At 45.6% G+C, this 72,089-nt stretch overlaps 3 protein-coding genes across 3 annotated transcripts; 2 read left to right on the top strand and 1 right to left on the bottom strand.

Moving 5' to 3' along the window:
- Nucleotides 1–30,227: 30,227 nt before the first annotated feature.
- On the top strand, nucleotides 30,228–32,148 carry LOC109771548 (B3 domain-containing protein Os03g0619600-like). The gene is made up of 5 exons (XM_073506479.1): nucleotides 30,228–30,253; nucleotides 30,309–30,363; nucleotides 30,547–30,913; nucleotides 31,001–31,164; nucleotides 31,405–32,148. The coding sequence occupies exons 1-5, from the start codon at nucleotides 30,228–30,230 to the stop codon at nucleotides 31,663–31,665; spliced, it is 873 nt and encodes a 290-aa protein (XP_073362580.1). The 3' UTR covers nucleotides 31,666–32,148.
- A 2,220-nt stretch (nucleotides 32,149–34,368) lies between these two features.
- LOC109771549 (CASP-like protein 5A2) lies at nucleotides 34,369–37,106 on the top strand. Its single transcript, XM_073506478.1, has 3 exons — nucleotides 34,369–34,442; nucleotides 36,312–36,525; nucleotides 36,611–37,106. The coding sequence occupies exons 1-3, from the start codon at nucleotides 34,369–34,371 to the stop codon at nucleotides 36,836–36,838; spliced, it is 516 nt and encodes a 171-aa protein (XP_073362579.1). The 3' UTR covers nucleotides 36,839–37,106.
- A 1,761-nt stretch (nucleotides 37,107–38,867) lies between these two features.
- On the bottom strand, nucleotides 38,868–41,761 carry LOC109771539 (large ribosomal subunit protein eL20z). The gene is made up of 4 exons (XM_020330233.4): nucleotides 41,316–41,761; nucleotides 39,755–39,848; nucleotides 39,546–39,663; nucleotides 38,868–39,163 (listed from the first exon to the last, which is right to left on the bottom strand). The coding sequence occupies exons 1-4, from the start codon at nucleotides 41,626–41,628 to the stop codon at nucleotides 39,104–39,106; spliced, it is 585 nt and encodes a 194-aa protein (XP_020185822.1). The 5' UTR covers nucleotides 41,629–41,761; the 3' UTR covers nucleotides 38,868–39,103.
- Nucleotides 41,762–72,089: the final 30,328 nt, after the last annotated feature.

Raw genomic sequence — 72,089 nt, 5'->3', positions numbered from 1 at the left:
AACAGAACCAGTATCAAATACCCAGGCACTACTGCGAGCATTAGTAAGGTACACATCAATAACATGTATATCACATATACCTTTGTTCACCTTGCCATCCTTCTTATCCGCCAAATACTTGGGGCAGTTCCGCTTCCAGTGACCAGTCCCTTTGCAGTAGAAGCACTCAGTCTCAGGCTTAGGTCCAGACTTGGGCTTCTTCACTTGAGCAGCAACTTGCTTGCCATTCTTCTTGAAGTTCCCCTTCTTCCCTTTACCTTTTTTTTGAAACTGGTGGTCTTGTTGACCATCAACACTTGATGCTCCTTCCTGATTTCTACCTCCGCAGCTTTAAGCATTGCGAAGAGCTCGGGAATTGTCTTATCCATCCCTTGCATATTATAGTTCATCACGAAGCTCTTGTAGCTTGGTGGCAGTGATTGAAGAACTCTGTCAATGACACTATCATCAGGAAGATTAACTCCCAGCTGAGTCAAGTGGTTGTGGTACCCAGACATTCTGAGTATATGTTCACTGACAGAACTATTCTCCTCCATTTTGCAGCTGTAGAACTTATTGGAGACTTCATATCTCTCAATACGGGCATTTGCTTGAAATATTAACTTCAACTCCTGGAACATCTCATATGCTTCATGACGTTCAAAACGACGATGAAGTCCCGGTTCTAAGCCGTAAAGCATGGCACACTGAACTATCGAGTAGTCATCAGCTTTTCTTTGCCAGACATTCTTAACGTCATCAGCAGCATCTGCAGCAGGCCTGGCACCTGAAGGAAATATGCCCTAGAGGCAATAATAAAGTATTATTTATTTCCTTATATCATGATAAATGTTTATTATTCATGCTAGAATTGTATTAACCGGAAACATAATACATGTGTGAATACATAGACAAACAGAGTGTCACTAGTATGCCTCTACTTCACTAGCTCGTTAATCAAAGATGGTTATGTTTTCTAGCCATAGACATGAGTTGTCATTTGATTAATGGGATCACCTCATTAGGAGAATGACGTGATTGACTTGACCCATTCTGTTAGCTTAGCACTCGATCGTTTAGTATGTTGCTATTGCTTTCTTCATGACTTATACATGTTCCTATGACTATGAGATTATGCAACTCCCGTTTACCGGAGGAACACTTTGTGTGCTACCAAACGTCACAACGTAACTGGGTGATTATAAAGGTGCTCTACAGGTGTCTCCAAAGGTACTTGTCGGGTTGGCGTATTTCGAGATTAGGATTTGTCACTCCGATTGTCGGAGAGGTATCTCTGGGCCCACTCAGTAATACACATCACTATAAGCCTTGCAAGCATTGTAACTAATGAGTTAGTTGCGGAATGATGTATTACGGAACGAGTAGGTATCGAGATACCGACGATTGAATCTCGGGCAAGTAACATACCGATGACAAAGGGAACAACGTATGTTGTTATGCGGTCTGACCGATAAAGATCTTCATAGAATATGTGGGAACCAATATGAGCATCCAGGTTCCGCTATTGGTTATTGACCGGAGAGGTTTCTCGGTCATGTCTACATAGTTCTCGAACCCGTAGGGTCCGCACGCTTAACGTTACGATGACAGTTATATTATGAGTTTATATGTTTTGATGTACCGAAGGAGTTCGGAGTCCCGCATGAGATCGGTGACATGACGAGGAGTCTCGAAATGGCCGAGACGTAAAGATCGATATATTGGACGACTATATTCGGACTTTGGAAAGGTTCCGAGTGATTCGGGTATTTTTCGGAGTACCGGAGAGTTACGGGAATTCGTATTGGGCCTTAATGGGCCATACGGGAAAGGAGAGAAAGACCCCAAAGGGTGGCCGCACCCCTCCCCATGGACCAGTCCGAATTGGACTAGGGAAGGGGGGCACCCCCTTCCTTCTTTCTCCTTCTCCCTTCCCTTCTCCTATTCCAACAAGGAAAGGAGGAGTCCTACTCCCGGTGGGAGTAGGACTCCCCCCTTGGCGCGCCCTCCTCCTTGGCCGGCGGCCTCCCCCTTGCTCCTTTATATACGGGGGCAGGGGGCACCCCAGAAACACACAATTGATCAACGATCTTTTAGCCGTGTGCGGTGCCCCCCTTCACCATATTACACCTCGATAATATCGTAGCGGTGCTTAGGCGAAGCCCTGCGTCGGTAGAACATCATCATCGTCACCACGCCGTCGTGCTGACGAAACTCTCCCTCAACACTCGGCTGGATCGGAGTTCGAGGGACGTCATCGAGCTGAACGTGTGCTGAACTCGGAGGTGCCGTGCGTTCGGTACTTGATCGGTCGGATCGTGAAGACGTACGACTACATCAACCGCGTTGTGTTAACGCTTCCGCTTTCGGTCTACAAGGGTACGTGGACAACACTCTCCCCTCTCGTTGCTATGCATCACCATGATCTTGCGTGTGCGTAGGAATTTTTTTGAAATTACTACGTTCCCCAACAGTGGCATCCGAGCCTGGTTTTATGCTTTGATGTTATGCACGAGTAGAACACAAGTGAGTTGTGGGCGATATAAGTCATACTGCTTACCAGCATGTCATACTTTGGTTCAGCGGTATTGTGAGATGAAGCGGCCCGGACCAACATTACGCGTACGCTTACGCGAGACCGGTTTCACCGTTGCGAGCACTCGTTGCTTAAAGGTGACTGGCGGGTGTCTGTCTCTCTCACTTTAGTTGAATCGAGTGTGGCTACGCCCGGTCCTTGCGAAGGTTAAAACAGCACCAACTTGACAAACTATCGTTGTGGTTTTGATGCGTAGGTAAGAACGGTTCTTGCTAAGCCCGTAGCAGCCACGTAAAACTTGCAACAACAAAGTAGAGGACGTCAAACTTGTTTTTGCAGGGCATGTTGTGATGTGATATGGTCAAGGCATGATGCTATATTTTATTGTATGAGATGATCATGTTTTGTAACCGAGTTATCGGCAACTGGCAGGAGCCATATGGTTGTCGCTTTATTGTATGCAATGCAATCGCCCTGTAATGCTTTACTTTATCATTAAGCGGTAGCGATAGTCGTAGAAGCATAAGATTGGCGAGACGACAACGATGCTACGATGGAGATCAAGGTGTCACGCCGGTGACGATGGTGATCATGACGGTGCTTCGGAGATGGTGATCACAAGCACAAGATGATGATGGCCATATCATATCACTTATATTGATTGCATGTGATGTTTATCTTTTATGCATCTTATCTTGCTTTGATTGACGATAGCATTATAAGATGATCCCTCACTAAATTATCAAAGTATAAGTGTTCTCCCTGAGTATGCACCGTTGCGAAAGTTCTTCGTGCTGAGACACCACGTGATGATCGGGTGTGATAGACTCTACGTTCAAATACAACGGGTGCAAAACAGTTGCACACGCGGAATACTCAGGTTAAACTTGACAAGCCTAGCATATAACAGATATGGCCTCGGAACACGGAGACCGGAAGGTCGAGCGTGAATCATATAGTAGATATGATCAACATAGTGATGTTCACCGTTGAAACTACTCCATCTCACGTGATGATCGGACATGGTTTAGTTGATATGGATCACGTGATCACTTAGAGGATTAGAGGGATGTCTATCTAAGTGGGAGTTCTTAAGTAATATGATTAATTGAACTTAAATTTATCATGAACTTAGTCCTGGTAGTATAAGCATATCTATGTTGTAGATCAATAGCTCGCGTTTAGCTCCCCTGTTTTATTTTGATATGTTCCTAGAGAAAACTGAGTTGAAAATATGTTAGTAGCAATGATGCGGATTGGATCCGTGATCTGAGGATTATCCTCATTGCTGCACAGAAGAATTATGTCCTTGATGCACCGCTAGGTGACAGACCTATTGCAGGAGCAGATGCAGACGTTATGAATGTTTGGCTAGCTCAATATGATGACTACTTGATAGTTTAGTGCACCATGCTTAACGGCTTAGAATCGGGACTTCAAAGATGTTTTGAACGTCATGGACCATATGAGATGTTCCAGGAGTTGAAGTTAATATTTCAAGCAAATACCCGAGTTGAGAGATATGAAGTCTCCAACAAGTTCTATAGCTAAAAGATGGAGGAGAATAGCTCAAGCAGTGAGCATGTGCTCAGATTGTCTGGGTACTACAATCGCTTGAATCAAGTGGGAGTTAATCTTCCAAATAAAATAGTGATTGACAGAATTCTCTAGTCACCATCACCAAGTTAGTAGAACTTTGTGATGAACTATAGTATGCAAGGGATGACGAAAGTAATTCCCGAGCTCTTCGCGATGCTGAAATCGACGAAGGTAGAAATCAAGAAAGAGCATCAAGTGTTGATGGTTAACAAGACCACTAGTTTCAAGAAAAGGGCAAATGGATAGAAGGGGAACTTCAAGAAGAACGGCAAGCAAGTTGCTGCTCAAGTGAAGAAGCCTAAGTCTGGTCCTAAGCCTGAGACTAAGTGCTTCTACTGCAAAGGGACTGGTCACTGGAAGCGGAACTACCCCAAGTATTTGGTGGATAAGAAGGATGGCAAAAGTGAACAAAGTTATATTGGATATACATGTTATTGATGTGTACTTTACTAGTGTTTATAGCAACCCCTTAGCATTTGATACTGGTTCAGTTGCTAAGAGTAGTAACTCGAAACGGGAGCTGCAGAATAAACAGAGACTAGTAAAAGGCGAGGTGACGATGTGTTGGAAGTGTTGGGAATCGTAGCATAATTTTAAAATTTTCCTACGCTCACCAAGATGCATCTATGGAGTCTACTAGCAACGAGGGAAGGGAGTGCATCTACATACCGTTGTAGATCGCGAGCGGAAGCGTTCCAATGAACGTGGATGACGGAGTCGTACTCGCCGTGATCCAAATCACCGATGACCGAGTGCCGAACGTACGGCACCTCCGCGTTCAACACACGTACGGTGCAGCGACGTCTCCTCCTTTCTTGATCCAGCAAGGGGGGAGGAGAGGTTGATGGAGATCCAACAGCACGACGGCGTGGTGGTGGATGTAGCGGGTCTCCGGCAGGGCTTCGCCGAGCTTCTGCGAGAGAGAGAGAGGTGTTGCAGGGGAGGAGGGAGGCGCCCAAGGCTTAGATGTTGCTGCCCTCCCTTCCCCCCACTATATATAGGGCCAAGGGAGAGGGGGGGCGCAGCCTTGCCCCTTCCTTCAAGGAAGGGTGCGGCCAGGGGGGAGTCCTTCCCCCCCAAGGCACCTCGGAGGTGCCTTCCCCCTTTAGGACTCTCCCTTCTTTCTTATCTCTTGCGCATGGGCCTCTTGGGGCTGGTGCCCTTGGCCCATATAGGCCAAGGCGCACCCCTTACAGCCCATGTGGCCCCCCGGGGCTGGTGGACCCCCGGACCCCTTTCGGCACTCCCGGTACAATACCGATAAAGCGCGAAACTGTTCCGGCGACCAAAATAAGACTTCCCATATATAAATCTTTACCTCCGAACCATTCCGGAACCTCTCGTGACGTCCGGGATCTCATCCGGGACTCCGAACAACTTCCGGGTTTCCGCATACATATATCTCTACAACCCTAGCGTCACCGGACCTTAAGTGTGTAGACCCTACGGGTTCGGGAGACATGCAGACATGACCGAGACGCCTCTCCGGTCAATAACCAACAGCAGGATCTGGATACCCATGTTGGCTCCCACATGTTCCACGATGATATCATCGGGTGAACCACGGTGTCGAGGATTCAATCAATCCGTATGCAATTCCCTTTGTCAATCGGTATGTTACTTGCCCGAGATTCGATCGTCGGTATCCCAATACCTAGTTCAATCTCGTTACCGGCAAGTCTCTTTACTCGTACCGCAATGCATGATCCCGTGACTAACGCCTTAGTCATATTGAGCTCATTATGATGATGCATTACCGAGTGGGCCCAGAGATACCTCTCCGTCACACGGAGTGACAAATCCCAGTCTCGATCCGTGCCAACCCAACAGACACTTTCGGAGATACCCGTAATGCACCTTTATAGTCACCCAGTTACGTTGTGACGTTTGGCACACCCAAAGCACTCCTACGGTATCCGGGAGTTGCACAATCTCATGGTCCAAGGAAAAGATACTTGACATTGGAAAAGCTCTAGCAAACGAAACTACACGATCTTTTATGCTATGCTTAGGATTGGGTCTTGTCCATCACATCATTCTCCTAATGATGTGATCCCGTTATCAATGACATCCAATGTCCATAGTCAGGAAACCATGACTATCTGTTGATCAACGAGCTAGTCAACTAGAGGCTTACTAGGGACAGGTTGAGGTCTATGTATCCACACATGTATCACGATTTCCGGACAATACAATTATAGCATGAATAATAGACAATTACCATGAACAAAGAAATATAATAATAACCATTTATTATTGCCTCTAGGGCATATTTCCAACAGTCTCCCACTTGCACTAGAGTCAATAATCTAGTTACATTGTGATGAATCGAACACCCATTGCGTCCTGGTGTTGATCATGTTTTGCCCTAGGGAGAGGTTTAGTCAACGGATCTGCTACATTCAGGTCCGTGTGCACTTTACAAATATCTATGTCTCCATTTTGAACACTTTCACGAATGGAGTTGAAGCGACGCTTGATATGTCTGGTCTTCCTGTGAAACCTGGGCTCCTTCGCAAGGGCAATAGCTCCAGTGTTGTCACAAAAGAGAGTCATTGGGCCCGACGCATTGGGAATCACCCCTAGGTCGGTAATGAACTCCTTCATCCAGACTGCTTCCTGTGCTGCCTCCGAGGCTGCCATGTACTCCGCTTCACATGTAGATCCCGCCACGACGCTTTGCTTGCAACTGCACCAGCTTACTGCTCCTCTATTCAATATATACACGTATCCGGTCTGTGACTTCGAGTCATCCAGATCTGTGTCGAAGCTAGCGTCGACATAACCCTTTACGACGAGCTCTTCGTCACCTCCATAAACGAGAAACATATCCTTAGTCCTCTTCAGGTACTTCAGGATATTCTTGACCGCTGTCCAGTGTTCCTTGCCGGGATTACTTTGGTACCTTCCTACCAAACTTACGGCAAGGTTTACATCAGGTCTGGTACACAGCATGGCATACATAATAGACCCTATGGCCGAGGCATAGGGGATGACACTCATCTGTTCTATATCTTCTGCCGTGGTCGGGCATTGAGCCGTGCTCAATTGCACACCTTGCAATACAGGCAAGAACCCCTTCTTGGACTGATCCATACTGAACTTCTTCAATATCTTGTCAAGGTATGTACTCTGTGAAAGACCAATGAGGCGTCTTGATCTATCTCTATAGATTTTGATGCCTAATATATAAGCAGCTTCTCCAAGGTCCTTCATTGAAAAACACTTATTCAAATAGGCCTTTATACTTTCCAATAATTCTACATCATTTCCCATCAATAATATGTCATCCACATATAATATGAGAAATGCTACAGAGCTCCCACTCACTTTCTTGTAAACACAGGCTTCTCCATAAGTCTGTGTAAACCCAAACGCTTTGATCATCTCATCAAAGCGAATGTTCCAACTCCGAGATGCTTGCACCAGCCCATAGATTGAGCGTTGGAGCTTGCATACTTTGTTAGCATTCTTAGGATCGACAAAACCTTCCGGCTGCATCATATACAACTCTTCCTTAAGGAAGCCGTTAAGGAATGCCGTTTTGACGTCCATCTGCCATATCTCATAATCATAGTATGCGGCAATTGCTAACATGATTCGGACGGACTTCAGCTTCGCTACGGGTGAGAAAGTCTCATCGTAGTCAACCCCTTGAACTTGTCGATAACCCTTAGCGACAAGTCGAGCTTTGTAGATGGTCACATTACCATCTGCGTCCGTCTTCTTCTTAAAGATCCATTTGTTTTCTATGGCTCGCCGCTCATTGGGCAAGTCAGTCAAAGTCCATACTTTGTTTTCATACATGGATTCTATCTCGGATTTCATGGCTTCTAGCCATTTGTCGGAATCCGGGCCCGCCATCGCTTCTTCATAGTTCGAAGGTTCACCGTTGTCTAACAACATGATTTCAAGGACAGGGTTGCCGTACCACTCTGGTGCGGAACGTGTCCTTGTGGACCTACGAAGTTCAGTGGCAACTTGATCCGAAGCTTCATGATCATCATCATTAACTTCCTCCCCCGTCGGTGTAGGCACCACAGGAACATTTTCCCGCGCTGCGCTATTTTCCGACTCGGAAGGGGTGACTATCACCTCATCAAGTTCCACTTTCCTCCCACTCAATTCTTTCGAGAGAAACTCCTTCTCTAGAAAGGACCCGTTCTTGGCAACGAAGATCTTGCCTTCGGATCTGAGGTAGAAGGTGTACCCAATAGTTTCCTTAGGGTATCCTATGAAGACGCATTTTTCCGATTTGGGTTCGAGCTTTTCAGGTTGAAGTTTCTTGACATAAGCATCGCATCCCCAAACTTTTAGAAACGACAGCTTAGGTTTCTTCCCAAACCATAATTCATACGGTGTCGTCTCAACGGATTTAGACGGTGCCCTATTTAAAGTGAATGCGGCAGTCTCTAAAGCATAACCCCAAAATGAGAGCGGTAAATCGGTAAGAGACATCATAGATCGCACCATATCCAATAGAGTGCGATTACGACGTTCGGACACACCATTTCTCTGAGGTGTTCCAGACGGCGTGAGTTGTGAAACTATTCCACATTTCCTTAAGTGTGTACCAAATTCGTGACTTAAATATTCTCCACCACGATCTGATCGTAAGAATTTTATTTTCCTGTCACGTTGATTCTCCACCTCACTCTGAAATTCCTTGAACTTTTCAAAGGTTTCAGACTTGTGTTTCATTAGGTAGACATACCCATATCTACTTAAATCATCAGTGAGAGTGAGAACATAACGATATCCTCCGCGAGCCTCAACACTCATTGGACCACACACATCGGTATGTATGATTTCCAATAAGTTGGTTGCTCGCTCCATTGTTCCGGAGAACGGAGTCTTGGTCATCTTACCCATGAGGCATGGTTCGCACGTGTCAAATGATTCGTAATCAAGAGACTCCAAAAGTCCATCTGCATGGAGCTTCTTCATGCGCTTGACACCAATGTGACCAAGGCGGCAGTGCCACAAGTATGTGGGACTATCGTTATCAACTTTACATCTTTTGGTATTCACACTATGAACATGTGTAACATCACGTTCGAGATTTATCAAAAATAAACCATTGACCAGCGGGGCATGACCATAAAACATATCTCTCAAATAAATAGAACAACCATTATTCTCAGATTTAAATGAGTAGCCATCTCGAATTAAACGAGATCCAGATACAATGTTCATGCTCAAAGCTGGCACTAAATAACAATTATTGAGGTTTATAACTAATCCCGTGGGTAGATGCAGAGGTAGCGTGCCGACGGTGATCACATCGACCTTGGAACCATTCCCGACGCGCATCGTCACCTCGTCTTTTGCCAGTCTCCGTTTATTCCGTAGTTCCTGATTTGAGTTACAAATATGAGCAACCGCACCGGTATCAAATACCCAGGAGCTACTACGAGTACTGGTAAGGTACACATCAATTACTTGTATATCACATATACCTTGGGTGTTGCCGGCCTTCTTCTTGTCCGCTAAATATTTGGGGCAGTTCCGCTTCCAGTGACCACTTCCCTTGCAATAAAAGCACTCAGTCTCGGGCTTGGGTCCATTCTTTGACTTCTTCCCGGTAACTGGCTTACCGGGCGTGGCAACCGCCTTGCCGTCCTTCTTGAAGTTCTTCTTACCCTTGCCCTTCTTGAACTTAGTGGTTTTATTCACCATCAACACTTGATGTTCTTTTCTGATCTCTACCTCAGCTGATTTCAGCATTGAATACACCTCGGGAATGGTCTTTTCCATCCCCTGCATATTGTAGTTCATCACAAAGCTCTTGTAGCTTGGTGGAAGCGACTGGAGGATTCTGTCAATGACCGCGTCATCCGGGAGATTAACTCCCAGCTGAGACAAGCGGTTGTGCAACCCAGACATTCTGAGTATGTGCTCACTAACAGAACTGTTCTCCTCCATTTTACAGCTGAAGAACTTGTCGGAGACATCATATCTCTCGACCCGGGCATGAGCTTGAAAAACCAGTTTCAGCTCCTCGAACATCTCATATGCTCCATGTTTCTCAAAACGCTTTTGGAGACCCGGTTCTAAGCTGTAAAGCATGCCGCACTGAACGAGGGAGTAATCATCAGCACGCTGCTGCCAAGCGTTCATAACGTCTTGGTTCTCAGGGATTGGTGCTTCACCTAGCGGTGCTTCTAAGACATAATCTTTCTTGGCAACTATGAGGATGAGCCTCAGGTTCCGGACCCAGTCCGTATAGTTGCTGCCATCATCTTTCAGCTTGGTTTTCTCTAGGAACGCGTTGAAATTGAGGACAACGTGGGCCATTTGATCTACAATACATAGTGTAAAGATTTTTAGACTAAGTTCATGATAATTGAGTTCATATAATCAAATTATTTAATGAACTCCCACTCAGATAGACATCCCTCTAGTTATCTAAGTGAAACATGATCCGAACTCAACTAGGCCGTGTCCGATCATCACGTGAGACGGACTAGTCAAGATCGGTGAACATCTCCATGTTGATCGTATCTTCTATACGACTCATGCTCGACCTTTCGGTCCTCCGTGTTCCGAGGCCATGTCTGTACATGCTAGGCTCGTCAAGTCAACCTAAGTGTATTGCGTGTGTTCCGAGGCCATGTCTGTACATGCTAGGCTCGTCAACACCCGTTGTATGCGAACGTAAGAATCTATCACACCCGATCATCACGTGGTGCTTCGAAACGACGAACCTTCGCAACGGTGCACAGTTAGGGTGAACACTTTCTTGAAATTATTATAAGGGATCATCTTACTTACTACCGTCGTTCTAAGCAAATAAGATGCAAAAACATGATAAACATCACATGCAATCATATAGTGACATGATATGGCCAATATCATCATGCTCCTTTGATCTCCATCTTCGGGGCACCATGATCATCTTCTTCACCGGCATGACACCATGATCTCCATCATCATGATCTCCATCATTGTGTCTTCATGAAGTCGTCACGCCAATGATTACTTCTACTTGTATGGCTAACGCGTTTAGCAACAAAGTAAAGTAAATTACATGGCGTTATTCAATGACACGCAGGTCATGCAAAATAATAAAGACAACTCCTATGGCTCCTGCCGGTTGTCATACTCATCGACATGCAAGTCGTGATTCCTATTACAAGAATATGATCAATCTCATACATCACATATATCATTCATCACATCTTCTGGCCATATCACATCACATCGCACTTGCTGCAAAAACAAGTTAGACGTCCTCTAATTGTTGTTGCATGTTTTACGTGGTTTGTAGGTTTCTAACAAGAACGTTTTCTTACCTACGTATGACCACAACGTGATTTGCCAATTTCTATTTACCCTTCATAAGGACCCTTTTCATCGAATCCGTTCCGACTAAAGTAGGAGAGACAGACACCCGCTAGCCACCTTATGCAACTAGTGCATGTCAATCGGTGGAACCTGTCTCACGTAAGCGTACGTGTAAGGTCGGTCCGGGCCGCTTCATCCTACAATGCCGCCGAAACAAGAAACGACTAGTAGCGGCAAGAAGAATTGGCAACATCAACGCCCACAACTTCTTTGTGTTCTACTCGTGCATAGTAACTACGCATAGGCCTGGCTCATGATGCCACTGTTGGGAATCGTAGCATAATTTTAAAATTTTCCTACGCTCACCAAGATGCATCTATGGAGTCTACTAGCAACGAGGGAAGGGAGTGCATCTACATACCGTTGTAGATCGCGAGCGGAAGCGTTCCAATGAACGTGGATGACGGAGTCGTACTCGCCGTGATCCAAATCACCGATGACCGAGTGCCGAACGTACGGCACCTCCGCGTTCAACACACGTACGGTGCAGCGACGTCTCCTCCTTTCTTGATCCAGCAAGGGGGGAGGAGAGGTTGATGGAGATCCAACAGCACGACGGCGTGGTGGTGGATGTAGCGGGTCTCCGGCAGGGCTTCGCCGAGCTTCTGCGAGAGAGAGAGAGGTGTTGCAGGGGAGGAGGGAGGCGCCCAAGGCTTAGATGTTGCTGCCCTCCCTTCCCCCCACTATATATAGGGCCAAGGGAGAGGGGGGGGCGCAGCCTTGCCCCTTCCTTCAAGGAAGGGTGCGGCCAGGGGGGAGTCCTTCCCCCCCAAGGCACCTCGGAGGTGCCTTCCCCCTTTAGGACTCTCCCTTCTTTCTTATCTCTTGCGCATGGGCCTCTTGGGGCTGGTGCCCTTGGCCCATATAGGCCAAGGCGCACCCCTTACAGCCCATGTGGCCCCCCGGGGCTGGTGGACCCCCTTGGTGGACCCCCGGACCCCTTTCGGCACTCCCGGTACAATACCGATAAAGCGCGAAACTGTTCCGGCGACCAAAATAAGACTTCCCATATATAAATCTTTACCTCCGAACCATTCCGGAACCTCTCGTGACGTCCGGGATCTCATCCGGGACTCCGAACAACTTTCGGGTTTCCGCATACATATATCTCTACAACCCTAGCGTCACCGGACCTTAAGTGTGTAGACCCTACGGGTTCGGGAGACATGCAGACATGACCGAGACGCCTCTCCGGTCAATAACCAACAGCGGGATCTGGATACCCATGTTGGCTCCCACATGTTCCACGATGATATCATCGGGTGAACCACGGTGTCGAGGATTCAATCAATCCGTATGCAATTCCCTTTGTCAATCGGTATGTTACTTGCCCGAGATTCGATCGTCGGTATCCCAATACCTAGTTCAATCTCGTTACCGGCAAGTATCTTTACTCGTACCGCAATGCATGATCCCGTGACTAACGCCTTAGTCATATTGAGCTCATTATGATGATGCATTACCGAGTGGGCCCAGAGATACCTCTCCGTCACACGGAGTGACAAATCCCAGTCTCGATCCGTGCCAACCCAACAGACACTTTCGGAGATACCCGTAATGCACCTTTATAGTCACCCAGTTACGTTGTGACGTTTGGCACACCCAAAGCACTCCTATGGTATCCGGGAGTTGCACAATCTCATGGTCCAAGGAAAAGATACTTGACATTGGAAAAGCTCTAGCAAACGAAACTACACGATCTTTTATGCTATGCTTAGGATTGGGTCTTGTCCATCACATCATTCTCCTAATGATGTGATCCCGTTATCAATGACATCCAATGTCCATAGTCAGGAAACCATGACTATCTGTTGATCAACGAGCTAGTCAACTAGAGGATTACTAGGGACAGGTTGAGGTCTATGTATTCACACATGTATCACGATTTCCGGACAATACAATTATAGCATGAATAATAGACAATTACCATGAACAAAGAAATATAATAATAACCATTTATTATTGCCTCTAGGGCATATTTCCAACAGGAAGTAGTTCCAAGATTGATATGATCATCATCGCACACTCCCTATACTTTCGGGATTAGTGTTGAAACTAAATAAGTGTTATTTGGTGTTTGCGTTGAGCATGAATATGATTTGATCATGTTTGTTCCAATACATTTATTCATTTAAATTAGAGAATAATTGTTGTTCTGTTTACATGAATAAAACCTTCTATGCTCATACACCCAATAAAATGGTTTGTTGGATCTCGATCGTAGTGATACACATATTCATAATAATGAAGCCAAAAGATGCAAAGTTAATAATGATAGTGCAACTTATTTGTGGCACTGCCGTTTAGGTCATATTGGTGTAAAGCGCATGAAGAAACTCCATACTGATGGGATTTTGGAATCACTTGATTATGAATCACTTGATGCTTGCGAACCGTGCCTCATGGGCAAGATGACTAAAACGCCGTTCTCCGGAACTATGGAGAGAGCAACAGATTTGTTGGAAATCATACATACAGATGTATGTGGTCCGATGAATTTTGAGGCTCGTGGCGGATATCGTTATTTTCTCACCTTCACAGATGATTTGAGCAGATATGGGTATATCTACTTAATGAAACAGAAGTTTGAAACATTTGAAAAGTTCATATAATTTCAGAGTGAAGCGGAAAATCATCGTAACAAGAAAATAAAGTTTCTATGATCTGATCGTGGAGAAGAGTATTTGAGTTATGAGTTTGGCCTTCAGTTAAAACAATGTGAAATAGTTTCACTACTCACGCCACCTGGAACACCACGGTGTAATGGTGTGTCCGAACATCGTAACCGTACTTTATTAGATATGGTGCGATATATGATGTCTCTTACCGATCTACCACTATCATTTTGGGGTTATGCATTAGAGACAGCTGCATTCACGTTAAATAGGGTACCATCTAAATCCGTTGAAACGACACCTTATGAACTATGGTTTGGCAAGAAACCAAAGTTGTCGTATCTTAAAGTTTGGGGTTGCGATGCTTATGTGAAGAAACTTCAACCTGATAAGCTCGAACCTAAATTGGAGAAATGTGTCTTCATAGGATACCCAAAGGAGACTGTTGGGTACACCTTCTATCACAGATCCGAAGGCAAGACATTCGTTGCTAAGAATGGATCCTTTCTAGAGAAGGAGTTTCCCTCGAAAGAAGTGAGTGGGAGGAAAGTAGAACTTGATGAGGTAACTGTACCTGCTCCCTTATTGGAAAGTAGATCATCACAGAAACCAGTTTCTGCGACACCTACACCAATTAGTGGGGAAGTTAATGATAATGATCATGAAACTTCAGATCAAGTTATTACTGAACCTCGTAGGTCAACCAGATTAAGATCCGCACCAGAGTGGTACGGTAATCCTGTTCTGGAGGTTATGTTACTAGACCATGACAAACCTACGAACTATGAAGAAGCGATGGTGAGCCCAGATTCCGCAAAATGGCTTGAGGCCATGAAATCCGAGATGGGATCCATGTATGAGAACAAAGTATGGACTTTGGTTGACTTGCCCGGTGATCGGCAAGTCATGGAAAATAAATGGATCTTCAAGAGGAAGACGGACCCTGATAGTAGTGTTACTACCTACAAAGCTAGAATTGTCGCAAAAAGGTTTTCGACAAGTTCAAGGTGTTGACTACGATGAGAGTTTCTCACTCGTATCTATGCTTAAGTCTGTCTGAATCATGTTAGCAATTGCCGCGTTTTATGAAATCTGGCAAATGGATAAACAAAACTGCATTCCTTAATGGATTTGTTAAAGAAGAGTTGTATATGATGCAACCAGAAGGTTTTGTCAATCCTAAAGGTGCTAACAAAATATGCAAGCTCCAGCGATCCATCTATGGACTGGTGCAAGCATCTCGGAGTTGGAATATACGCTTTGATAAGTTGATCAAAGGATATAGTTTTATACAGACTTGCGGTGAAGCCTGTATTTACAAGAAAGTGAGTGGGAGCACTACAACATTTCTGATAAGTATGTGTGAATGACATATTGTTGATCGGAAATAATGTAGAATTATTCTGCAAAGCATAAAGGAGTATTTGAAAGGAGTTTTTCAAAGAAGGACCTCGGTGAAGCTGCTTACATATTGAGCATCAAGATCTATAGAGATAGATCAAGACGCTTGATAAGTTTTTTCAATGAGTATATACCTTGACAAGATTTTGAAGTAGTTCAAAATGGAACAGTCAAAGAAAGAGTTTCTTGCCTGTGTTACAAGGTGTGAAATTGAGTAAGACTCAAAGCCCGACCACGGCAGAAGATAGAAAAAGAATGAAAGTCATTCCCTATGCCTCGGCCATAGGTTCTATAAAGTATGCCATGCTGTGTACCAGATCTATTGTATACCCTACACTGATTTTGGCAAGGGAGTACAATAGTGATCTAGGAGTAGATCACTGGACAGCGGTCAAAATTATCCTTACTGGAATAAGGATATGTTTCTCGATTATGGAAGTGACAAAAGGTTCGTCGTAAAGGGTTACGTCGATGCAAGTTTTGACACTAATCTAGATGACTCTAAGTCTCGGTCTAGATACATATTGAAAGAGGGAGCAATTAGCTAGAGTAGCTCCGTGCAGAGCATTGTAGACATAGAAATTTGCAAAATACTTACAGATCTGAATGTGACAGACCCGTTGACTAAAATTATCTCACAATCAAAACATGATCACACCTTAGTACTCTTTGGGTGTTAATCACATAGCGATGTGAACTAGATTATTGACTCTAGTAAACCCTTTGGGTGTTGGTCACATGACAATGTGAACTATGGGTGTAAATCACATGGTGATGTGAACTATTGATGTTAAATCACATGGCGATGTGAACTAGATTATTGACTCTAGTGCAAGTGGGAGACTGAAGGAAATATGCCCTAGAGGCAATAATAAAGTATTATTTATTTCCTTATATCATGATAAATGTTTATTATTCATGCTAGAATTGTATTAACCGGAAACATAATACATGTGTGAATACATAGACAAACAAAGTGTCACTAGTATGCCTCTACTTGACTAGCTCGTTAGCTAGAGTAGCTCCGTGCAGAGCATTGTAGACATAGAAATTTGCAAAATACTTACGGATCTGAATGTGACAGACCCGTTGACTAAAATTATCTCACAATCAAAACATGATCACACCTTAGTACTCTTTGGGTGTTAATCACATAACCAATAGTTCACATCACCATGTGATTAACACCCATAGTTCACATTGTCATGTGACCAACACCCAAAGGGTTTACTAGAGTCAATAATCTAGTTCACATCGCTATGTGATTAACACCCAAAGAGTACTAAGGTGTGATCATGTTTTGATTGTGAGCTAATTTTAGTCAACGGGTCTGTCACATTTAGATCCGTAAGTATTTTCCAAATTTCCATGTCTACAATGCTCTGCACGGAGCTACTCTAGCTAATACATGTGTGAAAAATTGTTTGTCTATGGGGTGCCCCCTGCCTCCGTATATAAAGGAGCAAGGGGGGAGGCGGCCGGCCAAGGAGGAGGGCGCGCCAAGGGGGGAGTCCTACTCCCACCGGGAGTAGGACTCCTCCTTTCCTTGTTGGAGTAGGAGAAGGGAAGGGAGAAGGAGAAGGAAGGAAGGGGGCGCCCCCCTCCCTAGTCCAATTCGGACTAGTCCATGGGGAGGGGTGCGGCCACCATTTGGGGCCTTTCTCTCCTTTCCCGTATGGCCCATTAAGGCCCAATACGAATTCCCGTAACTCTCCGGTACTCCGAAAAATACCCGAATCACTCGGAACCTTTCCGATGTCCGAATATAGTCGTCCAATATATCGATCTTTACGTCTCGACCATTTCGAGACTCCTCGTCATGTCCCTGATCTCATCCGGGACTCCGAACTCCTTTGGTACATCAAAACACATAAACTCATAATATAACCGTCATCTAACTTTAAGCGTGCGGACCCTACGGGTTCGAGAACTATGTAGACATGACCGAGACACGTCTCCGGTCAATAACCAATAGCAGAACCTGGATGCTCATATTGGCTCCCACATATTCTACGAAGATCTTTATCGGTCAGACCGCATAACAACATACGTTGTTCCCTTTGTCATCGGTATGTTACTTACCCGAGATTCGATCGTCGGTATCTCAATACCTAGTTCAATCTCGTTACCGGAAAGTCTCTTTACTCGTTCCGTAATACATCATCCCGCAACTAACTCATTAGTTACAATGCTTGCAAGGCTTATAGTGATATGCATTACCAAGAGGGCCCAGAGATACCTCTCCGACAATCGGAGTGACAAATCATAATCTCGAAATACGCCAACCCAACAAGTACCTTCGGAGACACCTGTAGAGCACCTTTATAATCACCCAGTTACGTTGTGATGTTTGGTAGCACACAAAGTATTCCTCCGGTAAACGGGAGTTGCATAATCTCATAGTCATAAGAACATGTATAAGTCATGAAGAAAGCAATAGCAACATACAAAACGATCGAGTGCTAAGCTAACGGAATGGGTCAAGTCAATCACATCATTCTCCTAATGATGTGATCCCGTTAATCAAATGACAACTCATGTCTATGGCTAGGAAACATAACCATCTTTGATCAACGAGCTACTCAAGTAGAGGCATACTAGTGACACTCTGTTTGTCTATGTATTCACACAAGTATTATGTTTCCGGTTAATACAATTCTAGCATGAATAATAAACATTTATCATGAAATAAGGAAATAAATAATAACTTTTATTATTGCCTCTAGGGCATATTTCCTTCAGTCTCCCACTTGCACTAGAGTCAATAATCTAGTTCACATCACCATGTGATTTAATACCAATAGTTCACATCACCATGTGATTAACACCCACAGTTCACATCGTCATGTGACCAACACCCAAAGGGTTTACTAGAGTCAATAATCTAGTTCACATCGCTATGTGATTAACACCCAAAGAGTACTAAGGTGTGATCATGTTTTGATTGTGAGATAACTTTAGTCAACGGGTCTGTCACATTCAGATCCGTAAGTATTTTGCAAATTTCTATGTCTACAATGCTCTGCACGGAGCTACTCTAGCTAATTGCTCCCACTTTCGATATGTATCTAGACCGAGACTTAGAGTCATCTAGATTAGTGTCAAAACTTGCATCGACGTAACCTTTTATGACGAGCCTTTTGTCACTTCCATAATCGAGAAACATATCCTTATTCCAATAAGGATAATTTTGACCGCTGTCCAGTGATCTACTCCTAGATCACTCTTGTACTCCCTTGCCAAAATCAGTGTAGGGTATACAATAGATCTGGTACACAGCATGGCATACTTTATAGAACCTATGGCTGAGGCATAGGGAATGACTTTCATTCTCTTTCTATCTTCTGCCGTGGTCGGGCTTTGAGTCTTACTCAATTTCACACCTTGTGACACAGGCAAGAACTCTTTCTTTGACTGTTCCATTTTGAACTACTTCAAAATCTTGTCAAGGTATGTACTCATTGAAAAAACTTATCATGCGTTTTGATCTATCTCTATAGATCTTGATGCTCAATATGTAAGCAGCTTTACCGAGGTCTTTCTTTAAAAAACTCCTTTCAAACACTCCTTTATGCTTTGCAGAATAATTCTACATTATTTCTGATCAACAATATGTCTTTCACATATACTTATCAGAAATGTTGTAGTGCTCCCACTCACTTTCTTGTAAATACAGGCTTCACCGCAAGTCTGTATAAAACTATATCCTTTGATCAACTTATCAAAGCGTATATTACAACTTCGAGATGCTTGCACCAGTCCATAGATGGATCGCTGGAGCTTGCATATTTTGTTAGCACCTTTAGGATTGACAAAACCTTCTGGTTGCATCATATACAACTCTTCTTTAACAAATCCATTAAGGAATGCAGTTTTGTTTATCCATTTGCCAGATTTCATAAAACGCGGCAATTGCTAACATGATTCAGACAGACTTAAGCATAGATACGAGTGAGAAACTCTCATCGTAGTCAACACCTTGAACTTGTCGAAAACCTTTTTGCGACAATTCTAGCTTTGTAGATAGTAACACTACTATCAGGGTCCGTCTTCCTCTTGAAGATCCATTTATTTTCCATGACTTGCCGATCACCGGGCAAGTCAACCAAAGTCCACACTTTGTTCTCATACATGGATCCCATCTCAGATTTCATGGCCTCAAGCCATTTTGCGGAATCTGGGCTCATCATCGCTTCCTCATAGTTCGTAGGTTCGTCATGGTCAAGTAACATGACCTCCAGAACTGGATTACCGTACCACTCTGGTGCGGATTTCATTCTGGTTGACCTACGAGGTTCGGTAGTAACTTGATCTGAAGTTACATGATCATCATCATTAGCTTCCTCACTAATTGGTGTAGGAGTCACAGGAATAGATTTCTGTGATGAACTACTTTCCAATAAGGGAGCAGGTACAGTTACCTCATCAAGTTCTACTTTCCTCCCACTCACTTCTTTCGAGAGAAACTCCTTCTCTAGAAAGGATCCATTCTTAGCAACGAATGTCTTGCCTTCGGATCTGTGATAGAAGGTGTACCCAACAGTCTCCTTTGTGTATCCTATGAAGACATATTTCTCCGATTTGGGTTTGAGCTTATCAGGATGAAACTTTTCGTATAAGCATCACAACCCCAAACTTTAAGAAACGACAGCTTAGGTTTCTCGCCAAACCACAGTTCATACGGTGTCATCTCCACGGATTTAGATGGTGCCCTATTTAATGTGAACATAGCTGTCTCTAATGCATAACCCCAAAACGATAGTGGTAGATCGGTAAGAAACATCATAGATCGCACCATATCTAATAAAGTACGGTTACGATGTTCTGACACACCAATACACTGTGGTGTTCCAGGTGGCGTGAGTAGCGAAACTATTTCACATTGTTTTAACTGAAGGCCAAACTCGTTAACTCAAATATTTTACCTCTGCGATCATATCGTGGAAACTTTTATTTTCTTGTTACGATGATTCTCCACTTCACTCTGAAATTCTTTGAACTTTTCAAATGTTTCAGACTTGTGTTTCATCAAGTAGATATACCTATATCTGCTAAAATCACCTGTGAAGGTCAGAAAATAATGATACTTGCCGCGAGCCTTAACACTCATCGGACTGCATACATCAGTATGTATTATTTTCAATAAGTCAATTGCTCGCTCCATTGTTCCGGAGAACGGCGTTTTAGTCATCTTGCCCATGAGGCATGGTTCGTAAGCATCAAGTGATTCATAATCAAGTGATTCCAAAAATCCATCAGCATGGAGTTTCTTCACGCGCTTTACACCAATATGACCTAAACGGCAGTGCCACAAACAAGTTGCACTATCATTATTAACTTTGCATCTTTTGGCTTCAATATTATGAATATGTGTATCACTACGATCGAGATCCAACGAACCATTTTCATTGGGTGTGTAATCATAGAAGGTTTTATTCATGTAAGCAGAACAACAATTATTCTCTAACTTACATGAATAACCGTATTGCAATAAACATGATCAAATCATATTCATGCTCAACGCAAACACCAAATAACATTTATTTAGGTTCAACACTAATCCCGAAAGTATAGGGAGTGTGCGATGATGATCATATCAATCTTGGAACTGCTTTCAACACACATCGTCACTTCACCCTTAACTAGTTTCTGTTCATTCTGCAACTCCCGTTTCGAGTTACTACTCTTAGCAACTGAACCAGTATCAAATACCGAGGGGTTTCTACGAACACTAGTAAAAGACACATCAATAATCTGTATATCAAATATACCTTTATTCACTTTGCCATCCTTCTTATCCGCCAAATACTTGGGGCAGTTCCGCTTCCAGTGACCAGTCCCTTTGCAGTAGAAGCACTTAGTCTCAGGCTTAGGTACAGACTTGGGCTTCTTCACTTGAGCAACAACTTGCTTGCCGTTCTTCTTGAAGTTCCCCTTCCATCCCTTTGCCATTTTCTTGAAACTAGTGGTCTTGTTAACCATCAACACTTGATGCTCTTTCTTGATTTCTACCTTCGTCGATTTCAGCATCGCGAAGAGCTCGGGAATTACTTTCGTCATCCCTTACATACTATAGTTCATCACGAAGTTCTACTAACTTGGTGATGGTGACTAGAGAATTCTGTCAATCACTATTTTATTTGGAAGATTAACTCCCACTTGATTCAAGCGATTGTAGTACCCAGACAATCTGAGCACATGCTCACTGCTTGAGCTATTCTTCTCCATCTTTTAGCTATAGAACTTGTTGGAGACTTCATATCTCTCAACTCGGGTATTTGCTTGAAATATTAACTTCAACTCCTGGAACATCTCATATGGTCCATGACGTTCAAAACGTCTTTGAAGTCCCGATTCTAAGCCGTTAAGCATGGTGCACTAAACTATCAAGTAGTCATCATATTGATCTAGCCAAACGTTCATAATGTCTGCATCTGCTCCTGCAATAGGTCTGTCACCTAGCGGTGCATCAAGGACATAATTCTTCTGTGCAGCAATGAGGATAATCCTCAGATCACGGATCCAATCCGCATCTTTGCTACTAACATCTTTCAACATAATTTTTCTCTAGGAACATATCAAAAATAAACACAGGGAAGCAACAACGCGAGCTATTGATCTACAACATAATTTGCAAAAATACTATCAGGACTAAGTTCATGATAAATTTAAGTTCAATTAATCATATACTTAAGAACTCCCACTTAGATAGACATCCCTCTAATCCTCTAAGTGATCACGTGATCCGTATCAACTAAACCATGTCCGATCATCACGTGAGATGGAGTAGTTTCAACGGTGAACATCACTATGTTGATCATATCTACTATATGATTCACGCTCGACCTTTCGGTCTCCGTGTTCCGAGGCCATATCTGTTATATGCTAGGCTCGTCAAGCTTAAACTGAGTATTCCGCATGTGCAACTGTTTTGCACCCGTTGTATTTGAACGTAGAGCCTATCACACCCGATCATCACGTGGTGTCTCAGCACGAAGAACTTTCGCAACGGTGCATACTCAGGGAGAACACTTATACTTTGATAATTTAGTGAGGGATCATCTTATAATGCTACCGTCAATCAAAGCAAGATAAGATGCATAAAAGATAAACATCACATGCAATCAATATAAGTGATATGATATGGCCATCATCATCTTGTGCTTGTGATCTCCATCTCCGAAGCACCGTCATGATCACCATCGTCACCGGCGCGACACCTTGATCTCCATCGTAGCATCGTTGTCGTCTCGCCAATCTTATGCTTCTACGACTATCGCTACCGCTTAGTGATAAAGTAAAGCATTACAGGGCGATTGCATTGCATACAATAAAGCGACAACCATATGGCTCCTGCCAGTTGCCGATAACTCGGTTACAAAACATGATCATCTCATACAATAAAATTTAGCATCATGTCTCGACCATATCACATCACAACATGCCCTGCAAAAACAAGTTAGACGTCCTCTACTTTGTTGTTGCAAGTTTTACGTGGCTGCTACGGGCTTAGCAAGAACCGTTCTCACCTACGCATGAAAACCACAACGATAGTTTGTCAAGTTGGTGCTGTTTTAACCTTCGCAAGGACCGGGCGTAGCCACACTCGGTTCAACTAAAGTTGGAGAAACTGACACCCGCCAGCCACCTCTGTGCAAAGCACGTCGGAAGAACCAGTCTCGCGTAAGCGTACGCGTAATGTCGGTCCGGGCCGCTTCATCCAACAATACCGCCGAACCAAAGTATGACATGCTGGTAAGCAGTATGACTTATATCGCCCGCAACTTACTTGTGTTCTACTTGTGCATATAACATCAACGCATAAAACCAGGCTCTGATACCATTGTTGGGGAACATAGTAATTTCAAAAAAACTCTACGCACACGCAAGATCATGGTGATGCATAGCAACGAGAGGGGAGAGTGTTGTCCACGTACCCTCGTAGACCGAAAGCGGAAGCGTTAGCACAACGCGGTTGATGTAGTCGTACGTCTTCACGATCCGACCGATGTACCGAACGCACGGCACCTCCGAATTCTGCACACGTTCAACTCGATGACGTCCCTCGAACTCCGATCCAGCCGAGCTTTGAGGGAGAGTTCCGTCAGCACGATGGCGTGGTGACGATGATGATGTTCTACCGACGCAGGGCTTCGCCTAAGCACCGCTACGATATAATCGAGGTGGATTATGGTGGAGGGGGGCATCGCACACGGCTAAGAGATCAAGAGATCAATTGTTTGTCTATGGGGTGCCCCCTGCCCCCGTATATAAAGGAGCAAGGGGGGAGGCGGCCGGCCAAGGAGGAGGGCGCGCCAAGGGGGGAGTCCTACTCCCACAGGGAGTAGGACTCCTCCTTTCCTTGTTGGAGTAGGAGAAGGGAAGGGAGAAGGAGAAGGAAGGAAGGGGGCGCCCCCCTCCCTAGTCCAATTCGGACTAGTCCATGGGGAGGGGTGCGGCCACCCTTTGGGGCCTTTCTCTCCTTTCCCGTATGGCCCATTAAGGCCCAATACGAATTCCCGTAACTCTCCGGTACTCCGAAAAATACCCGAATCACTCGGAACCTTTCCGATGTCCGAATATAGTCGTCCAATATATCGATCTTTATGTCTCGACCATTTCGAGACTCCTCGTCATGTCCCTGATCTCATCCGGGACTCCGAACTCCTTCGGTACATCAAAACACATAAACTCATAATATAACCGTCATCTAACTTTAAGCGTGCGGACCCTACGGGTTCGAGAACTATGTAGACATGACCGAGACACGTCTCCGGTCAATAACCAATAGCGGAACCTGGATGCTCATATTGGCTCCCACATATTCTACGAAGATCTTTATCGGTCAGACCGCATAACAACATATGTTGTTCCCTTTGTCATCGGTATGTTACTTGCCCGAGATTCGATCGTCGGTATCTCAATACCTAGTGCAATCTCGTTACCGGCAAGTCTCTTTACTCGTTCCGTAATACATCATCCCGCAACTAACTCATTAGTTACAATGCTTGCAACGCTTATAGTGATGTGCATTACCGAGAGGGCCCAGAGATACCTCTCCGACAATCGGAGTGACAAATCCTAATCTCGAAATACGCCAACCCAACAAGTACCTTCGGAGACACCTGTAGAGCACCTTTATAATCACCCAGTTACGTTGTGACGTTTGGTAGCACACAAAGTATTCCTCCGGTAAACGGGAGTTGCATAATCTCATAGTCATAGGAACATGTATAAGTCATGAAGAAAGCAATAGCAACATACTAAACGATCGAGTGCTAAGCTAACGGAATGGGTCAAGTCAATCACATCATTCTCCTAATGATGTGATCCCGTTAATCAAATGGCAACTCATGTCTATGGCTAGGAAACATAACCATCTTTGATCAACGAGCTAGTCAAGTAGAGGCATAATAGTGACACTATGTTTGTCTATGTATTCACACAAGTATTATGTTTTCGGTTAATACAATTCTAGCATGAATAATAAACATTTATCATGAAATAAGGAAATAAATAATAACTTATTATTGCCTCTAGGGCATATTTCCTTCAGGGGGGGGGGGGGGCGCCCCCACCTTGGCCGCCTCCTCCTCTCTCCCACTAAGGCCCAATAAGGCCTATAGACTCCCCGGAGGGTTCCGGTACTTCGGTAAATGTCCGAACTCACCCGGAACCATTCCGATGTCCAAACATTTCGAGACTCCTCGTCATGTCCGTGATCACATCCGGGACTCCGAACAACCTTCGGTACATCAAACCACATAAACTCATAATATTGATCGTCATCGAATGTTAAGCGTGCGTACCCCTACGAGTTCGAGAACTATGTAAACATGACTGAGACTCGTCTCTGTTCAATAACCAATAGCGGAACCTGGATGCTCATATTGATTCCTACATATTCTACGAAGATCTTTATCGGTCAAACCGCATAACAAGATACGTTGTTCCCTTTGTCATCGGTATGTTACTTGCCCGAGATTCGATCGTCGGTATCTCAATACCTAGTTCAATCTCGTTACCGTCAAGTCTCTTTACTCGTTGCGTAATGCATCATACCGCAACTAACTCATTAGTCACATTGCTTGCAAGGCTTATAGTGATGTGCATTACCGAGAGGGCCAAGAGATACCTCTCCGACAATCGGAGTGACAAATCGTAATCTCGATCTATGCCAACTCAACAAACACCATTGGAGACACCTGTAGAGCATCTTTATAATCACCCAGTTACGTTGTGACGTTTGATAGCACACAAAGTGTTCCTCTAGTATTCGGGAGTTGCATAATCTCATAGTCATAGGAACATGTATAAGTCATGAGGAAAGCAATAGCAACAAACTAAACAATCATCGTGCTAAGCTAACGGATAGGTCAAGTCAATCACATCATTCTCTAATGATGTGATCTCGTTAATCAAATGACAACTCATGTCTATGGCTAGAAAACTTAACCATCTTTGATTCAACGAGCTAGTCAAGTAGAGGCATACTAGTGACACTATGTTTGTCTATGTATTCACACATGTACTAAGTTTCCGGTTAATACAATTCTAGCATGAATAATAAACATTTATCATGATATAAGGAAATATAAATAACAACTTTATTATTGCCTCTAGGGCATATTTCCTTCATGCGTGCCTAGCGGTAAATCTGATCCGTTATCTATTTCCAGCAGCATGTTCTTGGGTGCACGGTAGAATTTTTTTTCATTTAGCACTAGCATAGCGTACAGCGTGATCCAACAGTCAGTTGCCTGCGTCACCGGCAGATCGGATCAATGGTCAGCCAACACCAAGAGGGACTGGGGGTTGGTATTATGAAACGGCGACACGCTGTTTACAACACATCTATATCTATACTACTATATAGTGTACCAGTTTTGAAAGTTTGATTTGATGCATCAAAATGCATTCCTGGCCGTTCATTGGGCTTCATCCGACGGCTTATAATGCAGGGATTCGCTGCTACAGTAGTATTCAGTCTTATCTGGGTCACTCTAGAAGCATCTGTGTGTTAGCACCGAGTAGCGACCCCACTACATGTCAGTTCTTTGGAGCAAACAGAGTCACACCATGCCATAGTCACGCCCGCAGAGCTACATGGCACGTGTGGTTGGAGACACAAGTGGGATCTGTACCAGTGCGCAGCACACAGCGCACAAATGAACCTCAGTGCCTCACATACATTACATATGAACCTGTTTTCTAAAAATGCATTTTGAACGTGTGTTAAAATGTGAAAAATACTAAATAAAATTTCACTCATACATCTTCGCAATATATATGTGCGAAAACAATGTTTTATGAAAAAATGTCTTTTTTATTTTACCTCCGCATAAAAGACAAATTTCAGTGCCTCTAAGTAGCATTTTACGACACGTTGTTTTGTCTTTTTTGCACATGCTTTTTTTTTTGTTTTTCCATGAAAGTTTATGTGCACAGATAGAACATGGAGATGTACACGTGCAGCTTCTTTTTAAGGATTTAGAAATGTGTTTTCCACGGCGAGTTCATATGCACCCAGGTTCATCTATATAATTTCCGCAATAGGTACCCTAATTTTGTTTGCAAATTATATATCAGTGTGATAGTTACTGTCGTAAGAACTGCCAAGCTTTCTTATGCTATTTCCGAGTATTTTATTTATGCTTCCATACATGCATAATTGTCATTTGTCTTGAATCATTTCTCCAGGCATTTTCATGACATATTTTCGCCGAAATCACTTTGCAACGTAAAGACGCGCGTGCACGCATATTAGTGTTAGTTTGAGTCGAGGGGAAATAACGATCAACCGAGGGATGAGCGGGCGTACATTATACGAGGAGAGAAAAGATCCATCCATCAGAGTTCTTGGGTTCGTGTGTCGGGGCTTGTCGGGTTTTTTTTTTTTGAGGGGAGCCGGGCTTTTCTTTTTTGACAGATGAAATGCTACGCCACTGTGAACATATAGTTGTGGACACGCGGAGTAGCATATTTTGTTTGGTTATAGTGTCATGCATGTAGCAGTGTTCTTACGTGTCACGCTTTTTTTTGTCCGATAATGGTTTAAAACATGGCACATCTTAGTTAGACTGCATACGAAATGCGGATGATTACTTTTTTTTTTTGGATCCGAGGGAGTTTTGAACTTACGTACGATGAAAAATACGTGTCTTTGACGATGTGATGTGCGTATGAAGTGTCATGTATTAATGCATAGTGAGAATGAAATGCATGGCGCAACAATAAAAGAAAAAATGCAATGACACGCACTTGACGTTCCCTGGCTGCTTACGTGGATCTGCCTACATGGCGCACACCTCACTCGTCTTCTTCTCTGCTCTCCCCCCTCCCTGGCAGCACGTCCACGTGGACATGCCGTCGGCTCCTCGCCGCGGCGCGGGCCCCGCTGGTGTCCGTTCCGCCGGCGCCGGCGGGTCGGGTCCACCAACAGCCAGCGCCGTCTTCCACCACCACCCTCTGTCGCACCGGCTTGCTCGCCGTGCCTGCCCGCCAGGTGCTCGAGGAAATGTCCACGACGCAATGTGGACTGTAACGGCAAATGCCTTCATGAATAGCCATTAAGCCTGCATGAAGTGCCCGCTGGAGTCTTCAACCCCTGGGCTGCAATTCCCTTCATAAATAGCTGTGCTTCACGGCTGCCTGTTGCCGTTCCAGTTCAACCCCTTGAGTACGTGCAGCACCGCAGACGCAGTAAGCTTCCTCTTCCTCTTCTTCCAAGCCCCTTCCATCTAGCGTTGATTCTTGCCTCTGTTTGTTTACGTGGACGATCTGGCAGATCCTAGGGCAGGGTTAGTTAGTTGGTGACTTTTATCTGATGCTTTTCTTGTTCATAGACAAAGAAAATCTAATTGATATGCCCATACCATCCAGAGATCTTAGAGGGGCACTAGTAACCTTCAGTTTTTTAGGATCACATGGATTAGTTATGCGAGCAAAAATCTGAATGTTGCCATCTGGCATGATCTATATATGGTCCATCTTGCAGGAAGGCTCCGGTCGTGATGAGCAATCCTTGTGAGTGCAGCAGGAGAAGGGCCAAGTTCATCATGCAGATGCGTGGTAACTTTAAACACAGCATGGTATGTTAGACTTTTAATTTCCTTAGTTCTTTATTCAGAGTGCTGCCTCAGTTCCCTGGATTTCGCATGTTTTGTTTTGACCCTTGGTTCCATCACTGCTGCTTTCTGCAGGTCATACCGGAGCGTCTTGTTGACCATTTCGGAGGAAAGATCTCTGGGACCATCCAACTAGAAGCCCCTAACGGACAGATGTATGTCGTTGGAGTTGCCAAGAAGATGAACAGATCGGTTCTGCAGTCTGGATGGGAGGCGTTTGTTCATGCAAATCAGATACAAGACAACTCCTATTTGATGTTTCGTAACCTTGGAATCTCCTGCTTCAAGGTCACCATCTTTGATTCCAATGGCGAGGAAAGGATCTCATGTCGTGCCGGGGCGAAAATTTCTACTCATGTTGAAAAAGCGAGCACATATCGTGCTGATATTTCGAGCAGTTCCTTTGATGGCGCTTCAGATTCAGAAGGTAGAAAATCAGGAAAGACGCCTGCGGTAAATTCTTCTTCAGATGAATCATCAGGTTCGGCTGTGTACTCATATTATTTGGTGAGTAGCGTTTAATTACTACATGTTGATCTCTCTTGAATCTCTTTTACAGCAGAAGATAGTCTGTCCGAAGGCGAGTCTATGGAGTCAGATGATCTTCAGGGGCTCTCAAAGGATTATGTCTTAGCAGGGCGGTGCCATCTTACAGAAGAACAGGAGGATGAAATCAAGGGGTTTGTCGCGAAAATTCAACCTGAAACCCCTGTGCTTGTGGTGATGATGAAGAAGACCAATGTGAACCACTATCCTAATCTGGTACGTTTGGTTTGAATTCTTTATGTATTGTTAAATGCTTGTAGCTACATACACCTCTCCAAATATCTTTGTTTCTGATATTGTTAATTGTAACAAACCTCTGAAGGATATTTATGAAATAATTGAATGGCCTTATATTCACATCTCGCTTTATAGCTGTGATCATGTGTATATTATGAAAATAGTGTCGCTGTCAGTCCAAGGATTACACAACACAGCATCATACCAATCATCCCTTTTTTAATCAGGTAATATCTAAGGATTACGCACATGCATACTTTCCACACAAAACTCAATTTGTCACACTCAAACTGCCTGGGAAGAGCAAGGCTTGGCCATGCAAATTCCGCATCAGACCTGATGGAAGGGGACGCAACCTTTCTTTGCGTGAATTTGTCCATGACAATCGTGTTAAGAAGGGCGATCTCTGCCTCTTTCAACCAATGACAGAGGTTCAGTCAACAAGGTTCACCTTTATGGTCCATTTGCTTCGCAAAGTTGGAAGAACTGATATATGTTCAAACCAAGGTAAGTTTCACCAGCTCTCTCTCTCTCTCTCTCTCTCTCTCTCTAGATGATACTACATTATTAACCTTCAGCTGCTAAATTTTGCTAGTACAAATGCCGCACTGCAATTACTTCTTGGCAATACTAGCTTACCATCGAAACTATTGACAGGAGAAGACAGTCCATCTGAATATGAATCTATCCAGTCAGATCATCAGGAAACTTCCTCCGAGGTTCGCTATATATTGTCAAGAAGGTGCCGACTTGATGAAGAAGACGAGGTAGGAATTGATGCTCTTATTGCTGAAATTCAGCCTGAAATTCCGTTGCTAGTGGTTCAAATAATGAAGAGCAATGTCAGTGGACCACAACCCGCTCTGGTAATTCCTATTCTGCACTGGGGACTTTACCGTTTGTTTATTCCGGATATGTCAGTTACAGTTGTCCAGAAAATTTTAGTGGCCTGCATTGTGGCACAATTGTGGACGTGGTTTTCGTGTAGCACGTACACAACAGATGAAAATATGCATAGTTATCACCAAAACCTGAACTACATGACCATAATAAGATCAACAATACATGCTTCCCTGCTTTATTTCTGAAACCAGGAACGGTTGGCTCAGTTGTTTTAATTCATTGTGATTTTTGTCTTTTATCTCGTCTGCACAACCAGGTCATCCCGAAGCGTTATGCAGCTGCGCATTTTCCCACTGAAAGCCAAAACATCGTACTTACCCTCCCAGGAGTGAAGAAGAAGTGGCATCCCCTTTTTCACGTCAGACGGGGCAACATTGGGTACGTCCTCTACGGGCGGTGGTTAGAGTTCGTCCGCGACAACCGTCTACGCGAGGGGGACATCTGCCTGCTCCAACCGATTAACAGGGGTGAGGGGAGAAGGTTCATGCTGACGGTCCATCTGCTTCCCAAAGCAAGACGCGCCGGCAAATCCAAGGGTGGAGACGTCGTTCGTGGCTCGAAAATTGGCGGAACAAGCACGAAAGCCGCCTCGACGGCATGTGTCAAGGATGAACCAGTCGACGGTATACATGTTCGGCTTATCACTGTTAAGATCGACAAGTGGTGGTCCAGGCAGCGTTAAATGATGTGAAATATCATCTTATATGCAGGAGCATCAGATGGTTGTGACAGAGCAGGATATGTGGTGCTAGGCTGCAGCGCCCGTTTAACCCAGGAGCAGGAGAAGGTGGTTGCAGAGAAGGTGAAGGCCGTCCGATCTCGAGCGCCTATTTATGTCGCAGCCATGGACAAGAGCAATCTGAGCTCTGCGCTAGTAAGTTATAAAACCTTGACCTCCGGTCGCTGCTTAGTTATTGCTCGCACAAAGATCATGTAGATGGCACATTCCGTGAACCTCTGATCTAAAATTTCACAGTTCATCCATGCATGCATTTGATTAGCTGTTAACCTGTGTAGTACATTTTCTGTAGGTGCTCAAGCTTCTTGAACCAGTATTGTCACCACTATTCATTGATGGGTACGCATCTCTGTTGCAACTGAATTGTTTTTGTAGGACTTGCGCACCACGGGACATGCTGCTGCCGACGGACACCTCCTCCCAGACGGGAAGCAGACGCTGACACTCCGTGAGGCCGGGTGGAGCAAGGCATGGCGCGTGGAGATGCGGCACAGGCGGATGGTCCCGGCGGGAGGGTGGCGCGAGTTCGCCGCCGACAACCGCCTGCAGGCCGGAGACCTCTGCCTGCTGGAGCCGGTGGCGGACAAGAGGCTTGCCATGGCGGTCCACATCATACGCCGCGAGCAGTGCCGCTAGCTCTGGTCGCAGGTGCTGCAGGCTGGTGACCTGATGGTCTTGTGATTTTTGACGCTCCATAAGAAGTGATCAAGTGAGCACTCCCGTTAGTACAAAGTTGGGTCATCTATTTTGGAACGGAGGGAGTAAGTGATGAGATGGGAGAGCGTTTATTTTCTCAAGGATTAAGAGCTTGGTTGCCCCTCAATCTCAAGAGAGGAACGAGGGGAGAGGACGGAGAGAAGGTGTAGCTACTGAGCTTCTTAATAAAGGTATAAATAAAATGTGGTTCAGTGACCAGTGGTGCGTTTATCTCTGCATCTATCGTCTTTGTCTACCTGGATGGATTCGCGATGATGCGGTGCGGCGGTGCACCAAATATAGCCATGGTTGAACACGAACAGTGCTACGCTCCAGCGAGCAGAGCTAAAGGTGGTTTGAAAAGTGTACTAGGGACAGGTAAGGGAGGAGGAAATTTCTCGGAAGCAGCCAGGGGTGGAGCCCGGTCCTGCAAACGGGTGTCACTCGCTGAATTTGGGGCTTTTCAACGTATGATACTATTCATCCTCTCAGTCCATGAAGAATTTGTCTCTTTCGTACAGATCGTATATCAGGGTGTTTCATCCTAAAAGTTTACACACATACACGTAACGCCCATGTTTACTTGCACAATTTTCTTTGAAATCGGAAAGTTTGAACTTTGATTTTTTTTCAGAATTTTCGAGCTCCGGCGAGCTTGGTTGCCAAAACGATGTTGTCTAATTATATGACCTTAGAGCATCTCCAAGAGACGCATTAGATTAGCCGCGTGCTGGAAAAACTGCCTATATTGTGCGCGCGGGACTGAAACTGGCGCTCCAGCAGTCGGGCTAAAATCACGCGCGGTAAAGTTGGTTCAGCGCGCTGAGAAAAACGGCATCGCGCGTTGTGTATTTGGTGCGCCAGCTCCCGCGCGCTGGACAGCGAACATTTGCGCGCGAGGAGGCAACCGCCGCCCTTCCTCTTCGGTCGCCCAGCCTTCACCCCGCCCCGCGCCGCCACCGACGAAATTTCACCGATGGAAGGCCGCGCCGACATCCCCCGACCCCTCCCTACAGCCGCGACCCCTCCGCCGCCACCGTAAACCCTAGCGCGGAGTTGACCTACGGCTTTGCGGCCGGCACCGCACCGGCTCCAAGCACCGGTCTCGCGCGAGGCCTCTTCATGGCGCCCCAGACGAATTCGCGGGGTGGTGACACTCCATCAGGCCAGGTGGAGCAAGGCATGGCGTGTCGAGATGACGCACATATGGATGGTCCCGGCAGGAGGGTGGCGCGAGTTCGCCGCCGACAACCGCCTGCAGGCCGGAGACCTCTGCCTGCTGGAGCCGGTGGTGGACGGCGGTCCACATCATACGTCGCGAGCAGTGCCGCTAGCTCCGGCCGGAGGTGCTGCAGACTGGTGACCTGATGGTTTTGTGATTTTCGACGGTCCATAAGAAATGAGCACATGACTGTTATAATATTGTTTTCTAGATGATGAGAGAGCGTTTATTTTTTCAAGAATTAAGAGCTTTGTTGCCTCTCGATCTCAAGAGAAGAACGAGGAGAGAAGGTGTAGTTGCTGAACTTCTTATAAAGGTATAAATAAATAAAATGTGGTTGGAGCTGGAGTTGAGCTTATATAGGAATGCGTTTTATTGGAGAATTGGCAACACTGAACTTATGATACGAAGCTTACATATGATTTTGAGCTATTAATCAAAACGTTTTCTTTGTTTTCTGGCACTGGTGCCCCGCTAAAAGTGTCGGAGTTTTGTTTGGGGGCCAGCCCGTGGAACTAGAATGGATATTTGGGACTCTCTTCGTAGAGAAACATAAGAGCGTTTAAAGCAACTCCAACGGGTCAACCCAAACGGACGACGCTTTTATTCACTTTTTATCCGTTTGGGTCGGCCTGGCGGACACAAACGTCCGGCGCTGTGTTTGGGTCGACGCGAGCGCCCAACGCTGGTCCGACCCATTTTGTCGGCGCGTCAAAACATAGTCTTGAAAGCATTTTAAAAATAAATACATGCATTTAATTAAACATAGAGTGCTGCTATACGTATGATCAAACTTCATACGATTTTGTGTACGAGCAGACTGTTCTGGTGTAGTGGGCCCAAACATTGGGAACGGGCCTGTGTCTTGTAGTACAAAATCGTATGGGAAAAACATCGTACGCAAGGCAGTTTCGTTAAACATAAAAGCCGGCCACGAAGGCCGGCAAAAGTCCACATTACATTAATTAACATAAAAACATTAAAAACTAGACGACGCGCTGCCCTAGGCGTCCTCATCGGCGGCGGCGTCTGCGTCGGGGCCGGTGAGGTCAATCAGCGTCGGCGCAGGGCCGGCCTAGGGGAACGCCGTGTTCCAGAGGGCGGCGATGTCGGGCTGCGCCGCCGCTGCCTGGGCCTGGCGCGCCTCCTCTTTGGCCTCGCGCTCGAGCATCTGCAGGCGCTCGCCCTCCCGGCGCTCCTCGACCAGCCGAACGCGACGCCAGTGGTCGAGGTAGGCCGCCTCCTGCTTCTTCGTCGCCCCGAGCCAGATCGGCTGAGCGCTGACCCACTCGCGCACTACTCCGGTCCAGGAGTAGCGCTCGAGGTAGGCCGGCTCCTCCGGCTCAGCTTTGGGCGGGGACGGCGGGGTCACCGGCGGCACGACGCAGTCGCCCGCCGCGGAGAGGGCCATGGCCTCCGCCATGGCAGCCTCGAAAGCCGCCTCATCCGCCTCCCTCCACCGCTCCTCCTCCCCGCTCTCCTTAATGGCCGCCTGGTAGGCGGCCTCGGCCTCTTGGTCCTCGTCGCGGGCGACGAGCGTGGGCGGCGGCAGTCTGTGGTCGACGCCGCGGACGCCGCGTCACCTCGCCTCCTCGTGCTCGAAGGCGAACCATCGAGCCCAGTTGGGCGAGTCGACGACGTAGTGCGGTTCGGCGCGCTGCGGTCACCGCCAGCACTGGGATCCTCTCCGGATCCAAATGCCAGTCACGCGGCAGCGTCGCGTCGGGGTACGGCAGAGGCACGCGGTGGTGCCAGTGCCACTCAGCCTCGTGCAACGGCACATTGATGCGATGCCTCTGCCGGGGAGCGCGCGGCGGCGCGGGGAGGGCGGGGAGGGAGGGGGAATGGCGGGTGGGGGCCTTGCCCTTGCGGCTGCTGCCGATGCCGGAGAAGAAGCCCATGCTGGCGGTGGCTAGGGTTGTTGCCGGCGTGGGGCAGGGATGGCCAGATGGGGACGGGGGGCGAGTGGCAGTGGATGAGGACGGCCCCGCCGCACGCCCGACTTAAAAAAGGACGACCGCCGTCGCTGACGCGTGGGCCCAAGGTGGGCGATCGTCATAAATAATGTTGACCGTCGTAGTTGGATGGCCGCCGGGTGGGGACGCGGCGGACGGTGAGGAGACGCGCGGCGCGTTCGCTTCGTGTCCGCGCCGACGCATTCCAAGCATAATTTTGGGCCGAAAATGGGTCAGCGCGGACACCACACGAACACGATTTAAGTTTGAGTCGACGCGTTGGCCCGCCATTTTTATCCGCGCCGACCCAAACGGACGCGGGCGGACGTCCCATTGGAGTTGCTCTTAGATCGCTAGTACAATAGTACTTCTTTACGGAGGGAGCAGTCGCCAAATTTGAAGGAGTTGGATGTTGTTTCTCTGCATCTATCGTCTTTGTCTACCTGGATGGATTCACGATGATGCGGTGCGGCGGTGCACCAAATATAGCCATGGTTGAACAGTACAGTACCACGCACCAGCGAGCAGAGCGGGGTTGTTTGGATACTGGAATTTTACCAAACCAGTTTGGCGTACACACGTTTTCGGTTACAACAAACTAAAACTATGTTTGGATAACATAACAAATCCTTGGGTAAGTAACTCTTGGTTTTACTAAAACTGAAAAACTGAGTTTATGAAAAAACGACAATTAGACGTTTTTCTATAACCAGTTCACCCTCCGCCGCACGCCACCGGCATACAACGCAGCTGGCCTGCATGTTGCCGTTACCATCAAGTCGTTTCCCTACAACAATTCATCAACGCATACCGCACCGCCCGCGACCCTCGCCGTCGACGTTGCCGCCAGCCGCCGCCATCACCGGCGACCACTGGTCCTATCCCAACGACAACTCATCTCGCGTCGCTCGCGGCCGTTGCCATCGTCGTCGCCGTCGACCATCGGTCCTTCCCAGGCGAGCCCTCATCCCGCATCGCCGGCAGTCGTCGCCAACTCGCCATCACAGTCGACCACTGGTCCTTCCCGAGCGGGCACTCTTCTCACGTCTTCCTCGCCGACGGCGGTCTCTTACAAATTTGATCTTGAGATTTTGTGTGGCAGCAGCTGATTCCTTCCATGCTCGTTCTTGTTCTTGAATGATTGGTCATTCTCATTATCGTCTCACATGCAACAATTCACTTGCGAGCATTCTGATTGCATTTGAAGATCTACTCTCAGTCAGTGTTGGCCTTGGGGGATAGCATCGAGAACTAGAAGAAACAATGTAGCATCCTAGCGTATCTTACCTTATTATTTCTGTGGGGCGATTAGATAGCGCTTTTCCACCACAGATTGATTTTACAACTTGGAACACCGGATTGATTTCCTCCTATAGATGAGATGAACTTACCGTTGTTCTTCTGAGCAGCCTCCTCGTCGCAGCAGCAAGCTTGCAATGCTTGTGGAGCCTCGCTCTGGGCGCTGTGGACATCTACGCACTTCTTGTCAAGCGTTCCTTCCGGTCTCCTCGAGCCACCACCATATATTCCATCGGGGACTGGGTAAGTCACATATTTTCTCAGGCACCTCAGAACATAACAGCCCTCTGTCACTCATTCCTTGTGGTCTCTTACACTAGAAAAGCTTCACATACATGAACAACCAAAGAATCATTTAATGATCAGGTGCATTTCTCTTTCTCCTAAAACAAACACAATCCGGTTTTGACCCCCGGCGTTTCGTCTGCAGGTCACAGGCGCGCTGACGTTCGCTGCAGCAAGTGGATCAGCAGGCATCACCATTCTCCTCGACGACGACCTGATGTTGTGCTCGGAGAACCACTGCCCAAGCTTCATGGCCGCCACCGCCATGGCTTTCTTTAGCTGGTTCGCGATCGCGCCGTCCTGCCTCTTTAACCTCATGATGGCGGTCTACAGAGTGCAGAGAGCTTCGTAGTTCGTGGCGCAAGTACCGGGCTGTTTGACCGACCAACTAGGTGGCACATCTGATATAGTTACACAATGGCACCATATTATCGACATTTCTGTAGCAATTAGGGAGTAGCTTTGATGTTCAGAAGGGTGGCTGTGAAGCTCTGCATTCTGTTTTCAGCAGCGCGTGAATGCCTGCCTTCTTATTATGTGAGGCTTGGCTGGTGGTTGTGATCTGGATTTTGGAGATGAACTAACTGATGGGCTACTTGTGTGGAGCTCAAGGCTGCTGATATGATATTATATCTGATTCTATTTCGTAACCTTTTTATTGATATCCGGATCTTAGGGCCTGAGATTACTTGTGTAGCGCCATTGTCGCTTACGAGTGCCAAATTATCAGTTCATTGGATAGGCCTTTGGTTGTTCTTCTAAATAAAAATCTCAATATATGTTAGTGCCAATTGGTCAGAGTTTTTCTAAGGATGTTAGTGCCAGTAGATGTTGATGCCAGTAGATGGCATCAAGTTTCGGCTGAAAACCATTTTTACATGGCTTTTACTGCTGTGATGATCTGACCAAAATGGAATCTGAAGGGCATACTCTAGCCAGTACCGGTTCATGAGAGGTGATTAGTAACAATCATGTAAGCTGTGCGACAAGCAGAACATATTTGAAAGTAGCCTTTAAGTGTTAAGTGGAGAAGTAGAAGTTTCAATATTTGAAAGTAATTTAGACTGAAATATGCACCATACTGCGTATATCAGTCTAAATTTCATGCCCCAGAAACCCACTGCCACGAGCTGAAGAAAAACGGTCCGTGTATTCTTTTTTCTTATGTTATTAATAGATAATAACCCAGTTTTGAAAGGAAAGAAAAATGCTTACACAAGATTCTCGCTTTCTCAACAATTTTTGCAAGACCTTTCACAGTATAAGACTTTTCAGCTGAAGAGTATGCTTTAGAAATTCTCTGTAATTGCAGAGGCTATCTTCTAGAAAAATCACCAAGTAAGTCAAGCTCTGTGACCATCAGATACTGGGTAAACCATGGTCCAGAAAAAAATAATGGTACACTGTTATGTGATCATCAAGCTCAATCAAACTGAATCATGACCACTCTACAAGTCCAAAAGAAGCTAAGTTCAATACAACTGTCTAAGTTTCTTGTTATTAGTCGGACAACAACGAAAGGCAGACTATTTGGGGCAATTATAGAAATGAACCGCTAATATAAATGGAAACGCGATACTATAAATCTCTGGAATTTACACAACACACATACTACTATAAACATTACCACAACATAGAGATGGGATGCAGAGAAACCGCTGCGGCAACTTAAAACATAAAACTAGAATTTTTCCCAACATGGCACTGGGCACTGGCACAGAATGCCCTCATTCGTCTCTAAATCACACTTCTACTTTTTATTATTACTCGAACAATAATTAATTATCTGGAGGTTATTCATGCCAAACATGGCCAGGACCTAAAGAGTAACAGATTTCATGGGCAGCAAAGCTTGCTCCCTTTAAACTAACAACATCACTGCTTTCAACAAACAAACTGTCAAGCTGGAACATAAACTAACAAATTGATGTGGGCATTATAGGTTCTGATTCGGACAGTAAATATTGCCTATACTCCTTATGATAATGAGAAATGAGACTTGCTTGAGATACAATATGAATCTACTTTTCAGAACTGGAGATACCATATGAAAGTGCTGAACTTGACAGTTGACACAGATGCAACCTCATATAAAATATGTGTTGGAAACACTTGAGCTTTATTACAAAGTAGAAACCCGAAATATCGATAGAAGGGACATCGCATCATCGACGCAGGACGTATCAAATATAGGCACAAGAGGACAGCAACGGTCGATGCAGGAACTGAAATAACCACCACTTATATTCATCAACATAACCGCTGCCAAGACCTGGTTGCAGTTCACCACGAGTCTGTTCCCTTTATGTTACTCCAAGGAGGGGTAACAATTGTTGAGTGATACATCAAATTTCAACATCAAGTTTGAAAGAGAGGTAACCTCGAGGAAGATATGTGTTGTACATTCAAGCTTTTATTACACACTATAAGTACCAAGTATCGATACAAGAGAACATCGAAGATGCAGCCCCACTCTTTTTACTGTACATATATGTATACAAGACACACTCATACATGAAATACAACCAGCAGACTTTTTAACCTATCATGTAACTGGGCCTGAAATAACGATGTTTATATTCAGCAACAGAACCGCCTGCCAAGACCTGGTGGTGGCTCACCATGAGTCTGTTCCTTTTGTTACTCCAAGGGGTATAACAATGGCCGCAATTATAGCCTGTTTATGCGATGCAGCGAATTCCAATGCAAAGTTAGCCCAAGTATTACAGAAAATAATTTGTTGTGACAGGTTATAGCTCGTAATTTGTGATTCTAATGATTTCCATGTTGCTTGCAATTGCTAAATTTGTACAGTAAAAATCTACTTCTATGTTGAAAGAGCTTTTGTCAAAATTCGGGCATACCAATATTTTAACTGGAGCCATCACAAGAAAAATTAACTGTAAGTGTAAGCAGCACCTAAGTATATGCTTTTGAGCGAATTTATTTCAGTTAATGTAACAAAGCTGGTTGAATGGGCCATAAAACTCAGTCTCAAATTTCTATGTGAAATCTTAACAGTAGCAAAGTATTGTGGTTGTATCAGAAAGGTAACTTACAGCAACAGTGCAGGCAACATATCCTGGTTTCTCTCTGTGGTCATGTACCCGGACACAGATTAGGACGAAAGCACCAATATACCACGGAATGGCAGCCAAGAAGAACCCGGCAATGAACCTTTGTTCCAGCAAGAGAATGGAACTTTGTCAGGGACTGGTTTAACTTCAGAAAGTAAGGCAAAATAGCAAGCGTATTGGGAGGCACTCACAGAAGCCAGCCCATGCCGAGCCCACAGCATGGAAGGCGCCGCATTCTCACGGGTCTTCCTTCAACAGGCCTACCTTGAACAACAGGACCATAACCTGAGGCACCAGAAACAGGACTATCATATAACATGGATGTAGATTTTTCCATCTTGTGACAATCTTAGGATTTAGGAAAAGAGGCCTAGCCAAATCTCTGGAATGTATTCACTGTACTGAGATTGAATCAGTACATCACCTGTTTTTTGAATGCATTGTTGCTAGAGCTATATGAAGTGATGTTAAACAAAATTTCAAAGGTTGATATTGTTGATTTTAAATCACTTGATGCTCATTGGCTATGGAACAAAAAGTTCATGCTCTTAAACATTGTTTCTTCTGCAGTTCTGTGGGGACTTTGGATTTGCAGAAATGCCTTAGTATTTAACAGGAAAAAACTGGATTTCTGTGAAACAGGTTGGGCATTTGATAGTGGGTTATCTAGTGGACTGGGCAAAACCTATCAAGGAGATTCTTGGGGGGATGCAGCCCTGTCCAGGGATCTGCTACTCAGGAAATTGAGGTCACCACTGGAGCTGCAACCAGACTGATCTGCGCAGAGAGAATGATGGACTCATCCTGAAAAGCTGCAGTGGGTGATGCAGATCATGTGGGAGCTACTTCGTTGGAGTACTCGATGAAGAACCTTGGACGCAGCGATGGAATCCATGTGTTCAGGGTGTAACTAGCATGAAAAAATAGTGTAGTCCCCTCTTTGAAGAAGTGATCTGGTCTCGCTACTGCTTAGATGGTAATTATGTTCTTGCTGCAAGGTCCTTTGGTAATTGCTCTAGATTTGCCCTTTGCCGTGTTGGTGAGATGTAGGAGTTGTCTTTGCATTTGTGAACCTTAAAACCTGACGCTGTATGTTGGTATCGTTTTTCTATGAAAGATGGAACCAGGAGCGAGCCTTCTGTTGATCGGGGAAAAATTAGTCTTGGGGGTCCATTTGTTTTTTCTTGTGTGATTCTAGGCACCTATCTGTTTACCCCAGTAATTGATGCGAAATAGGATCTGAAGTTATTTATCTTGCTTGTTTCTAGAAGTATAAGGTGACCGACAGAAGAACTGCAATAACCTTCCAAACATTATCTTTGGCTAGTGAATTCAGCACACTAAGAATTTGTTTAATTACATGTCTCTACACGCTCCCAATGATTCTCTCCGATGTAACAGTCCGCTCTGCAATTGTCGCCACAAATACCTTGTTATGTTAGACTAAAGGAGCATATACAGTACATAAGTATCTAGTGTTCCAGTTGAAACATCAGTAGCCCGTTTAGCGTAGAATCCAGGCGAGTTGATGAATTCTAGTTCAGCTAAAGGCTAAAGCCTAGGGTCCATTTACATCTAGAATTCGTCACCGGACTAGTACCCGAGCAGAAAAAGGCGAGTGTTCAAATTTGGATCATGCACGCAGATTTTTGGATTGGAGACTTCTGAATTCTGATCGATTTGCAAGAGCTCCTCGCATCGCCGACCAAACATAAGCATCGGAGATAAGCAAGAGCATGTGGGGAATTGTACCTGGGGCGGCCTGGTACCCCTGCGCGTAGTAGGGGTCGGCGGGCGCGTAGGGCTGCTTCTGCTGCTGCTGCTGGTAGCCGCCGGCGGCGAATCCGGGGGGAGGCGCGGGTTGGGGGAAGCCGACGGGCGGGTGGGGGCGGACGTCGGGGTGGGGGGCAGGGGGGTGGAAGGTACCATACTGGTACTGGGCGGGGTCCTGGCCCCGCAGGTGCGGCGGCTCCGACGGCGGGAGCGGGCCCGAGGAGGAGGAGTGGGCCATCTTCTTCTCGCCGCCGTCGCCGGCGCCGGCCTCCAGGTCCTGGCCGGCTCCCATGGTCGATGGACGGAGATCGGTGGGTGTGGGTTGACTCTTGACTCGAGGGGCGGTGTTCCGTGCCGACGAGGTGTGTGGAAGCTGGCGGTGACAGAGAGGGAAGGGGCCAACGGCACGGCAGTGTGATGTGATGTAGCCAGGGGGAGGGACGTGGATCCGCTTGGGTCGGTCGCTGGTGGACTGACTGGTGGTTGTGCGCGGGCCGGTATAATTGCCTACCGGCCCGTTGTTGCCGGCCTGGCGGAGGGATCGGACAGATGCAGCCCATCTCTGCTAATTCTCACCAATTCCCTAAAATAAAAAACCTGGAAAACTGTTTGTCCCTAAAAAAGAAGGAAAACTGTTGTTCTAGAAAACCCCTAGAAAACTGTTACCACGTTCTCAATTATTTTTAGAAAATTGTTATCACTGATTGGTCATCACTGACGAGTGTAGAGTTAACCTTCGGTATAAGTAATACTTACTACCTCCGTCCTGGCACGTTGTAGCACGAGACGCTATAGCACGCTAATAGCATATTTTCAGGGGCCGCGCTATTTTCTGTAGCGCGCTAATTTTTTCATTGACTGATATTCATAAATTTCCTTCTCAAATCCCAAGCGCACCCTTTGGTGAAGTTTTGGGTTTGTGCTTAAGTGCGACCAACTCAATATAAATATAACCAACACCTACAACACCAAATTAGTTTCATTATAAATTAGATTTTCATACTATATACTACCTCTGTGAACTAATATAAGACGTTTTAGTTTACTATTTTAGTTACTTTACAAAGGGAGTAGCATATTTGTTTGTAGAATTGATCAGACTTAACAGAAGTTTCACCTCAGACAAATGCAAAATTTCAAATAATTTGGATGGGAGGGAGTACGTATTATTATACCCCCTCCGTTCCCGAATGTAAGTCTTTTTAGAGATTCCAACAAATGATTACATACAAAGCAAAATGAGTGAATCTACACAATAAAATATGTCTACATACATTCGTACGTTGTAGTTCATTTGAAATGTCTAAAAAAGACTTATATTTAGTGTTAGAATAAAACGCTAATGCAAGATAATAGACGACACACCGAGGTATGATATTTGTTAACGAGGTTCACCGATATGCCTACATCCCCGGGGCATGACTACGAGCGCTCCTCCCCAAGATACCGCAACATCGGCCGCCCGGGCGCCGGCACAAGCCGTCGGCTCCCCCGCGTACCTGCTGCTATCAAGTCGTCATCGTGGGTTACAACGCGTGGTGCCCCTCGATATATAAGAGGCCTAGGATACAACGTGTCCGACTCCTACACTACTCGTACCTAACCACACAAATTACAACTCCAAGTCCACGTAACCTTTTCGTACATAATATTCGAAACAAATATAACATTTAGAAACGGAGGGAGTATTTGAGAAGATGGAACAACAGCATGCTGCTTCGGTCACAAGAAGCTCAAACATTCTGCTGCAAGCTCCCTCCCCAAGCGACCTATAAACTTCTTCTGCGCGAGCGTGCAACGGGCATACTTTATCTGCACACGCACGCGTATCTACCACGGCCACTCCCTCCCAGTCCCTGCACCGGGAAGCATCTCACCGATCATTTTCGGGCCGATCGAAGCCTTGCCTGAACCCCAACGTACTACGTGCGAACGCGATCTGCTCCACAAATTCAGAGCTTGGAGCGCACTGCTCCCCCAGCTTATTACTATTATTTCAGTCAAGTGCTCCCAACTCAAGATGATCAAAGACGATGAAATTAGGAATAGATTGCTAATTAACTTGTCGCTCAAGCAGATTGGCACATAAATTAAAGGGAACGCAATGCGCGAGCCATGAGAAAGCAAGCAATTCAACTTGTAATCTTGAATAGTTACATATGTGGCCCTGAGGGAGGAGAAGAACAATCAAGAAATGGCCAGGGTTGAGTGATTTCGTCATGCCAGTTGACTTGCCAGACAATCAAGGGCAAATTATGAAATGTATAACTAACTATCGAGCGCGTTCAAAGATAAGAGTAAGACCTACGGAGAGAGATATATTTCTATGTGAACGCCATGATGGGAGCAAGTGGGTGTGTGCGTTGCATGGCTTGTGAAGCAAACCATGCAACTGGATTGATTCGATTGATTCAGGGAAGAAAATCAGACCTCTTTGTACATGTTGCTGTCTTGCTGACCCAATCATTATCAGGTTTTCCTTGGCCATCAAGGGATTCAGGTACTTAAACTAATCAAGGTCCAGGGATGTTCTAGCTAGCTTATGTTTTTGGAGAATCGATGGGGGTGTTGCATGGGGATCACAAATCAAACCACTAAAATATTTGCAGTTAAGTTCCTGTGAGGGCATCTCCAATGCAGAACGTTTATATGGGCGCTTAGACAAATTAAAAAATATCACAAAATTACCAGGCGCTGTTTGTTTCAACGCTAGACGCTAAGTGCCGGGCGCTTAGGAAAACCAGCTCCCACACGAGCGCATCCCCCGCACGGCAAAAAAAGCACAAGCGTTCGCTTCTACTTTTTGCGTCGATGCCTCGTACGACGCCAGGAATAATCGTTCGAACCGTCCATCCACCAGGGAATAAATCCTGGCGCCCCTGCGTTAGCACCCGCGTTGGACATGCCCTGAGAGTTGGTTTAGAAATCACATGATAATGCATTTCATGATGAACCTAATGGAATCGATTTGGTATTCTAGATCTTGATAGTTTACAAAGTACGTATGACTTTCAAAATATCTAATACACACTATGCTTAAGAAGAAGAGAAATAAAAAAAAAATTACACACAATTTACACATTTTTAATATGCAAGTCTAAGCATATAGCAATGGATTTTTCACCAAAATGAGGTTTACTAAGAAGACTGAATTAAAAATTAGTGGCATTGGTGTTACATTTTAAGAAGAGAGAAAATGGAAAACAAAATCTAAAATAAACAACGACAATTTTTGCACACAATTTACACAAAAATTGTGTTTTTTTATAATATGCAAAAATAATCATACAGTAGTAACAGTTTCGCAAAAAATAAGTTTCCTAAGAAGGAAATAATTAATGAAGTTTTCTAGGAAAGAATGAATTAGTGGCCTCAGTATTACCCTTTAAGAAGAAATAAAATTAAATATTATTAAAAAAAAATCAAAATAATGAAATTTCCCAAGGAAGAGTGAATTAAGTGTGTTGGTTTTGCCCTGTAAGAAGAAATAAAATAAATGAAAACTAAAACGTAATCAAGACAATGAAGTTCTCTAAAAAGAATTAATTAGTGGTTTGGTATTACCCTTTAGTAAGAAATAAAATGAAATAAAGCTAAAAAATGAAGTTTTCTGAGGAAGAATGAATTAAGTGCATTGGTATTACACTTTAAGAAGAAAGAAAATAAAATAAAAACAAAATTAAAATCAAAACAATGAAGTTTTCTAAGTAAGACTGAATTAGTGGCTTGGTATTCCATTTCAAAAGAAACAAAATAAAATAAAAATAAAAAATTAAATTTAAAATGATGAAGTTTTCTAAAGAAGTTGAATTAATGGCATTGTTATTACCCTTTAAGAAAAATAAAGTAAAAAAAATATTGACAAAATTTGCACACAATATACATCGACAAAATAAGAAGCAACACAAAAAATAAAGCTAAAAAATGAAGTTTTCTGAGGAAGAATGAATTAAGTGCATTTGTATTACACTTTAAGAAGAAAGAAAATAACATAAAAACAAAATTAAAATCAAAACAATGAAGTTTTCTAAGAAAGACTGAATTAGTGGCTTGGTATTCCATTTAAAAAGAAACAAAATAAAATAAAAATAAAAAAATAAATTTAAAATAATGAAGTTTTCTAAAGAAGATTGAATTAATGGCATTGTTATTACCCTTTAAGAAAAATAAAGTAAAACAAATATTGACAAAATTTGCACACAATATACATTGACAAAATAAGAAGCAACACAAAAAATAGAGCACTAAATGCTGACACAAAGAATGGAGGAACAAAAATTCGATTGACACAAATTCAAAAAGCAAGCAACTTACATGTAGCTCATGTGAAAAATCCAGGCGACTATCTAACTGCAAAAACAGACCAAAAAATAACAATTAATCATCTCGATGCGTCGAAGATGGATTTGGATGAGCGCACACATACACACACACAAAGGAAAAACTTAACAAACACAAAAAAGAGCAGTGAAAAACATAAAAAAATAAAGAAATTAAAAATATGAAAACTGAATGTTGAAAACAAATTCGCCTCTCGAATATATAAAAAAGTAAAATGTGTTTTATATTACTGGCATCGTCTTTCACATCTCTCATGTAGAAATATGACATGCGCACAAATAAACACACACACACCGGCATAGAGCTATAGACATGTGTGAGCAAGAACGCACACACAGGCGAGCTAGATTTTTTTTTTCAAAACTATGATGTTTTTTATAGCTAATTCGGAAACTATTGCATGATGTGGATAAAAATCAAAAATATTACCCTGTCGGCCACGCGTTGGCCGAAGTAGGTGTTTTCGGCCACCTCTAGGCCGAAGTAGGCTTTTCGGCCTTGCCTTGGCCGAAAAGGTTGGGACCTGGCCGAAATGGCTGTTTTTGGCCACCACTAGGCCGAAATACACTTTTTGGTCAAGTGTAGGCCGAAAAGTCCTTTTTGGTCTAGTGTTGGCCGAAGTTGCATGGCTTAGGCCGAAATGTATTTTCCCGTCACCCGTTTCCCGCCACTTGTTTCCCGCCACCTGTTTCCCGCCAACCCCTTCTCGCCACCCGTTTCCCGCCAACCCCTTCCCGCCATACCGCAGTCATTCTTTCCCGTCATTTTCTCCTCTTTATCTATAAAACCCCCTTCAAGCAGAGGTGGATAAGCATTCCAGTGTAGTGTAGTCGAGATGTCCCATTATCCATTCGATCGTAGTTTTCTCCCTGGGATGAGCAGGACTTTTCTGAGTCTAGCTACCGATTTCAGGATGGACAATAGGATAGTTCCATGGGACGAACTCACCGGTAGTGACACCATAATGAATGAGTTGGCTCACGAATTACGTAGGTCTGGGTGGCCTGAAAGGACCTATGAGGAGGTACGTAAAGAACTTCTTAGGTTGCATGAAAGGTGGAAGAAGGTAGTGGAGTCGAAGAGTGAAACTTTCAGAAGGACTGCAGCAAGGAATACATTTTTATGGACTGAGGAGAGCGAGGACGACGATGATATCTTCATGCCGCCGCTTCCGGATTCTGGATCATCGAAGGGCAAGAGTTCTACATCGTCCAAAGGCAAGAGTTCTGTATCCTCGAAGGGCAAGAGTTCTGCATCGACCAAGGGCAAGAGTTCTGCATCGACGGAGGGCAAGAGGACCGCATCGTCGAAGGGCAAGAGGGCTGCATCAACGGAGGATGACGATGATGACTTCATGTAGTATGTAAGATGTATTCCAGTTGTGCCGTTTCATTCAGACGTATTTGCATTATTAGTTTGTACTGTATTATTGTAGGGCATTATGTTCTATCTGAATTTCATTTTGTAGTATGTAAGATGTATTGCACAAGTTTAGCCGCACCGTTTAATTCAGATGTACTTGTATATTAATTATCGGTTGTAGTCTCTTTGGAAATGTAACTGGAATAAGAATGCAAATTAATAGTAATATGTCTCTCGCATACATAAAACAATATATGTGTCCTGATCAGATAGAAGCAAGTGCGATAGTAACACATACATGAAGCATGTCTCATACATAAATACTGACACACAGCTGCGAATAGTCTGAAACTAACATAGATAATGAGTCATACATAGATAGATAAGCATATCACCGCGGGGGACGACGACGAGTCTGGGTCTTCCTCGGGCGAGGACCGGAAGGTGAAAGCGCTGAGGCGGTGGACGAGGCTCGCGATAACCACGACCATAGTTAACCTCGTCTGTCACAGTCTGTGTCTCCTGCATCGGTGGTGGTGGTGGAGTGTGAAACACTGTCTGCAAGAAGCCATAAATGTTTGTAGCTTGGTCATCATCCTCGCCGTCGCCCTCAAAGTACGAAGCACCACCACTAAGAATCGGTGACTGCTCTGAATGCATGAACGGTTGCGACTGGTTGCCGCCTACGGTAAAGTAAAACATGTAAAATTGATACAAATGCATGAACGAAGCACCACCAGTAAGCATCAGTGACTGCTGAGAATGCAGGAACGATTACTAAACTGTTGAAAAGAATATAGTGAGTAGTGTTACCTAGTTCCATCTGCTGATGCCAGTAAGCGCTCCCTAGCTGTGAAGGAGGTGGCTAATGCCAGGAAGAGCTCCCTGGCTGTGAAGGATGAGGTTCTGCACGGTGCACAGAGGGTCGTGGTTCTGAATGGTGCACAGAGGGTCGTGGTTCTGAATGCTGTACAGAGGGACGTAGCGGACGATGTGCCGGAGGAGGAAGTGCAACATCCGAAGACCGTCTACACGTAACAGCTGCGTAAATCCCGCGTAGCTTGTCATCAAGACGCCTTAACCATGAGACGCCCTCTCGCGGTGGGATAGTTTCTCCCCTCTGAAAGCGCTGCATTAAGGCGGAAACCTCCTCTCGCGCATGTACTGTCAAGTCACCCTGTACACGAAGAGTTAACCAATTATATCCTCGTTGTATGATAGACACCATGAATAGATAACCAAGCGAATTTGTCCAGGTTAACAAAAGACTTAACATATGAGAACCAAGGCACGTACCGCGTGGTGTCTGGTTCCCACAATAGAGGCAGTTGGGTACATATCGCTGGTGAGAGGGGCTTCGATCTGATCAGGAGCAGCTGATGGAACCAAGTAGATCCTCGCTGTATGCCGGTAACGCTGCAGATACAACCCGAACATTTCCCAGTTAAAGGGCCGAACCTCACCCCAGATATTTGTCGGCGCGGTAGTCCATTCGTTAATGTAAGGGGTAATGCTCTTAAGCCAATAAGCCATGGACTTGTTTCCTCCAAGGCGACTGTCCCTGAGATTGACATGCGCGATACATGATTAGGTATATTATGAATGCAGAGCTGACAACTAAAATAGTATTAGTACTTACTTGTGCACATGTTCTGGCAAATGTGGAATATCTGGAATCTCAGGCTCTTGATATAGACCGAACTGTCTCATCACCCTATGAAGAGCCATCTCCTCAACCGTCACGTCGAACACCAACTTGGCCTTGGTCATATAATAGTGCCGATCTCTAGTGCACAATCCAGAAATCCTAACTGGGCACCTCGATGATATAGCCTGAGGCGAGTATGGCTCCCAGATAACTTGATCCTCGTGCAAACTATCAAACTACGCCGTGAAGGACGGGTAGCATCCCCTAACCTGGCTATGCGCAAACTGTCTCTGTGCATGACAACAATTAAGCATTAGTAATAATATTGAATGGCAAGAAATAATGGAATTAATTGTTACTTAATATAAAAGTACCTCTCTCCATGCCCAAACAGATCCCATAGTAGGCAAGTCGCCGATAGCAGGCACATAAGCCCCAGCTAAGTCCTCCAAACCAAAAGGTTTATCAACGTAGACATAGGGTCGTCCACCAATCCATCCTCGTCCAGTTCCTCCACCAATCCATCCTCGTCCTCTTCCTCCATCACCCTCTACATTTCATCCCCTTCCTCATCCCCATCAGCAAAACCAGAACCAGCTAATATTATCGTCTGGCTACTCTGCCCAGTATCAGGACCACAAACATTGTGTGGCACGTAGTCCGACTCTTTCTCGGGTCGGCTAGCATCCACATCTTGTGGTTGTGACCCGGATAAAACAATCTCGTTAGCCACTTCTCTGCCTTGGCCGGGTTCATACCCCCTGTGGAGTTGTACGGTATTCTCCTCCTTCGGCACAGGTTGCACAAGTGCATATGGGTGGATTCTTCGGTCTCGGCAGCGTCTTAACCGGGACAACCAATGCTGGATCCTATCTATCAGCATCAACTCCCACTTGACATTTTTACAAGATTTGGTCCACAATGCATGAATACTGACGGAACATACTTCAGAATCCAGCCCAAAACTAGTTGTCAACCAATACTTCAACTGTCTAATGTCCAGTCTGTCCGGGTCTGCTAGTGTCATGACGCCATTTTTAAACTCGCTAAGATCAACCCCCAACTCATTATATCGAACATTACCAGCGCCGTAGTAAACATTCAGATTTACTGATTCAGACATTTTCACCTGTCAGACATTGTCATCTTCTCATTAATCACAACGAACACTAATATTACCCGCTACACTAACTAAAATCCGCTAAAATGCCACCACATACAAATTAACAGTAACACAATTTTTATTATCCACTACACTAACACAATTATTATTATTCCGCCACACTAACACAATTATACTCCGCTAAAATGCCACCACATACAAATTAACACTACAATTCGCAATATAATTTATCTACACTAACTAAACTATACAACTCAGAGAAAATTTGTGAGGACATGATTATACCTTAGCGGAGGTGCTTGCACCACTGAACAACGACAACACCACCGCCGCCCCCTCGACGACCGGAGGTTCAACTCCAGTCACCCCCAAGCCGCACCTCCCCCTCTACAGCTGCTGCTCCCCCACAACTGCTGCTCCTCCTCATCAACACCTCCTGCCCAACCACACCTCCTCCTCCCCACCATGGCTCCTCCTCCCCACCATGGCTACTCCTCCCCAAACGCACAGAAAACTATCCCATAGCAGAAAACAACACCGTAGGCCGTTTGGGATTGCTACGATCTACCGATTTTGTGGCTTCGATGTGAAAATGGGTGGCAAATGGAGGAGATCAGCTAGGGGTAGTGAGGTACAGAGAAGAACGAGAGAGAGAAAGGAAGAACAGAGGCGAACATGTGAGAGGAAGGAGACGCCGTGCGGGGGCTTATCCACTCCTTTTCGGTCGATGGGAGGCCGAAAAGGCTCTTCGGCCGCTGCCTGGCCGAAAAGGCCCACTTCGGTCACGGCGAGGCCGAAGTTACTGTAAGGGCATATTTATCCCTAAAGTGTTTTGGTGATTGATGACAATGCTTTTGCAGACTAATCGTGTGCCATGAGTTTTTCAGACGTTTCATCGCTAGGCACAAGACGGTTTGGTGCCCCTCGAAGACTATTGAAGATGGTGTTTTTCTACATTTCCTTTCGGTGGAGTTGAGTCGTAGGAAAGCCGTACTGTTAAGAGGGGGTCCGCTTCGGAAAGGTTCGGGTGGAATCATCACGTACACATTTCCTTCCTATACACCGCCTTTCCCCTTGCGCTTTGGAGCATCCTCCATTTTCCTCATTTCTATGCAGAGAGAAGAATTCCTAGTGTTGCTGTTCTGGGGCATGCGGTAGTACTGCTCCACGGAGCGGTAGTACCGCAGGCCCCTGTGGTAGTACCGCACGCCCTTGCGGTAGTACCGTAGACGCCCGCGGTAGTACCGCTTCTACGGAGCTATACTACCGTGGCCTCAGACCAGACTCAGCTGCTCGTGCGGCTGTAGGAGCGGACGTAATTTTTACGTCCGCACCCTACGCGGTAGTACCGCCCCACGCGTGCGGTAGTACCGTGAGTCCTGGTCTGGCACAACTACATGAGCAGAAGTAGGGGCGGATGTAATTTTTTACATCCGCTCCCGGCGCGGTAGTACCGCATGCCGTGTGCAGTAGTACCGTGTCGGATTGTTGCATCGATTGATTTTCAGCAGAAGTTGGCACGGATGTATTTTTATTCATCCGCACCCTTCCCAGGCTAGGCCAATCCTGCCTTGCGGTAGTACCGCAAGGGGGAGCGGTAGTATCGCTCCTGCGGCAGTACCGCCCTCAGCCTCAGCGCTTCAGGCCTGTCCTAGTTCCTGCCGTAGCAGCGGTAGTACCGCGGTCGGTCGCGGTAGTACCGTGAGGCCTTGCGGTAGTATCGCTTTTCCCGGGGTGGTAGTACCGCAGGTCGCGGGCTGGTTAAGTGGATAACGGTTGGATTTGGTTTTCCACTATATAAGGGGTGTCTTCTTCCTCTACTTCACTACCTCTTCCAACCCTAAGCTCCATTGTTGCTTCAAGATCCATTTTCGCCCGATCTCTCTCCCTAGCCAATCAAACTTGTTGATTTGCTCGGGATTGGTTGAGAAGGCCCCAATCTACACTTCCACCAAGAGAAATTTGATTCCCCCCACTAATCCCTTGCGGATCTTGTTACTCTTGGATGTTTGAGCACCCTAGACGGTTGAGGTCACAGCGGAGCCATAGTCCATTGTGGTGAACCTTGGTGGTGTCGTTGGGAGCCTCCAATTAAGTTGTGGAGATTGCCCCAACCTCGTTTGTAAAGGTTCGGTCGCTGCCTCCAAGGGCACCAATAGTGGAATCACGGCATCTCGCATTGTGTGAGGGCGTGAGGAGAATACGGTGGCCCTAGTGGCTTATTGGGGAGCATTGTGCCTCCACACCGCTCCAACGGAGACGTACTTCCCCTCAAAGGGAAGGAACTTCGGTAACACATCCTCGTCTTCACCGGCTCCACTCTTGGTTATCTCGTGCCTTTACTTGTGCAAGTTTATTTGTGTTATATCCCTTGCTTGCTCGTGTTCTTGTTGTTGTTGCATCATATAGGTTGCTCACCTAGTTGCATATTTAGACAACCTACTTTGATGCAAAGTTTAAATTGGTAAAGAAAAGCTAAAAATTGTTAGTTGCCTATTCACCCCCCTCTAGTCAACTATATCGATCCTTTTAATTGGTATCAGAGCCTCGTCTCTTTATTAAGGACTTTGCCGTACAAAGAGTATGGTTGACACCGTAGACAGTGCGGAGGAGCACTCCGGTGTGAACCCAATCTCGTCTACGGCCGATGGGGGAACCGCGGTCTCTCGTGAGGAATTCAATGTGGCTTTGGACACATTGAAGACCTCCATGATGACCGAGGTTGAAAGCATGTTTAATAAATTCATAGAAGGGCTTAAACTTTCCACCGCACCGTTGAAAGTGGGTGATCCCGCTAACAAGGTGACGGATGCTAACTCCGACAAGGGGGAAGCTACTAGCGAGAAAGCTCCTTCTTCTAGTGGTAAAAATGGCACCGGCATCTTTGCCCATGTGGAACCTCCACCTGTCTATGGTGGACCGCTTCCTTCCACTCATTTGAATCATGCCGGCCCTACCCCTAAGATTGAGAAGAATGTGGAATTTGATTCTTGGGTCTATCGCTTTAAGCGTCATTTAAATCATGTGAATGCTAATCTTTAGAGAATCATTGAAGAAGGTTTCTATCCGCACAACCGAAGCAACTTCACTCCTAGAGAAGCCATGGATAATCAATTCAATGAGAATGCTCTCTTCATCATCCAAGAAGCAATACCCCCCGAAGATCTTCATCATCTCCGGCCCTACTCCATGGCCAAAGATGCTTGGCACCAAGTTGTCTCTCTCTACCGGGGAAGTGCAAGCATTCAACGCTCAAACTATGAAGTGGTGCAAGATGAAGCCGATGAGTTTGCAATGAAAGAAGATGAAGAACCTCATGAGCTCTATCGGAGGGTAACCAAACTCGCGGTTTCACTCTGAGATCATGGAAGCAAGGACACGGATGACAATTGGATCAAGTGCAAATTCCTCAAGGCAATGATGCCTTATCACAAAGCCATGTCCTCCGTCATTCGCCAAAGGCCGGACTTCCACACCTTGTCCTCAAGTGAAGTGTTGGATGAGTTCGTTGCTATGAGCATCTTGGACAAGACCGCCGATAATGCTGTGCTACGGTCTCAAAGAGTGAAGAAGCCCAACCTTGCACTAAAGTCCAAGGTTAATGTGGAGGAGGAGGACGAAGAGGAAGAAGAGGAGAGCAACCCCGAAGATACAAAGTATGCCTATCATGAACACATGGCTCTTGCTTCAAGGCAATTTTGGAGCAAGAAGAACTCAAGGCCCAACTTCAACAAGAACAATTCAAGTGGCACAAAGGTCAAGCAACGTGTGAGGACTTGCTATAATTTTGGCAATGTGAGCCATTTTGTTGCAGAGTGCGCTTATGAGAAGAGGGAAGACAATGGTGGCAAGCTCATCCGAAAGGACAAGGCCAAGTCTTTCCCCAACAAGAGCAACTTCACCAAGAAGACTCCTCCCAAGGCATTGGTGGTACAAGAAGAGTACAATGAGGATGATGATGATGATGACGATGGTGAGTCAGTTGCCATGGCCTCCGTTGCCATTGCGACGACTCCACGGGTGTCTCTCTTCGACTCACCAAATGAAAGCATCACCGCCAAGTGCCTCATGGCGAAAGCCACCAACAAGGTAACCCCCAACATCAAAACTACCATCATTAATCATCCTTCGTTGGTGGATTGCATTGATGAACATGAGGAATCTAATGTGGAGGAGAATGAGTTTGAGTGCTTTATGGGTAAACTCAAGGGTAAATCCAAGAAGCACTTCGTTGCTCTCTTGGAACAACTTGGTGAAGCCAATGACATGATCGAGGCTCACGAAGATACCATCTCTAAGATGGAGGGGCATAGTCGTGACTATGCCGATGAGATTTCGGATCTTTCCAATGCTCTTGAAGAAGAGTGTGGTCTTCGTTTGGCTCTTGAGGAGTCACACAACGATGATCATGCTAAAGTAAAGAAAGACCTTGATCATGCTCTTGTTGTATCTCGTGTGCTAAATTCTGAGAAGGCCAAACTTGGGATTGATCTTGCTAGACTCAAGGAGGAGTTTGATATACTTGACAAGGCTCACAAGGCCTTGAAAGGTGTTCATGCTAGCCTCAAGGAGTCTCATGATCAACTCCAAGTGAAGCTAACCAAGGAGAAAGCCACCTTTCCTCATATGGTGTTAATTGATAATGCAAATTCTACTAACCCTTGTTGTGAGCATGTGCATCTTGTTGAGGAGAATGCTAAGTTGAAGGAGCAACTTGAGAAAGGTCTTGTGTCGTGCATTCAAGGTGAGAAGAACCTCAACGACCTTTTGAGCAATCAAAAGGAAGTTGTGGCCAAGAAAGGGATTGGGTTCGCACCCATGCCCAAGAATAAGAAGAAGAATGACAAGACCAAACGACCTCCCCCTCTTAAGCAAACCTTTGTGAAGGAGGGAGAGGGTGTTTCCAAGGAGAAGAAGAACAATGTGAAGGGTGGTGGTGTCAAGAAAGGCAATGCCACCCCTTCCAACAAAGCCGGCGACTTTAACCCTTCTTATGTGTTGTGCCGTGCAAGTGATGGGCATGTTTATGCCAAATTTGTTGGTTCTCCTTATGAGTACATTGAGTGGTCTATTTGGGTTCCAAAGACCCTTGTTACTAACATCAAAGGACCCATTACAAAATGGGTACCTAAAACCAAGCATTGATTTCTTGTAGGTGTTTGCTTCCGGTGGGGGATCATGGTTGCTCGATAGTGGAGCAACTAATCATATGACCGGGAGAAAGGACTTGGTGGTGGATGTTCACAAGATTCCATCTATGCCCACCAATGTCGAGTGGGGTGATGCCTCGTCCTCTAAGGTATTGGGGCTTGGCAAGGTTGTCATTTCTCATGATCTCATGGTCGAGAAGGTCATGCTTGTTGAGTCCCTTGCATACAATTTACTTTCCGTTCGTCAACTTGCACTCATGGGTTTTGCCACTTTCTTTGATATTGGTACCGTGGACCTCTTGTGGAGCAAGACTCTTAAAGTAGCCTTTGTTGGGCATGTCGAGAACGGTCTCTATGTGATTAACTTTTCGGAGCGACCCACTAAGACCGCGACATGCCTAATGGCTAAAGTTGACGTGGGATGGCTTTGGCATCGCCGTTTAGCCCATGTCAATATGAGATATTTGCAAAGTCTTCTCAAGGGGGACCATGTCCGTGGACTAACGAATGTTAGTTTTGCCAAAGACCGTGCTTGCAGTGCTTGTATCGAAGGAAAGCTACATGAGAAGGCTCACCCTCCCACGACTATCATTTACTCGAAGAGGCCTTTGGAGCTCCTTCATTTGGATCTCTTTGGGCCTCCATCCTTTGATAGTCTTGGGGGTAGGAAGTATTGCTTGGTGATTGTGGATGACTATTCAAGATACACTTGGGTATATTTCTTCAAGAGGAAGAGCGAGAACCAACAAACCGTCATTGACTTTGCAAATGAAGCCCAACGTCAACACAATGCAAAGATCTTGACAATAAGAAGTGACAACGGCACCGAGTTCAAGAACTACACCTTGGATGAGTTTCTTAGTGATGAGGGGATCAAGCATCAATACTCCGCACCTTACACCCCTCAACAAAATGGTGTAGCGGAGAGGAAGAACCGGACGTTGATGGATGCGGCAAGGACCATGATGACAGAGTTCAAGTCTCCATACAACTTTTGGGCCGAAGCCATCAACACCGCGTGTCATGCATCAAATCGGATCTACCTCCGCAAAGGCTTGAACAAGACTCCATATGAGATACTCACCGGTAACAAGCCCAACCTCAAGTACTTTCGGGTGTTCGGGTGCAAGTGTTTCATTCTCAAGAAAGGTGTTCGGTTGTCTAAATTTGAGGCTAGAGCTTATGAGGGCATATTTGTTGGTTATGCTACAAACTCCCATGCTTACCGTGTCCTCAATAAGTCCACGGGTCTTATTGAGGAGACGTGTAACGTGGAGTTTGATGAGAATAACGGCTCCCAAGTGGAGCAAAGTGGCACTTGTGATGTAGGTGATGAAATTCCTCCCCAAGCCATAAGAAGAATGGGAGTTGGTTTTATCCTACCCATTGAGGAACCCCTTGTGGCCGAAGGAGAAGGACAATGCTCCACTCAAGTGGAACCATCACCAACCCAAGGCCCACACACTTCCGAAGAACAAAATGAAGGCCCTCAACCTCATGAACAAGTCCAAGGGCAAGATCAATCTCAAGATTGTGCTGAAACACCAAGTGATGCCCAAGGCCAAGTTCTCTCCTCCGAGCAAGTTCAAGATCAAGGACAAGCTCAAGACGACGCTCAAGATGATCAAGTGACCGCTCCTCGACTCACCCTCGAGGAGGAATTGGAGCGTCGTGCCGCCAAGATTTCTTCCAAGCTCTCCACCAAGGGTCATCTCATGACGAATGTACTTGGAAGCATCCAAAAGGGGGTAAGCACTCGTAGACAATTGGCAAACTATTGTGAACACCACACGTTTGTCTCTTGTGTTGAACCCCAAAAGGTATATGAGGCGCTCGAAGACCCGGATTGGCTTAATGCCATGCATGAAGAACTCAACAACTTCGAGTACAACAAGGTGTGGAGGTTGGTGCCAAGGCCAACGGGGAACCACAATATCATTGGAACCAAGTGGATATTCAAGAACAAGCAAGATGCTCATGGGACCATCGTCCGCAACAAGGCTAGATTGGTGGCACAAGGCTACTCCCAAGTCGAGGGTATCGACTACGGTGAAACCTTTGCTCCCGTTGCTCGCCTTGAATCCATTCATTTGTTGATTGCTTATGCTTCCCATCACAACTTTAAGTTACAACAAATGGATGTGAAAAGTGCTTTTCTTAATGGTCCTATTAATGAGTTGGTATATGTCAAGCAACCCTCCGGGTTCGAGGATCCCTACTTTCCCGATCATGTGTATCAACTCGATAAGGCACTCTACAGCCTTAAACAAGCCCCACGTGCGTGGTATGACCACCTTACCGAGTTGCTACAAGACCGTGGATTTGAAGTGGGGCTAATCGACCCCACTCTTTTTACTAAGAAGGTCAAAGGGGAGTTGTTTGTGTGCCAACTATATGTTGATGATATTATCTTTGGTTCCCCTAACAAAGCTTTCAATGAGTAATTTGCCGCACTCATGACCTCAAAGTTCAAGATGTCTTCAATGGGAGAGCTGAAGTTCTTTCTCGGGTTTGAAGTGAAGCAAAGAAGAGAAGGAACCTTCATCAACCAAGCCAAATACACTCAAGACATGCTCAAGAAATTCAAGCTAAGTGATGTCAAGCCGGCTTCCACTCCAATGCCCACCAAGTGCCAACTTGACATTGATCCCAATGGTAAAGCGGTGGATCAAAAGGTATATCGTTCCATGATTGGATCCTTGCTTTACCTTTGTGCATCTAGACCGGATATCATGTTGAGTGTGGGAATTTTTGCACGGTTTCAAGCCGCACCTAAGGAAAGCCACTTTGTGGCGGTTAAGCGAATCTTTCGATATTTGGCTCATACCCCAAACTTTGGCTTATGGTACCCAAGTGGAGCAAACTTCAAGCTTGTAGGGTATTCAGACTCTGATTGGGCGGGAGACAAAGTGGATATGAAGTCCATTTCCGGAGGGTGCCAATTTCTTGGTTGCTCTTTGGTGAGTTGGTCTTCTAAAAAGCAAAGTTGTGTGTCTCTCTCGTCCACCGAAGCGGAGTATGTGGCTGCCAGTAGTTGTTGTGCACAACTCTTATGGATGAGGCAAACTTTAAAGGATTACGGTGTCATTTGTGACAAAGTGCCTCTCTGGTGTGACAATGAAAGTGCCAGCAAGATTTCTCTCAAGCCGGTGCAACACTTCAAGACGAAGCATATTGAGATTCGTTATCACTTCATCCGGGATCACATTAGGCGAGGGGAGATCGAGCTCAACTATGTCAACACTCATGATAACCTTGCAGATATTTTCACGAAGCCTTTGGATGAAGCAAGATTTCGCGAGTTAAGGCATGAGCTAAATATCATTGATTCGAGCAATGTTTCTTGAACCCTTGCACACCCCACCATACTCAACTTGTTATCGTGTTTAGGTGTAGGCATGGACATAGGGGGAGTGTTGTTCTCTCAATGAACTCTCCCTCCCCCCATTATGCATAGATTGATCAACTCTTTCACATTAGCCATTTTTTATGGTACTTGTGCTTCAAAGACGAGTTTTGGTCATGGGCCCAAGGATAATTCTTCGCGGTGCCATACCAATTGACTCAAACATAGGTGGCTCCGGCCACCGCCCTCTCCTTGGAGAGATTGTGTCTCGTGGTTGGTCCTTGTTGTCTCTTGCCTTTCTTTCTTCGTGTTGAGCGTGTTCTTGTGGTGTCTCTTTCGCTTGAAGTTTCCTTGCAAAGACCCTTTCTCTTTCATCTGAAACATGCATCTTCTTGAGCTCACGGTACTACCGCGGCACGCCACGGTACTACCGCCAGTGGAGCACACGGTACTTCCGCACCTAGCGCGGCAGTAATTTTTTACTGCCGCCTGGGGGAGCGGTACTACCGCTCTGGTGCGGTACTTCCGCCCGAGCGGTACTACCGCGATGAGATGCGGTACTACCGCACTGACGAGTGCGCATGGGGGTTATGACCCGGGCAGGGGGAGTTCCAACTCCCCCATACCCATTCGTCTGTTTCTCTCCCCATCGCCTGCCTCTCTCCTGCTCAAGAACGGCGCCAGAGACCCTCGCCGGATCTCCGTCTCCGGCCGCTCTCCTCCGATTCCGACGGTGGGATCGTTCCCCACCACTTTCTCTTGCCATGGAACAAGGTTTCTCCCCAAATCCCTATCTCTTTTGTTCGTTCTTTTGCCTCTAGGTTTTTGGGGAGATGCATGTGTTCTTGAGATTTTAGGCCAAATCTATGCAAGAGTGGGATGTTGGCGAGTAGTGTTGCATAGAAATTATACTTGATATGTTGTCCCGTGGTAAATTTGATCAACCGTAGTACCGCCTCGTTTTCGCGGTTTTTCTCAAATTCAAATGGTTCGGATCTGACACCGATGCGGTACTACCGCATCTCCGGTGTGGTACTACCGCTTGTACGGTACTACCGCCCCTTAGGTGCGGCACTACCGCACGAGCCGTGGTACTAAAGTTCTACTACCGCTCCAAGCCCCGGTACTACCGTGCCTGCACGCGGTACTACCGCGACTAGGAGCGGTACTAAAATTTTAGTACCGCGCGACTTGGCAGTACTACCGTTGTTGTCCAATCTTCTCTTTGGCAATTATCACGTATGCTTTCTACATGTTTCCCTTGCTTTGCTGAGGTCTTTGCATTGATTCTTCTCATTTTTCGTGTGTGCCTTTTGCTTTGTGTCTTATGTGACGCCCCCGATTCAATCGTACACTAATCATGCACACAAACGTGTACGATCAAGATCAGGGACTCACGGGAAGATATCACAACACAACTCTAAAAATAAAATAAGTCATACAAGCATCATAATACAAGCCAGGGGCCTCGAGGGCTCGAATACAAGTGCTCGATCATAGACGAGTCAGCGGAAGCAACAATATCTAAGTACAGACATAAGTTAAACAAGTTTGCCTTAAGAAGGCTAGCACAAACTGGGATACAGATCGAAAGAGGCGCAGGCCTCCTGCCTGGGATCCTCCTAAACTACTCTTGGTCGTTGTCAGCGGCCTGCACGTAGTAGTAGGCACCTCCGGTGCAGTAGGAGTCGTCGTCGACGGTGGCGTCTGGCTCCTGGGCTCCAACATCTGGTTGCGACAACCAGGTAGAAGGGAAAGGGGGAAAAGAGGGAGAAAAGCAACTGTGAGTACTCATCCAAAGTACTCGCAAGCAAGGATCTACGCTACATATGCATGGGTATATGTGTAAAGGGCCATATCGGTGGACTGAACTGCAGAATGCCAGAATAAGAGGGGGATAGCTAATCCTGTCGAAGACTACGCTTCTGGCCTCCTCCATCTTGCAGCATGTAGAAGAGAGTAGATGGTAAGTTCACCAAGTAGCATCGCATAGCATAATCCTACCCGGCGATCCCCTCCTCGTCGCCCTGTGAGAGAGTGATCACCGGGTTGTATCTGGCACTTGGAAGGGTGTGTTTTATTAAGTATCTGGTTCTAGTTGTCATAAGGTCAAGGTACAACTCCGGGTCATCCTTTTACCGAGGGACACGGCTATTCGAATAGATAAACTTCCCTGCAGGGGTGCACCACATAACCTAACACGCTCGATCCCATTTGGCCGGACACACTTTTCTGGGTCATGCCCGGCCGCGGAAGATCAACACGTCGCAGCCCCACCTAGGCACAAGAGAGAGGTCAGCACGCCGGTCTAAATCCTATGGCGTAGGGGTCTGGGCCCATCGCCCATTGCACACCTGCACGTTTCGTGGGCGGCCGGAAGCAGACCTAGCCTATCAGGCGTTCCAGTCCAATCCGGCGCGCGCCACTCAGTCGCTGACGTCACGAAGGCTTCGGCTGATACCACGACGTCGAGTGCCCATAACTTTCCCACGTAGTTGGTTAGTGCGTATAGATCAAATGGCCAGACTCAGATCAAATACCAAGAACTAGGTTAAGCGTGTTATTTTTAAGTATCCGCGGACGCCGACCAGGGCCAGGCCCACCTCTCTCCTAGGTGGTCTCAACCTGCCCTGTCGCTCCGCCACAAAGTAACAGTAGGGGGCCATCAGGAACCCAGGCCCACCTCTACCGGGATGGAGCCACCTGTCCTTTCAGCCCCCCATCAGAATCACTTGCGGGTACTCAACGAGCTGACCCGACTTTAGTCACCACATGTGTCATGTATATAAAGTATATAGTATATACCCGTGATCACCTCCCTAGTGATCACGGCCCGATAGTATAACATGGTAGACGGACAAGAATGTAGGGCCACTGATGGAAAACTAGCATCCTATACTAAGTATTTAGGTTTGCAGGTAAAGGTAACAACAGTAGTAGAAAGGACAGGCTATGCAGTAGAATAGGATTAACCGAAAGCAGTAACATGCTACACTACTCTAATGCAAGCAGTATAGAGTAGAATAAGCGATATCTGGTGATCAAGGGGGTGCTTGCCTGGTTGTTCTGGCAAGTAGGAGGGGTCGTCTTCGATGTAGTCGAACACACGAACATCGGCAGCGGTCTCGGAGTCTACCGGAAAGAAGTAACGGAGGGGGAACACAATAAATAACAGAGCAATCAAATGTAACACAAAGCAAGACGCGGCAATACGTTGCTAGGGGTGACCTAACGCAGGGATAGGTGATACCGGCGAAAGGGGAAACATCCGGGAAAGTATTCCCGGTGTTTCGCGTTTTCAGACAGATGAACGGGAGGGGGAAAGTTGCGAGTTCGATATGTTAGGGATGTGTGGCGGACGAACGGGCTGCGTATCCGGATTCATCTCATCGTTCTGAGCAACTTTCATGTAGAAAGTATTTTCATCTGAGCTACGGTTTATTTCATATGATTTTCTAAAGTTTTAAATCATTTTTAGAATTTATTTAATTAATTTAATCCAACATTATCCAGAATAGTGTTTGCTGACGTCAGCATGACGTCAGCAGTCAACAGAGGTGTTGACTGGTCAAACTGACGTGTGGGCCTAGTGGGACCCACCTGTCATACACTGTTAGGTTAATTAGGGGTTAGGTTAAACTAATTACTGTTTAATTAAACTAACTAGTTAATTAGATTAATTAAACAGGATTAATTAACCTAATTAATTCAATAATTAATTAATTTTATTAATTCATTTTGATTTTATTTTATTTTCCTTTTTTTATAAAAACGTCCTGGGCGCGGGGCCCGTCGTCCAGTGGCACAGAGGCCATAGTGGGCTATTGGTGCGGGCGGTTACGGGCGCCCGACGGGGCGGACCCGGGCGCCGACGGCGGGGCAGCGCGGGGCGCCGGCGGGGCGCGGATTGGGGCCAAGCGGCACCGGGCGAGCCGGCGGGGCGCGCGTGGGCGAGCGGAGGCACGGGGCATGGCGGAGGACGGCATCGCAGAGGGGGGCTACGGGCATGGCCATGGCACGGCAAGGAGGTGGGCGGCGCAGGGAGGCGTGGAGGCGCTGGGCACGGGCAGGGCGCGCTGAGCGCGCGCGTCGGTGCAGGCAGGCGCGTCCAGGAGCAGGGGAGGCAGGCGCGTGCGCGCACGACGGTGCGCCGTGGGGGCGAGTGCGGTCCGGAGCGCGGGCTCCGTCGCGGGTGCGCAGGGCGCGGCCAAACGAGCAGCAGAGCAGGCGGGGTGAGCGCCGGAAGCAGCGGCTGCTAGCGGAGCCGCGGGGAGGAGGCCGCTGCCGTGAGCGCGTGCACGCGAGGAAAAGAGGGTGAGCTCACGGGGGCCGTAGGGATGGGGTAGCGGGGCGCGAGGAGGGTGACGGGGACGACGGCGTCGGAGAGGAAGCAGGCCGGCGAGGTCCAGGCGGTCCGGGCGGTGGCGTCGTCGAGCGCCGAGGCGCGCTCGTGGGCGCGTCGGGTGCGGGATGGCGCGGGCGTGCGGTGATACGGGAGTCCGGCGACGAAGTGTGGGCGAGGCATCGCGAGCGAGAGGGGGGAGCGGTTTCGTTCCCCATCCAGATCGGGTCGGGAGGGGGAGAGGTGAGACGTGGGGAGTGTGGGGGAGTGTGCGGTCGTGGGGGGGGGGGGGTTAGGGTTTCGGTCGCCCAGGGGTTATGGGGAGTGGGGGGGCGGCCTAGTGGCCTGGATGGCCAGTTGGGCCATTCGGCCCAGGGAGAGGGGGGGGTCTTTTCTTCTTTCTTTTAATTTTGTTTTATTTTCTGTTTTGCCTTTATCTTTTTATTTATATTACCTTTTCTGTATTAGTTTTGTTTCCTACTAATTTTAGTTTTAGTAAAATATACACGTAGCATCTAAATTAGTATTTCAACTTAGTCCATAGCCACAAATAGTCTAGTCCTCAAATAATTTAGTTTGACATTTTATTTATTACAAAAGGTATTTAATTAATTGTTTTTACTGCTGTTTTATTCATCTTATAGTATTTAAGAATTTTATAAAGGTTTGGTTTCTCCACCATAATTACCTATGCAATATTTGGTTCACTCCGAACATTTTAGTTTTAATATTTGAAAACTTTTATTGTTTGCTTTTATTTAAATTTTGAATTTGTTTCGGTTCTGAACTATCGAGAGTTTATCAACAGTAACCGTGGTGACGTGGCATCATTAGCGGGGGATCACTGTAGCTTAATTATCCGGGCGTCACAATTCTCCTGCACTACAAGAAATCTCGTCCCGAGATTTAAGAGGTATGGTGAGGGGGAAAAGACTTGGTTACGAAGTTCCATCGAGTCTTCCCGATCTTGGTTGCCCTTCTCGAAGAAGTTGATCCCTCTCGTTGATGTCTTCATTTCTCTGCTTTAGGGCATCATGATGAAGCCGTCATCCTTTCTTCGGAGTTTTCGTCGTGCTTACGAATAGGGTAGAAGGGGGGAAATGATAAGGATATATGTCTGTGAGGACTGACAATCGGTAATTACCTCAGGGAATGAAACTCAAGGTATCTCTCGAGTTGAAATTCAAGAAATTCATCGAGAGCAAAGTAAGAAGGTGCCATAAGAAGTTTCAAGTGGATAGGCAATCGTTCGTTGCCTATAACATAGTGTGAAAGGGGTTCAGAGCAATGGGAATAAGTATTGTGTCTGGTACCAGAATTGATGATCTTTCGAAAGGTGGCTCGTGAAGTACTTACGAAGCCACGCGTGAGGAATAACTTTGGCCACATAGGTGTACAGGAGAGTCAGGTTTCGATCCTGTGGAACTGTGGGTTATGGGCCCATCATGTGGTTTAAAGGTAGAAATGGCGCTGACCTCTTGCACGGTCAGGATAGCAAGGCATGTCAGAGGGTAGCGTGTCAGTTATGTCGGCAACAAAGTCGGTACAAAGGGCGAGGGATGAAGAGAACCATTTTCCTGCTCGTTAAACGAGGTGGGCGAATAGGCAAAGTTCTCGTCCATCGGTGGTTACCGGAATGTCATCAACAAAAGTAACAAGGTCTTTCTGACAGAATTGTACACCCGGGTGTTTACAAAAGCAGGAGAATATTACTGCTTAGATCATATAGATCACATGAAAGGTTAAACCAAACAATGGAAAGGAAATTGTGATCAACAGATTAAACAGAACAACGGAAAGGAAATTGTGTTTAAACACATATTTCAGGGGTATATCCTTCCCCAGGACAAGTAGAGCATGATATCTGTGACACATAATGTAGAAAACCCTTTAGGTAAGTGGAGAGAAATTTCATGACATTACCCCTACAACGGTGTTTGGATAATTGAGCAAGAAGCATTTAGCATTGGGCTTCAAATGTTCTTGATGAAAATCGGAGTACCATAGACATGCTTTGAGATAGTATTGACATGGTCATCAGGTGAAGATCAGACTTTGGAAACACAAAGGATCCATTAGGAATAACTTGTAGAATAAGTCTTACAATTTCCTCATGGAAGAATTGATAGCCTTGCTAACAAGGAAACTATAACAATAGGTCCTCCGGCCAGGTGTGTTAGGCATGACATCACCTTACCGAGTCAAATAAGGGCCAACATTATGACTCTTGGAAAATGTTCCAACCATCATATCTAACCAAGATTCAGATCTGATTGGGGCCAGGATACCTCAGACTCAGGATGCCTGAGAAGAAAAAGGTGCGACACAAATTGACGAGAAGACATCGTAAGATTCTCGGGAAATGAACCATGGAAGCAAGTTCCGAAACAAGAGTTCATCATTAAACCAAGGAGAGGATGAGGAGGTGGCTGATGGACTCAGCGACCATTCATTGAGATTTCCAAAAAGATGGATTTCCACAATTATGTGAACAATGAGATAACATTTGTCAGATCAAATGATATAATGAGGTATGCTCGAGGAAAACATACACAAGTAAACATTGGTTGAAAGGTGCACCCGAAATATGGGCTGGGTTGCACGACCAACATCGGAATGGTGATTCAATAATAAATAGTCTAATAATGAACGGCCGACCATTAACTTCAAAGCAATAGGGTTGCTAGAAGGGCAGAATCCAAACAGCACCGCTCACATGTTGGTACCCCGGTTCGAATCAACACGAGGACCAAGAAAGAATGGTGACGGTGAGAAGTATCACTGTACCAAGAATTCTTAAGAGGCGGAGTAATCCTCACGACATTCTTGACATAAAAGATGGTAATACTCCAAGGTAAGGAAGAACAATTGCTGGATAGCATGGATCTCAAGGTATAACACGAAACACGAACAAGTTTGTGTTGAACGGAAGGCAATAAAGTGGTCGATGATAATACAAATCACCGAGGGCAAGGATGGTATTTCTCTTCATGAATTCAATTGATATCCTGGAAGAGCTCAAAATGTTGATGATGATCACGACACAATTGTCGAGAGATTTCACGAAGAAGCAATCGAACAGCGACGACATCAAGAAAAAAAACAATGGTGAAGCGAAGGGTCATTGGAACCACGGATACGACACACACTCGGAATCAAGCTTGATGTTCAAGGCAAAATGATAAGACGAGGAAGACCGACGTAAGCTTGGCTCATCGTCAAAAGTTGTGCTCCGGGAATAAGGACCAGGTAGTACAGTTAAAATTTAGCACGATAATGATATAGCCGATCAGGCTTGGGATGACTTGAAGGATTATTAAACTCGTAAGCAACGAAAATTACTTAGAGTTATTGAATCAGATTGCGGAATCGGTTCACTTACCGGTGTTCTTGAGCGACTAACTCAGAACCCATGAAAAATTGGAATCAGTGAGAAATAATAGCTGATGGAGACTCATAAGATGCAACACAGTTCTTAGATATTCTCGAGATACCAGAGGGTAATACTCGACGGTAGATCAAGGTAGAGGTTGGACTGGTGTATTGACTATTGGGGAACGTAGCAGAAATTCAAAATTTTCTACGCATCACCAAGATCAATCTATGGAGTAATCTAGCAACAAGGGGAAGGGGAGTGCATCTACATACCATTGTAGATCGCGATGCGGAAGCGTTGCAAGAACGCGGATGAAGGAGTCATACTCGTAGCGATTCAGATCGCGGTTGATTCCGATCTAAGCACCGAAGAACGGTGCCTCCGCGTTCAACACACGTGCAACCCGGTGACATCTCCCACGCCTTGATCCAGCAAGGAGAGAGGGAGAGGTTGGGGAAGACTCCGTCCAGCAGCAGCACAACGGCATGGTGGTGATGGAGGAGCGTGGCAATCCTGCACGGCTTCGCCAAGCACCGCGGGAGAGGAGGAGGAGGGAGAGGGGTAGGGCTGCGCCAAGAGAGAGGAAGTCTCATGTGTATGGCAGCCCCAAAACCCCCACTATATATAGGGGAGGGGGAGGGGCTGCGCCCCCATCTAGGGTTCCCCCCCAAGGGGTGCGGCCAGCCCTAGATCCATCTAGGGGGCGGCCAAGGGGGGAGAGAGGGGGCGCACCACTAGGTGGGCCTTAGGCCCATCTGAGCCTAGGGTTTCCCCCTTCCCCCCCTTCCTGCGCCCTGGGCCCCTTGTGGGAGGCGCACCAGCCCACCTAGGGGCTGGTCCCTTCCCACACTTGGCCCACGCAGCCCTCTGGGGCCGGTGGCCCCACCTGGTGGACCCCCGGGACCCTCCCGGTGGTCCCGGTACGTTACTGATAGCACCCGAAACTTTTCCGGTGACCAAAACAGGACTTCCCATATATAAATCTTTACCTCCGGACCATTCCGGAACTCCTCGTGACGTCCGGGATCTCATCCGGGACTCCGAACAACATTCGGTAACCACGTATATCTATTCCCTATAACCCTAGCGTCATCGAACCTTAAGTGTGTAGACCCTACGGGTTCGGGAACCATGCAGACATGACCGAGACGTTCTCCGGCCAATAACCAACAGCGGGATCTGGATACCCATGTTGGCTCCCACATGTTCCACGATGATCTCATCGGATGAACCACGATGTCGGGGATTCAATCAATCCCGTATTCAATTCCCTTTGTCAATCGGTATGTTACTTGCCCGAGATTCGATCGTCGGTATCCCGATACCTTGTTCAATCTCGTTACCGGCAAGTCTCTTTACTCGTTCCATAACACATCATCCCGTGATCAACTCCTTGGTCACATTGTGCACATTATGATGATGTCCTACCGAGTGGGCCCAGAGATACCTCTCCGTTTACACGGAGTGACAAATCCCAGTCTCGATTCGTGCCAACCCAACAGACACTTTCGGAGATACCTGTAGTGCACCTTTATAGCCACCCAGTTACGTTGTGACGTTTGGTACACCCAAAGCATTCCTACGGTATCCGGGAGTTGCACAATCTCATGGTCTAAGGAAATGATACTTGACATTAGAAAAGCTCTTAGCAAACGAACTACACGATCTTGTGCTAGGCTTAGGATTGGGTCTTGTCCATCACATCATTCTCCTAATGATGTGATCCCGTTATCAACGACATCCAATGTCCATGGTCAGGAAACCGTAACCATCTATTGATCAACGAGCTAGTCAACTAGAGGCTTACTAGGGACATGGTGTTGTCTATGTATCCACACATGTATCTGAGTTTCCTATCAATACAATTCTAGCATGGATAATAAACGATTATCATGAACAAGGAAATATAATAATAACCAATTTATTATTGCCTCTAGGGCATATTTCCAACAGTCTCCCACTTGCACTAGAGTCAATAATCTAGTTCACATCACCACGTGATTAACACTCACAGGTCACATCACCATGTGACCAACATCCAAGAGTTTACTAGAGTCATCAATCTAGTTCACATCACCATGTGATTAACACTGAATGAGTTCTGGTTTGATCATGTTATGCTTGTGAGAGAGGTTATTAGTCAACGGGTCTGAACCTTTCAGATCCGTCTGTGCTTCACGAATATCTATGTCATCTTGTGGATGCTACCACGCGCTACTTGGAGCCATTCAAATAACTGCTCTACTATACGAATCCGGTTTACTACTCAGAGTCATCCGGATTAGTGTCAAAGTTCGCATCGACGTAACCCTTTACGACGAACTCCTTTTCACCTCCATAATCGAGAAAATTCCTTAGTCCACTAGATACTAAGGATAAGTTCGACCGCTGTCATGTGATCCATTCCCGGATCACTATTGTACCCCTTGACCAACTCATGGCAAGGCACACTTCATGTGCGGTACACAGCATAGCATACTGTAGAGCCTACGTCTAAAGCATAGGGGACGACCTTCTTCCTTTCTCTCTCTTCTGCTGTGGTCAGGTCTTGAGTCTTACTCAATACTCACACCTTGTAACACAGCCAAGAACTCCTTCTTTGCTGATCTATTTTGAACTCTTTCAAAATCATGTCAAGGTGTGCGTTCTTTGAAAGTATCATCAGGCGTCTTGATCTATCTCTATAGATCTTGATGCCCAATATGTAAGCAGCTTTATCCAGGTCTTCCTTTGAAAAACTCCTTTCAAACAACCCTTTATGCTTTCCAAAAATTTTACATCATTTCGGATCAACAATATGTCATTCACATATACTTATCAAAAATGTTGTAGCGCTCCCACTCACTTTATTGTAAATACAAGTTTCTAACAAACTTTGTATAAACCCAAAAACTTTGATCACTCCATCAAAGCGTATATTCTGACTCCGAGATGCTTGCTCTAATCCATGGAAGGATCGCTGGAGCTAGCATACCTTTCAGCATCCTTAGGATCGACAAAACCTTTCTGATTGTATCACATACAACCTTTCCTTACGAAAACTGGTAAGGAAACTTGTTTTGACATCCATCTGCCAGATTTCATAAATGCAGCTAATGCTAACATGATTCCGACGGACTTAAGCATCGCTACGGATGAGAAAATCTCATTGTAGTCAACTCCTTGAACTTGTGAAAATACTCTTTGCCACAAGTCGAGCTTCACAGATGGTAACATTACCGTCCATGTCCGTCTTCTTCTTAAAGATCCATTTATCTCAATGGCTTGCCGATCATCGGGCAAGTTCACCAAAGTCCATGCTTTGTTCTGATATATGGATCCTATCTCGGATTTCATGGCTTCTAACCATTTGTCGGAATATGGGCCCACCATCGCTTCTCCATAGCTCGTAGGTTCAGTATTGTCTAACAACATGATATCTAAGACAGGATTACCGTACCACTTAGGAGTAGTACATATCCTTGTCGACCTACGAGGTTTGGTAGTGACTTGATCCGAAGTTTCATGATCACTATCATAAGCTTCCACTTCAATTGGTGTAGGTGCCACAGGAACAACTTCATGTGCCCTGCTACACACTAGTTGAAGTGACGGTTCAATAACCTTATCAAGTCTCCACCATCCTCCCACTCAATTCTTTCGAGAGAAACTTTTCCTCGAGAAAGGACTCGTTTCTAGAAGTAATTACTTTTGCTTCCAGATCTGAAATAGGAGGTATACCCAACTGTTTTGGGTATTCTATGAAGACACATTTATCCGCTTTGGGTTCGAGCTTATCAGCCTGAAACTTTTTCACATAAGCGTCGCAGCCCCAAACTTTTAAGAAACGACAACTTAGGTTTCTCTAAACGTTGTCGTCTCAACGGAATTGCGTGGTGCCCTATTTAAAGTGAATGCGGTTGTCTCTAATGCCTAACCCATAAACGATAGTGGTAAAGAGACATCATGGTATGCACCATATCCAATAGGGTGCAGTTATGATGTTCGGACAAACCATCACACTGTGGTGTTCTAGGCGGTATTAATTGTGAAACACTTTCCACAATGTCTTAATTGTGTGCCAAACTCGTAACTCAGATACTCATCTCTATGATCATATCACAGACATTTTATCCTCTTGTCACGACGATCTTCAACTTCACTCTGAAATTACTTGAACCTTTCAATAATTCAGACTTGTGTTTCATCAAGTAAATACACTCATCATCTACTCAAATCATCTGTGAAGTAAGAACACAACGATATCCACTGCATGCCTCAGCACTCATTGGACTGCATACATCAAAATGTATTACTTCCAACAAGTTTGCTCTCTTTGTTCCATCTTACTGAAAACGAGGCCTTTTCAGTCATCTTGCCCATGTGGTATGATTTGCATGTCTCAAGTGATTCAAAATCAAGTGAGTCCAAACGATCCATCTGCATGGAGTTTCTTCATGCATATATACCAATAGACATGGTTCGCATGTCTCCATCTTTTCAAAAACGAGTGAGTCCAAAGATCCATCTACATGGAGCTTCTTCATGCGTTCTATACCAATATGACTCAAATGGCAGTGCCACAAGTATGTGGTACTATCATTACTATTTTATATCTTTTGGCACGAACATGTGTATCACTGCGATCGAGAATCATTTTAGGTGCAAGACCATTGAAGGTATTATTCAAATAAACAGAGTAACCATTATTCTCCTTAATGAATAACCGTATTGCGATAAACATAATCCAATCATGTTTATGCTCAACGCAAACACCAAATAACAATTACTTAGGTTTAACACCAATCTCGATGGTAGAGGGAGCATGCGACGCTTGATCACATCAACCTTGGAAACACTTCCAACACATATTGTCATCTCACCTTTAGCTAGTCTCCATTTATTCCGCAGCTTTTATTTCGAGTTACTAACACTTAGCAACCGAACCGGTATCTAATACCCTGGTGCTGCTCGGAGTACTAGTAAAGTACACATTCATATAATGTATATCCAATATACTTCTGTCGACCTTGCCTGCCTTCTCATCTACCCAGTATCTAGGGTAGTTCTGCTTCAGTGACCGTTCCCCTCATTGCAGAAGCACTTAGTCTCGGGTTTGGGTTCAACCTTGGGATTCTTCACTAGAGCAGCAAATAATTTGCTGTTTCATGAAGTATCCCTTTTGCCCTTGCCCTTCTTGAAACTAGTGGTTTTACTAACCATCAACAATTGATGCTCCTATTTGATTTCTACTTTCGCGGTGTCAAACATCGCGAATAGCTCAAGGATCATCATATCTATCCCTGATATGTTATAGTTCATCACGAAGCTCTAATAGCTTGGTGGCAGTGACTATGGAGAACCATCAATATCTCATCTGGAAGATTAACTCTCACTCGATTCAAGCGATTGTGGCACTCAGACAATCTGAGCACACGCTCAACGATTGAGCTTTTCTCCCTTAGTTTGCAGGCTTAAGAAACTTGTCAGAGGTCTCATACCTCTTGACGTGGGCACTAGTCTGAAATCCCAATTTCAGTCTTCGGAATATCTCATATGTTCTGCGACGTTTCAAAAACGTCTTTGGTGCCACAATTCTAAACTGGTAGCATTATGCACTGAACTATCACGTAGTCATCAAAACGTGTATGTCAGATGTTTCGCAACATCTACAGACGACGCTGAGGTTCAGCACACCGAGCGGTGCATTAAGGACATAAGCCTTCTGTGCAGCAATGAGGACAATCCTCAGTTTACGGACCCAGTCCGCATAATTGCTACTATCAACTTTCAACTAAATTTTTCTCTAGGAACATATCTTAAACAGTAGAGCTAAAGCGTAAGCTATGACATAATTTGCAAAGACCTTTTGACTATGTTCATGATAATGAAGTTCATCTGATTATTTAATGAACTCCCACTCAGATAGACATCCCTCTAGTCATCTAAGTGATACATGATCCGAGTCAAACTAGGCCGTGTCCGATCATCACGTGAGACGGACTAGTCATCATCGGTGAACATCTCCATGTTGATCGCATCTACTATACGACTCATGTTCGACCTTTCGATCTCTTGTGTTCCGA

This window comes from Aegilops tauschii, chromosome 1 (assembly GCF_002575655.3).
Source record: "Aegilops tauschii subsp. strangulata cultivar AL8/78 chromosome 1, Aet v6.0, whole genome shotgun sequence".
Lineage (NCBI taxonomy): Eukaryota > Viridiplantae > Streptophyta > Magnoliopsida > Poales > Poaceae > Aegilops > Aegilops tauschii.
Note: the sequence above shows the minus strand (reverse complement) of the source record. Positions and strands in the feature narration are given on the sequence as shown.

What these genes read in the sequence shown, in the direction of transcription:
- LOC109771548 (XM_073506479.1), top strand. Translation starts at nt 30,228, where the DNA reads ATGTCAGTGGACCACAACCCGCTCTG. An exon ending in GTGGACCACAACCCGCTCTG is followed by an intron (nt 30,254 to 30,308) that starts GTAATTCCTATT and finishes CGGATATGTCAG; the next exon opens with TTACAGTTGTCCAGAAAATT. An exon ending in CAAGGATGAACCAGTCGACG is followed by an intron (nt 30,914 to 31,000) that starts GTATACATGTTC and finishes TCTTATATGCAG; the next exon opens with GAGCATCAGATGGTTGTGAC.
- LOC109771539 (XM_020330233.4), bottom strand. Translation starts at nt 41,628, where the DNA reads ATGGGAGCCGGCCAGGACCTGGAGGCCGGCGCCGGCGACGGCGGCGAG. An exon ending in GGGGTACCAGGCCGCCCCAG is followed by an intron (nt 39,849 to 41,315) that starts GTACAATTCCCC and finishes CTGGTGCCTCAG; the next exon opens with GTTATGGTCCTGTTGTTCAA. An exon ending in ATGTTGCCTGCACTGTTGCT is followed by an intron (nt 39,164 to 39,545) that starts GTAAGTTACCTT and finishes TCGCATAAACAG; the next exon opens with GCTATAATTGCGGCCATTGT.
- LOC109771549 (XM_073506478.1), top strand. Translation starts at nt 34,369, where the DNA reads ATGGCAGCCTCGAAAGCCGCCTCATCCGCCTCCCTCCACCGCTCCTCC. An exon ending in CTCTCCTTAATGGCCGCCTG is followed by an intron (nt 34,443 to 36,311) that starts GTAGGCGGCCTC and finishes TCTTCTGAGCAG; the next exon opens with CCTCCTCGTCGCAGCAGCAA. An exon ending in TGGTCTCTTACACTAGAAAA is followed by an intron (nt 36,526 to 36,610) that starts GCTTCACATACA and finishes ATCCGGTTTTGA; the next exon opens with CCCCCGGCGTTTCGTCTGCA.